General features: G+C 42.1%; 2 protein-coding genes across 4 annotated transcripts; both read left to right on the plus strand.

The window, feature by feature from the left end:
• Window positions 1–8,359: 8,359 nt before the first annotated feature.
• NME4 (NME/NM23 nucleoside diphosphate kinase 4) lies at window positions 8,360–29,121 on the plus strand. The gene is made up of 5 exons (XM_043976140.1): window positions 8,360–8,598; window positions 24,346–24,479; window positions 25,295–25,396; window positions 27,443–27,555; window positions 28,604–29,121. The coding sequence occupies exons 1-5, from the start codon at window positions 8,451–8,453 to the stop codon at window positions 28,722–28,724; spliced, it is 618 nt and encodes a 205-aa protein (XP_043832075.1). The 5' UTR covers window positions 8,360–8,450; the 3' UTR covers window positions 28,725–29,121.
• Window positions 29,122–45,554: 16,433 nt separating this feature from the next.
• On the plus strand, window positions 45,555–70,674 carry DECR2 (2,4-dienoyl-CoA reductase 2). Of its 3 annotated transcripts, none has more exons than XM_043976658.1 (10): window positions 45,555–45,621; window positions 46,177–46,300; window positions 48,303–48,371; window positions 53,579–53,630; window positions 54,707–54,842; window positions 61,506–61,630; window positions 61,718–61,811; window positions 62,685–62,789; window positions 63,865–64,082; window positions 68,150–70,674. In XM_043976658.1, exons 2-9 carry the CDS (start codon window positions 46,221–46,223, stop codon window positions 64,080–64,082), a joined length of 879 nt encoding a protein of 292 aa, XP_043832593.1. In that variant the 5' UTR covers window positions 45,555–45,621; window positions 46,177–46,220; the 3' UTR covers window positions 68,150–70,674. The 3 variants fall into 3 exon arrangements, with proteins under 3 accessions (XP_043832593.1, XP_043832594.1, XP_043832595.1); XM_043976659.1 differs by having other exon boundaries at window positions 45,588–45,719; XM_043976660.1 differs by lacking the exon at window positions 45,555–45,621 and adding an exon at window positions 45,679–45,769.
• Window positions 70,675–71,290: the final 616 nt, after the last annotated feature.

The raw sequence follows: 71,290 nt of genomic DNA on the forward strand, positions 1-71,290 counted from the left end.
TGCCCCTCTCTCTTTATCCCTTTCCCCTCCTATTTTCCTGCTGGGTTAGAGATATTGCTCCACCCAATTGAGTGTGTACGTTATTCCCTCCTTGAGCCAATTCTAATGAGATTGAGGTCTTCAAGCCAATTCTGATAAGTGTTAGGCTCATTTACTGCCCAGATTAAATAGATTACTCCACCCAGTTGGGTGTGTGTGTTAGTCCCTCCTTGAGGCAACTGTGATGAGTTTAAGGTCTTTGAGCCTTTTCTTTTTTTCTTTTTTTTGTGAGGCAATTGGGGTTAAGTGACTTGCCCAGGGTCACACAGCTAGGAAGTGTCAAGTGTCTGAGGCCAGATTTGAACTCAGCTCCTCCTGACTCCAGGGCTGGTGCTCTATGCACTGTGCTACCTAGCTGCCCCTTTGAACCTTTTCTGATGAGTGTAAAATTCATTTACTGCCCTGCTCCTCTCCCATCTCTTCCCCCACTCCATAAGCCTTTTCCTGTTTCTTTCATATAGGATTTCACCTCTGCCCTTCTCCCTTCCCCAGTGCATTCCCTTCACCCTTCAATTTAACCCTAAAGATGTCATCACCTAGCTAAGTGACACAGTGGACAAAGCACCACCTCTGGACCCAGGGGGATCCCAGCCAAAACCCGGCCTCAGACACAAGAGTCACCCACTGTATGACCCCAGGCATGTCCCCCAACTCCAATTTTTTTATAGTTCACTAGGGTCTTGTGTTTGAAAGTCAAATTTGCCATTCAGTTCAGGTCTTTTCATCACAAATATCTGAAAGCCCTCTTTTTCATTAAAGTCCCATTTTTTCTGCTGAAAGATTATGCTGAGTTTTGCTGGGTAGGTGATTCTTGGTTGTAATCCCAATTCCTTTGCCCTTTGGAATATCATATTCCATGCCCTCTGGTCCTTTAATGTAGAAGATCCTAGATCTTGTGCTATCCTGACTGGGGCTCCACAGTACTTGAATTCTTTCTTTTTGGCAGCTTGCAGTATTTTCTCCTTGACCTGAGAGCTCTGGAATTTGGCTATAATACTCCTAGGAGTTTTCCTTTTGGGATCTCTTTCTGGAGATGATTGGTAGAATCTTTCAATTTCTATTTTAGCTTCTTCTTCTAGAATTTCAGGGCAATTTTCCCTGAGAATATGTTGGAAGATGATGTCCAAGCTCTTTCCTTGATCATGGTTTTCAGGTAGACCAATAATTTTCAAATTATCTCTCCTGGACCTATTTTCCAGGTCAGCAGTTTTTCCCAGAAGATATTTCATTTTGCCCTCTATTTTTTTATTCATTTGGATTTGCTTTATTGTGTCTTGGTTTCTCATAAGGTCACTGGCTTCCATTTGTTCAATCCTTTTTTTTTCTTTCTTTTTTTTTTTTTTTTGGTGAGGCAATTGGGGTTAACACAGCTAGTAAGTGTCAAGTGTCTGAGGCTGGATTTGAACTCAGGTCCTCCTGAATCCAAGGCCAATGTTCTATCCACTGTGCCACCTAGCTGTCCCCATTTGTTCAATCCTAATTCTTAGGCAATAATTTTCATCAGAGAACTTTTCCATTTGGCTTTTCAAGCTGTTGACTTTTTTCTTATGTCTTTCCTGAATCACCCTCATTTCTCTTTCCATTTTTCCCTCTACCTCTCTAACTTTATCTTCAAAGTCCTTTTTGAGCACCTCTATGGCCTGAGACCAATTCATATTTTTCTTGGAAGCTTTGGATATAGGGGCCCTGATGTTGACATCTTCCTCTGAGGGTGCCCCTCGGTCTTCCTTGTCACTGAAGAAACTTTCTATGGTCCTCACCTTTCTCTGTCTGCTCATCTTGCCTTTCTTTTACTTGACTTTTAGCTCCTTAAAGTGGGGCTGTTTTGGGGGCAGCTAGATGGCACAGTGGATAAAGCACCAGCCCTGGATTCAGGAGGACCTGAGTTCAAATCCGGCCTCAGACCCTTGACACTTTCTAGCTGTATGACCCTGGGCAAGTCACTTAACCTTCATTGCCCCACCAAAAAAATAAAAATTTAATAAAATAAAAATTTTTTTAAAAAGTGGGGCTGTTTCTAGGCTGCAGTATCCCAAGCTTTAAGAAGTCCCAGGTGGTATGATTTAAGGAGGATCAGATTCTTCACTCGCCTGGCCTGTTCCCTGGTCCATAGATGTCCCCAGCCTAACATGCTAATCAACCAGCTTTGTTTGTTGTGGTTGTCAGCTTTGAGGAGCCTGTGCCCCTCCCCAATCTGAGCCACTGCTATTCAAGCCTAACTCCTGGTTCTTAGCAGGGGTGAAAAACCCAAGTTTTGCCTCAGCACCAGCATAGACCCCTATAGTCTCCCCCCTGCCCAGGGCTCAGCCCTCTCACCAGACTGTGAGCTTAGTTCCAGATAACACTGATGCTTCAGGTGATTCAGAGGCTCTGGGGGTCCCCTTCTCTGGTGAAGCCTTCCTGGGACTAGATCTGTGTCAGGGTAACTGTGGGGTTGGACTCAACTCCTGTATCAGCACAGCAGCTCCCTCCTTCTGACCTTCCAAGCTGTTCTTGGTTAGAAGATGATTTCAACACATTCTTCTGTGAGCTTTGCTGCTCTGGGCATTTTCCTGTGGTGTTATTTGGATGTGCACTAATGCTTTGTTGATGGAGTTGTGAACTGATCCAACCATTCTGGTTGTTGTTGTTTGTTTATTGTGGGGCAACTAGGGTTAAGTGACTTTCCCAGGATCATATAGCTAGTAAGTGTCCAGTGTCTGAGGTTGGATTTGAACTCAGGTCCTCCTGAATCCAGGACCTGTGCTTTATCCACTGCGCCACCTAGCTGCCCCTGATCCAACCATTCTGGAGAGCAATGTGGAACTATACCCAAAGGGCTATAAAATTGTGCTTACTCTTTGATCCAGTGATACCACTACCAAGTCTGCATCCCAAAGAGATCATAAAAAGTGGAAAGGGCCCATATGCACAAAAATATTTATAGCAACTCTTTTTGTGGTGGCAAAGAATTGGAAACTGAGGTATATGAATGTAACAGAATACTATTGTGCTATAAGAAATAATGAGCAGATGAATTTCAGAAGAACTGGACTTACATGAACTGATGCTGAGTGAAGTGAGCAGAACCGGGAGAATATTGCACACAGTAACAGCAACATTGTGTAGTGATCGACTATGATAGACTTAGCTCTTCTCAGTAAAGCAATGATTCAAGATAATTTTAAAATACTCATGATGGAAAATGTTCTCCACATCCAGGAAGTGAACTATGGCATCTGAATATAGATCAAAGCATACTATTGTGTAATTTAAGATTCTAAATGTGGATTCTAATGTGTTCCCCCAGTTTTGGGGGAAACTGACTAAAATCACTGATAAAACTAGTTTAGGTTTTTAAGGGTTTATTGGAAAATAGAAAGAAAAAGATTGAGAACAGAATTCCAACAGCCTGGCATTCCTATCTTTCCTCAAATTTCCTGTGAAGTCCTCTGCCGCCACCACCACCATCAAGTCAGGAACCCAAAAGCAGGAGAGCTCTCCGTGCAGGCTCCCTTTCCTCCTTCCTGTCTCCTCCCAGAAAATAGGAGGCTCCTCAAGTTGATTGGCTGGTAGCCTTGATAGACAGCACCCATGAGCAAACATAATTTCCTGACGTCAAGGAAAAGCCACAATGCCTCTGAGGCATTTTCCTCATGGCGGAGCTTTCCCACAGCAAGTCTCCAGTAGGTGGCATCATTCCAATCATTACACTATTTTCACTTTTGTTTTTTGTTTTTTCCTTCTCATGGTTTTCCCTTTTGTTCTAATTTTTTCACAACATGACTAATGTGGAAATACGTTTAACAATATTATACTGTATAACATTTGATTGCTTACTGTCTTAGGAAGGGGGAGGGAAGGGAGAGAAAATATTTGGAACTTGAAATCTTACCAAAATGAATGCTGAAAACTATATTTACATGTGATTGGAAAAAATGAAATAATATTAAGATGGCATAAACAAATTCCATTGGTAAAGGAAGTTTCCTAATCCAGGATTTTCCTTGGCCAATGAAATCATCAGTCTACCCTCTATCTCAATCTTTAAAAAAGAGGAAAAAAAAGAACCTCCCCACCAAATAAAATAAAGATCAATTTTGGGAACTAAATCTATTTAGCCTTGAGAAGAGAGACCCATGTTTGATTTTTTAAAATACTTGAAGTGTTCCCAGTATCACAGAATTTTGGTTGAAAGCCATATATGTTTTGTTTTTGTTTTTATTTTTTTTTAATGGAGCAATGAGGGTTAAGTGACTTACCCAGAGTCACACAGGTAGTAAGTGTCAAGTGTCTCAGGTTATATTTGAACTCAGGTCCTCCTAAATCTAAGGCCAGTGCCTTATCCACTGCGCCACCTAGCTGCCCCTGGAAGCCATATATGAATGTATTTCCTCTATAAAATGCCCAAAAGTAGAAAGAGGAGACCAATTTCAGCAAGAAGAGCTAGACTCAAACCTATCTAGTCTTTACTTGAAAATCTCTAGTGATGAGGAACCCACTATCTTCTGAGGTAAGGAATTCCACTCTTGGCAAAGTGCTTTAGATTTGTCACTCTCCTCACCTCGGTAGCACCTTGGACAGCCACAACCAACTTCCTTTCCCTTGTGTTGGTAACCTCTTCTTACCTTGTTTAACCAATTGCCTCCTCTTCTTCAGCTTTTCTTGAGCTCAAGTCGTTTTCCTTCTCCTTTTACTCTTCAGGTACTTCTTCTCAAGTCTTTCTCCTTTTCATTAAATCATTCAATTTGAATGTTCACCCTTAGTTCAAGGCCTCCTTCAGCTCTAATCTTTCTTCTTCCTCTTTTTTTTAATATATTGGTCAATTTTATTAAAGTACTTTTTTAAAACTTCTTTTATTATTTATTAAAAGTGATAACTTTGTTCTTTAAAAACCTTTTAATCTTAAAAGTATTTTATTATTTTCCAGTTATATGTAAAGATAGTTTTCAACATTTGTTTTCATAAGGTTTTGAGTGCCAAATTTTTCTCCCTCCTTCCCTTCCCTCCCCTCTCCCCAAGATAGCAAACAATCTGATATAGGTTATATGTGTACAATAACATTAAACATATTTCTGTATTAGTCATGTTGTGAAAGAAGAATCAGAACAAGAGGGAAAAACCTTAAAAAACAAACAAAAAAGTAGAAACAGAATGGTTCAATCTGCAATCAGATTCTACAGTTCTCTTTTTTGGATGTGGAGACCATTTTCCCTCATGAGTCCTTTGGAATTGTCTTGAATCATTGCACTGCTGAGAAGAGCCAAGTCTATCACAGTTGATCATCACACAATGTTGCTGTTACTGTGTGCAGTGTTCTCCTGGTTCTGCTCACTTCACTCAGCATCAGTCCACTTAAGTCTTTCCAGATTTTTCTGAACACCTCCTGTTCATCGTTTCTTATAGCACAATAGTATTCCATTACATTCATATACTGCAACTTGTTCAGCCATTCCCCAATTGATGGGCATCCCCTCAATTTCCAATTCTTTGCAAACACAAAGAGAGCTGCTATAAATATTTTTGTACATGTGGGTCCTTTTCCCTTTTTTATGACCTTTTTTTGGGGATACAGACCCAGCACTGGTATTACTGGATCAAAGGGAACCCACAGTCTCACAGCCCTTTGGGCATAGCTCCAAATTGCTTTCCAGAATAGTTGGACCAGTTCACAACTCCATCAACAATGCATAAGAGTTCCAATTTTTTCACATCTTCTCCAACATTTATTATTTTCCCTTTTTTTGGTCATATTAGCCCATCTGATAGGTGTGAGGTGGTACCTAAGAGTTGTTTTAATTTGCATTTCTCTAATCAATAGTGATTTAGAGCATTTTTTCATAGCTTTAATTTCTTCATCTGAAAACTACCTGTTCATATCCTCTGACTATCTCTCAATTGGGGAATGACTTGCATTCTTATACATTTGATTTAATTCCCTATATATTTTAGAAATGAGACCTTTATCAAAAATTCTGGCTGTAAAATTGTTTCCCAGCTTTCTGCTTTCCTTCTAATTTTGGCTGCTTTTGTTTGGATAAAACCTTCCTCTCCTAATTTACCTATGGTATCACCCTTTATTTCTAAATTATGTACCCATTTTAACATTATTTTGGTATATAGTGTAAGATGTTGGTCTATGCCTAGTTTCTGCCAAACTGTCTTCCAGTTTTCCCAGCAGTTTTTATCAAATAGTGAGTTCTTATTCCTAATACTTCTCTTCTTTCAGCTTCTCACTCCTTCCACTCTATGCCCTCCACTCCATTCAGTAGCTGCCCTTCTTCACAATCCCAAATCCCACCAAATCACCCTTAGGATTCTTTCTTTCTTTCTTTCTTTCTTTCTTTCTTTCTTTCTTTCTTTCTTTCTTTTTTTTTTTAATGTATGAGGTATTTTATTTTTTCCATTACATGTAAAGATAGTTCTCAACTTTTGTTTATACATGCTTTACAATTTCAGTCTTTCTTTTTTTTAAACTCAAAGCCTTCTCCTTCATCAATAGTCCTTTGGGATTGTCTTGGATCATTGTATTGCTAAGAATAGTCAAGTCATTCACTGTTCTTCATCAAACAATACTGCTGTTTCTGTGCACAACGTTCTTTTGGTTCTGCTCACTTCACTGTACATCAGTTCATACAAGTCTTTCCAAGCCTTTCTGAAATCATCCTGTTTGTCATTTCTTATAGCACAATAATATTCCATCACCATCATATACCACAGCTTGTTTAGCCATTCCCCAATTGATGGTCATTCCTTTGTTTTCCAGTTACAAAAAGAGCTGCTATAAATATTTGTGTACATATAGGTCTTTTTCTCTTTTGGGGGATGTCTTTGGGATATAAACCTAGCAGTGCTATGGCTGGATCAAAAGATATGCACAGTTCTATAGCCCTTTGGGCATAGTAAGGAAGAACTTCTTAACAGCCTATCCAACAATCAAATGAAGTGTCTTATAACATGATAAACATTCAAGCAGAAACCGAATGACCATCTGTCAAAGGTGCTGTAGAAATGAATTCTGCACTGGCTAGAAGATTGGACTAGATGTCTCTAAAGTCCCTTCTATCAGGGAGTCTAGGATTCCAAGTTAGAGATAAGAATACTAGAGTAGACAGGTTTAGCCCTTCCAGAACACAAACACAATGAATAGGTTTCCTCTCCTCAGAAAGAGTCAGAATGCGCCCCACCTCCTTCCCCCTTTCTGTTGTTATCTATTCCAGAGGAAGCAAGAATAAGATCCAGGGAAATGGTGGAGGAGAGCATAAGGTTGTGCACACAACTCAGGCAGGCAGAAATGGCTTTGACTCTCCAGAGGTCTGACGACTGACCTATTTCTTTCCTTTGGTTCAGAACTAGCGTTCATCTGCCGTCCTCTAATTGGTGGAACGTAAAGAAACAACCCCTCTGGCAGATATTAGTTACTGGGCAAATTTCCTGTAAAAGAAGAGGGTGGGCTAACCACGTGACTCCATTAAAGGAGGTTTAGGACCAGTCAGTCCTTGGTCCCCTTTTCTGAAGCTGAGAGGGAAGTGTTTAATCCCAGTCCAACTAACCCAGCCCTGCCAGAGATACTTAGGCGTGGGAAAAGAAGAAACGAGACGTACCCATCCTTCTCTCCCCATCCCACCTCCCCCCAAACAACAACAAAATATAGCACACAAATCCTCTTTTGACAGAGAGAACTTTTGTTAACCTTCCAGCGTTGAGACCTCAGCCTGTCCCTTAGATACACATCTTTTTGGATATTGTAGTGCAGGGTGATGAAGCCTCTTCTGCTGTATACAAGCTGATTTCACCTCTCTGAGTCTCTGTGTCCTCATCTGTTAATTAACGGATGATATTTGCACAACCTACCTTAGAGGATTATTGTTAATAAAGAGTGGATGCGAAAGCCTTGCCCTCATCCCTGCTCTAAGACCAGCTGTTTGATCGGGAGATAGAAAGGGCTCTAATAGAGATCTAATCTCTATGTTACACACGTTATGTTATACACCATTACCTCGGTGCCCAGGTGACCGCAGGGCTGGTTTCCCCTCCCCTCGACCCCACAATCCGCCCCATCCTGGATGATTCAAAAGAGAGTGGGAGGGGTGATCAGATCCAGTCCTAAACCGAGAGGAGGGGTTGGGGATTGGGGAAAGAGGGGTACTTCCGTGGATGGGCCAACAGCCAGCCCGAGGGAAGGAAAGGAAAAAGTTGCTATTTGAAAGGGGTGGGTCTGAAACTTGAAACTCGGGTTGTGTTCCCACCCATGCCCCATCCACTCCCCGCCCCACCCCCACCCCTTTGGGATGGGGGCGGGAGGTTGGTGCAGGACCTGGCCCGCCCCAGTCCCCGTAGATCCCTTCCTCCTACACGCCCATTACTTGGGGACCGGGCCGGGCTGAGGGCTAGCAGCCCGGCCGCCCGGGGCTCTGGGCAAGGGGGCGGACATGGGCTTCTTCCCAAGCTGCGCGCTGCGGAGCCTCCTGGGCCGCTGCCACGTCCAGGGACCTAACCGCACCCTGGGCACGAGGCAGCTGCTCCTGTCCCTGCCCCCGGGAGGAGTGCCTAGCTCTATTCTGCTCCGCTACAACTCTGGTGAGTGGGAAAGGGAGGCTCCGGCCGCCCAGTAGAACGTGAAGGAGCAACAGGGGTGGGGATGGACAAGCAAGGGCCCTAGCTGTCTAACGTAGGAAGCCCCTGTTCCCGGGAGAAGTGAGTCGGGCCTGAGACACCCCTCTGGCCAGGGATGTGAGCTTGATCCATCATACTTCCCCTCCACCAACCGCCGCCACTCTCCCCTAGTCCCTCTATCGCCCTGCATTCTGGAGAACTGAGAAGAGCTCGCGACCCAAATTCTGGTCAATCCCCCCCCCCCAACCCCGCTTCCGTAGGCCCACCCGATCTTCCGGGATGATTGCAAAACCAGCCAATGGTCTAACCGGCCAGCATCCTTCCTTGTGGCCTGCTTCACTTTCTTAACTCAGTTTGTAGGGAGAAGTCTTCTGCGCTGGGCTCTTTGTTCTCTTGCTTGCACAGGCGCCCACGTGGACAGCGGACAGCAGACAAGCTCTCACCGCCAGCAAGCAGCTCTGAAGGGTTGAAATCGAGAAAGGAAATTCTTTCCTTCTCTCCAAACTCTTACTCTATGGTCTTTGCAGATGACCTCTTAGCTCCAAGTCACCCATAGCCTTTTCTTTCAGACCCGCTGTTTGTCCTTTGCTCCATCTTGGGTGATGACTCTACGAATTTTCTATAGGGCTGCGTCCCTATTTTCTTGCTGGATTGAGGTCTGCAGACCTAGTCAGGTTGTCGAGAGCGGGGTAGTAAGGCAGTAAAATGAGTAGTAGAGGGAAGCAGAGCCAGATGACTCTGGGTACCGTCCCTACAAGCACATTAGCTCAGAAGTTGGAAAGAACCTGGAAAGATATCTGGACCCAAATAAGAATTTTCTTTACAACATATTCAATAAATTACTTAAAGTCCTCAAGAGAGGAAAAGCCCACTACCACTCGAGGAAGCCAAGTCAGCTTTTGGATAGCTCTAATTGTTTGGAATTATCCTTGTCCTCATATTAAGCCTAAATATACTTCTCTGAATTTTTCACCCATCATTCCTTGCTCTGACCTCTGGGACCAAGCAGAACAAATCCCCTTCTCATGATGATGATGATGATGAATGCTGCTGCTGTTGTTCAGTCATTTCAGTCCTGTCTGACTCTTTGTGACCCCATTTAGAGTTTTCTTGGCAAAGATACTGGAGTGGCTTGCCATTTCCTTCTCCAACCAACAATAAGAATAGCTAACATTTATATAGCATTTTAAAGACTGCAAAGCACTTTACATAGATAATCTCATTTGATTTTATTTTTTTGGTGAGGTAATTGGGGTTAAGTGACTTGCCCAGGGTCACACAGCTAGTAAGTGTCAAGTGTCTGAGGTTGGATTTGAACTCAGGTCCTCCTGACTCCAGGGCCGGTGCTCTATCCACTGCAACACCTAGCTGCCCCTAATTTTCTTTTTTTTAAAGAGAAAATATTGTTTTTATTAATATTATGTCATTATCTTTCCCCCTCAGACTAAACATAGTTTATGCTACATGAAAACATGCCTAGTTCTTCCATCTCATTTGATTTTCACAACAAACCTGAAGTAAACGCTGTTATTATCCCTATTTTGCTGATGAGGAAACTGAGGCTGAGAGAGATTAAGTTACTTGTGCAGGGTCACAAAGCTAGTAAGTGTCTGAGGCAGGATGTGAAGTCGAGTATTCTTAAAGCCAAGTCCATCATCACTCTATCTACTATGCCACCTACTTGCCTCTTGAAAACAGATATTTTTTCTCTTAATCTTTTCTTCTCCACACTATACAACTTCAGTTATTTTAATGGAGCATATGGCATAATCTCACGGTCCTTCATTATCCTGGTCATGTCACTGTCTTCTGGATGATCTCCAGTTTATCAATATCCTTCTTAAAAAGTGGCACCCAGAAGTAAGTACAGTGCTCCAGATATGGTCTGACCAGGGCCAACTTCATTGGCATTATCATCTTGAATCATCTTGAATACTATGCATCTCAACGAAGACTAAAGGTCACATTTGGGGTTTTGTTGTTGTTGTTATTTTGACTGCAATACTGAACAAGTGACTCATTTGGAACTTCTGGTCTATTAGACCTCCCAGATCTTCTTCAGAGAAACTGATTTCTAGTCATGCTTCACTCACCTTGTATTTGTCAAGTTGCCAAATGTAAAGTGTAAGATGTTATATTTATTCCTTTAAAATTTCATCTTAATTTGTTTCAGCCTAACATTCTAGCTAGTTGAGATCTCTGTGGATCCAAACTGTCATTCAACTTGTTAACCAGTTCTCTGTTTCAAAATACAAATGCTTGATTAATGCTTTTCTTTCTTTAGGCAATAGATCAAATGACTTGCCCAGGGTCACACAGTAAGTGTCTGAGGTCATATTTGAACTCGGGTCATCCTGACTCTAGAGTTGGTGCTCTATCCACTGTACTGTCTAGCTGCCCTAACTTATGTTTTTTTCTTTAAAAAAAAATTACTGTCACTTCCCAATGACTCCTTCTTCCCCACTCCCCACCATGGAAACTCTCCTTTATAACAAAGAAATAAAGCAAACCAAATCAACACATTCATACTGTCAGAAAAAAAACAAACATGCCTCTTTCTCCTCTATAGTCCATCACTTCTCTTCCTAGAAGCATGAGGCATGCTTTATTGTCAGTTCTCTGAAGTCACAATTGGTTCTTGCATTAATCTGAATTCTTATGCTTATTGATTGGTGTTTTTCTGTTTTGTTTTCCTTTACATTAATTATGAAATTGTTCTCTTGGTTCTGCTTACTTCAATCAGTATCAATTCATACAAGTCTTCCCAAGTTTCTTTAAACTCACTCTTCATGATCATCTTTTTTATGGCACAACAATAATAAAGATAATAATGTTACACTTTTAAAAGCACAATTTGTTTAGCCATTCCCTAATAAAGGGGTATTTGATTTTTAGTTCTTTCTTTAAGCTTCTTGTCATCTGCTCATTTGATAATCATTCTACCTATGCTTACCCAAGTCAGTGATGAAAATTTTAAATAGCACAGGGCCAAGGATAGATTCCTGGAACGTTCATTTTATCTCACAACAATCCTGGAAAGTAGGTGCTATAATTACCATTTTACTGGTGTGGAAACTGAGGCAGACATTGCTTAAGTGACTTGTTCAGGGATCACCTAACCAGTAAATACTAAGCAGTATTTGAACCCAGGTTTTCCTGACTCCTGATCCAGCTTTCATCCACTGTGCTTCCTAGTTTCCTCTAAGTATAATCTTTTTTCTTTCTCTTCTCGAGGCAATGTAACTCGAGGGTTAAGTGACTTGCCCAAAGTCACACAGCTAGTAAATGTCAAGTGTCTGAGGCTGGATTTGAACTCAGGTCCTCCTGAATCCAGGGCCAGTGCTTTATCCACTTCACCACCTAGCTGCCCCCCTCTAAATATAATCTAAGGATTATAAAGGGAAAGGACCTTAGAAGTCATCTAGTTTCACTCCTTCATTTTACCGACACAGAAACTGAGGTCTAGAGAGGGGAGGTGACTTACTTAAACTCAAATGGATGGTAAATAGTAGATCTGAGAATTAAATCTAGGTTCTCTGATACTAAGTCTAATTAATGTTCCTCCTGGTTCAGCATCTGCAGAGGATACTCTTTCTACCTAATCCTGCAGGTTGGGTGAATGAGGCATCTATATTTCCCTACCTCCTGCATCATTTGTTAAGGAACTGAGCTGCAGAAGAGCTACATTATCAAGGATGTCACTTTGAGGGTTACCATGTGCTGTTCTGTTTTGTGTCAGGAGAGGCAGAGATCTCTGTAAGCTAACAGCTAGTTTGCTTATTTGGGGTTCTCAAGGCTTCCAGCTTACTAAAAATGTACTAGATTCTCACCTTTATCTTCCTTCCTTGGATTGAATTGAATTCAATATCTCCAATTTCCTTTTCATTGGATCAAGCCACAAAAAGGCATCGGCCCTGAAATCCAGGGAATGCTGGCCTAAAGTCATTGATGTCAGTCCCCATCTAAAAAAGGACAGTTTAAACCTGCTGGGCAGGTTTAGGAAAATAGAAAGTCCTCATTGTAAAGGGCTGAATTTTATAACCTCCATATGTCTTGTCCCTTATGTTAACTCAACTGCCCCTTCAGGACCAAGAGATAGGAACATAGTGCTAGTTAGAAGGGACCTTAGAGGCCATGTAGTCCAATCCTCACTTTATAGATGATCAGCTAGCTGGGTGCAGAAGATAGAGCATCGGCCCTGAATTTGGAAGAACCTGAGTTCAAATCTCACCTCAGACACTTACTAGCTGTGTGACCTTGGGCAAGTTGCTTCACCTCAATTGCCTTAAACACCCAGCATCATCTCCAGTCGTTCTGGTGTATATCTTGCTACTGGACCCAGATGGCTCTGGAGGAGAGAGTGAGGCTGGTGACTTTGCACAGCCCTCCCTCCCAATTCAGTGCAAGTCATGACATTACCCTGATATCGTGGTCCTCTTCGAGATGAAGGACAAACAACAACAATAGATGAGAAAACAAGCCCAGAGAGATGAATTGTTATCCCTCTTGTTACAGGATTGGAACTCATGTCCCCTGACTCCAAATTCACTACTTTTTTTACATGTTTCTCAATTCTGTGACTTTAGGGAATTTGTAAATTGAAGCAGCGTGTTTTCTTACAAATTATAGTATAAGCACCGCAAGAGATCCTGGCAATTATATAATCCAACTACTGCTTTTTACATTTGAGGAAACTGAGGCTCAGAGAGGAAGTGACTTCTCTAGAGTCACACATAGAAGTTAGTAGTAGTGCCAAGACTAGAACCCAAGCCTTCATCTAAGGGTTAAGAAAATAGAATTTCTGGGGCAGTTAGGTGGCACAGTGGATAAAACACTGGCCCTAGATTCAGGAGGACCTGAGTTCAAATCCAGCCTCAGACACTTGACACTTACTAGCTGTGTGACCCTGGGCAAGTCACTTAACCCTCATTGCCCTGGGGGAAAAAAAGAAAATGGAATTTCAGTAGCAGCTTAGTCATTAAGTAGCCAGAGTATATGATCTTAGAAAAATTTCTTAATGTTTATGCCTCAGTTTCCTCATCTGTAAAATGGGGGGAGGGAGGGGATAAAGATCCCAGCCCTTCCCAGTACTGTGAGGATCAAATGAAATAATGGATGAAAAGTCTCCTTGAAAAGTTAAAAATTATATACAAATTAGGGACAGCTAGGTGGCTCAGTGGATAGAGCACCTGCCCTGGAGTCAGGAGTACCTGAGTTCAAATCCGGCCTCAGACACTTAACACTTACTAGCTGTGTGACCTTGGGCAAGTCACTTAACCCCAACTGCCTCACTAAAAAAAAAATTTTTTTTTAATTATATACAAATTAAAAAACAAAAACATGTAAATGCAAAGATAGCATTTCCCAAAGTTATAAGCTTTGGGTCAAACCCCACATATTCTGACATGGCACCCGACTTCCAGCCCTTTGGACCACATACAGAAAGCTTTGCCCCTCAGGCTTGCCTTTGATGGTGACAGAGTAGTTTGGGGTTGGGCACATTGTAGGGAGTTGTGAAAAGAGCTGTTTGGACCCTTATGTAGAATGACACATTGTATTTTTAGAATGGATTTGACCTTTCTTTCCTAATTGAATGCTCAAATAGATCTGTCATCCCTTTAATTTGCATATTCTCTCTAAGTTTGTAGACTGAAACATACCCATATCTGCCCTTGTGCAATTCTTCCTTTCCTCCTACAAGTCTTGGCACAATCACCTGCTCTTTTTCTTGCTGTCTTTATCATTATCTCTCAATCTTGTCCTATGACCAGCCCAGAGATTTCTTTGATGATAGGTTTGATGACACCCTAGTTCAATGGCATCTTTCATAATTTCTTCTTGACAATGTCCTTTAATTCCTGAGAGATACTAATTTTCAATCCTTCGCAGACTGCACAGATGTTTTAAAAACATAAGGTTTTGTCATGGGGGAAATAGTTGGTGTGGGGATCCTCTTTAAAGAATTACACCCTTGGGCAGCTAGGTGGTGCAGTGGATGGAGTGCTGGCCCTGGAGTCAGGAGTACCTGAGTTCAGGTCTGGCCTCGGACACTTGACACTTACTAGCTGTGTGACCCTGGGCAAGTCATGTAACCCCAATTGCCTCACCAAAAAAAAAAAAAAAAGCACTGGTCCTGGATTAGGGAGGACCTGAGTTCAAATCCAGCCTCGGACACTTACTAGCCGTGTGACTCTGGGCAAATCATTTAACTCTCATTGCCCTGCAGAAGAAAAAGAAAAGACCTGTGTTAAAAAAAAAAAAAGAATTACACCTCGAACACAAATCTAGTTAGAATAAAATAATATTTTATTTAAGTCCTAGAAAAAGGAAACTTTGAGATGAAGTTTAAGGGGAGATAGATCCAGAGACTTGGTTCTCTGAGATACCTATCTCCCTGCACAGGAGAAAGGCCATAGATTTTATTTTATTTTATTCTATTGGGGGGGGCAGGGCAATGAGGGTTAAGTGACTTGTCCAGGGTCACACAGCTAGTAAGTGTCAACTATCTGAGGCCAGATTTGAACTCAGGTCCTCCTGAATCCAGGGCCAGTGCTTTATCCACTGTGCCACCTAGCTGCCCCCAAAGCCATAGCTTTTAAAAAGGATGGATGGTGGAGGGACAGATGGGGTGATCATTGGACTGTGGAAAGTTCTCTTATTGGGGGTGATCACTCAGGGGTGGAACATCCCCCACTGGTGATGGGCTGGGAGAAGTTGGGTGAGAGGCGCCTCAATCTCTCAAGCCATCTCCTTCCCTCAGGCAGCAGCTATGCCTAATGGGCTTATATTTCTTGCTTCAAGTTGTGCCTGTCTTTTCAAAGAAAGTTACCTCAGACCCATGTCCTAACTCCATAACAGTTTTGTTTCAGGGAGAACCTTGGGGTCATTAAAGACCTCTGCATTTTCCTAAAGACAACCCAGCCCACTTTTCTCCCCCAGTACAATTCTGGGTCTTTTCCTCCTAGCTTTTTGTTGTTGTTGTAGTTTAAATTCTTTCCAAACCTCTTATCTCCTAGGCTGCTTGCTGACAATCATCTCATAGTTCTTGTCATCCAGGGCGGGACTTTAGGGGGATGTTGTATGATTGGGTCCAGTCTGCCCCTTTTCATCCCTGTTCATCTTATCTCCAAGTCACTGTTGTGGAGGCCTAGGGGGTGCACAAGAGGACTGGGTCTAAGCCAGCCTGATCAGCAGGAGCAGAGGGGTGGATGGTCTAACCCCATTCCCCACAGTACTTCTGTGTGGCTTCACAGATAGACTGTTCAATGCTATATGCTGAGAGCTTCCTCTTGGTTTCCAGCCATTGCTATATCTCACACTTGCCAGTTCAGCTTCGTCTAATGGAAAGAACAATAGCTTTAAAGTCAGGAAACCTAGCTCCATTACTTACTAGTTTTGTGACTTTGGACAAATCACTTCTGCCTCATCAATTTCCTCATGTAAAATGGAAATAATACTACTTGACCTTAGAGGAAGGAAAAGGAAAAGAATGAAAACTTAGATGTATATAGTACTTGCCTCTCGATAATCTGGCTAGGCAGGTAGTCTTAGTAATATCATCCCCATTTTAGAGATAAGGCAACTGAAGCTCAGAGAAGTAGTAAGTCCCAACATGTATATAGCACTTTAAGACTTGAAAAGTGCTTTACATATTTGGTAAATATTTACATATTTACTCATTTGGTCCTTAAAACTATCCTATGAGGTACGTGCTAGTATTATCCCCATTTTCTAGATGAAGAAACCGAGGCTCAGAGAATTAGTAATAATCATGATGTTATTGTTCAGTCATGTCTGCTCTTCATGACATCATTTGGGGTTTTCTTGGCAGAGACACTGGAGTGGTTTGCCATTTCCTTCTCCAGCTCATTTTACAGATGAGGAAATGGAGGCAAACAGGGTTAAGTGACTTGCTCAGGGTCACTCAGCTAGTAAGTATCTGAGGCTGGATTTCAAATCTGGAAGATGAGTCTTCCTGACTCCAGCAGCACTCTATTCACCACACCACCTGGCTGCCCCAATAATAATAATAACTAAGGTGCATATGACACTTTAAGATTTGTAAAGCACTTTACATATGAACTCATTTGACCCTTGTAAGTGCTATTATTATTATTCCTACACAGCTAGTGAAGATTTGAATTGATGTCTTCTTGACTCTAGGCCCCCAGGCCCTGTTCACTTCATCACCTGGCTACTACTTCACCTGAAATGATTTATCTTGTCAGGATGAAACCCAAACCCATGCAGACAATAAGAATTGAGTGGCTAGGATAATGCCGAATTTTAAGGCTTTAAAGAGGACAATTGTGTTTCTAGATACAATAAAGAAAAAAACAAACAAACCAAACACTAGTTGGTAAGCTAATTTCTTCAAGAAAGAGTTCATGAAAATGGAGGATGGGGATGGTGAACTTGACCCGAGTTGGTATTATCTAGTCCTGCTTACTTTCACCTGAGCTTGGACCCAGGAAGAAGAGATTGAGAGGCACAGTAAATGAGGAACCATCAACTTAAAAGACATATTCTTTCCTCCTGCTTCAGTAGCTGTAAACACTTCTTTAAAAGACTTACCCTAATTAAAGAACTACAATTTTATATTGATATATAAATAATTAGGTTATGGGGGAAAGACTTGCTCTAGGGTTTGATATAATGTGAGTGGATGAAAGAAAAGGCATCAGTCAAAATAGGAGGATCTGGGCCGAGTCACTGAGTGATCACTATAGTTCATTTACCTGTACCGAATGGACAGTCATTTCTTTTTTTATTTGTTTGGGTTTTTTTTGGGTTTTTGGGGTTTTTTTAGTGAGGCAATTGGGGTTAAGTGACTTGCCCAGGGTCACACAGCTAGTAAGTGTTAAGTGTCTGAGGCCAGATTTGAACTCAGGTCCTCCTGACTCCAGGGCCGGTATTCTATCCACTACACCATCTAGCTGCCCCCTTTTTTGTTTATTTATTTATTTGTTTGTTTATTTATTTATTTATTTTTGTCATTTTTTTTTAAGATGTTTTTAAATTATTTTTGACAGTTTTATTTCTTTTTAAATTAAAAAAAAATTAAGTCTTATTTCTTAAGGAAAGAAGAGTCAGGGGCCAAGGAAGAATTCTCATCTTGGTAGGTTGTACCCATGCTGACATCCTCCCTTCTATTCCTATTTTGAGAATACATCTCCAAAAAACAGAGAGAGAGAGAGAGAGAGAGAGAGAGAGAGAGAGAGAGAGAGAGAACATCTCCACCAGGTGGTCCAGTGGGCTTGGAATCAGGAAGACTCATCTTCATGAGTTAAAATTTGGTCTCAGACACATCCTAGCTGTGTGACCCTAGGCAAGTCACTTAACCCTGTTTGCCTCCATTTCCCCATCTGTAAAATGAGCTGGAGAAGGAAATGACAAAGCACTCCAGTATCTCTGCCAAGAAAACCCCAAAATGGGGTCGTGAAGAGTCAGCCATGACAAAGCAACAACAAGAAGTCAGGACTAGAGCTTTTTAAGGAGGGCTCTGGATTCTTTCCCTGGTGTCTAGAATAACATCTGCTTTAAATCCTGCTCCTAACAAGTCCCCAAGAAGTTACCAACACCTGTAGCTTAGGATGGGGGCAGATTGTAAGGGAGGGTCCACAGGATTTAGACCCAGAAAAGATCTGAGCCATCAGGTCAAGAGGAAGCACCGAACAGTGGAAAGTAGGTTTGAGTTCCAGCTCTTTCACTTATTTGCTGTAGGACAATGGGTGATTTTTATTTCTCTGAGCCTCAATGTCCTCATTTGTAAAGGAGAGATAATAATATTTGCCCCATCTACTTGAAGATATTATTATGAAGTCTATGCTCTGTAACGTGCTACAGAAACATGATAATATTACTATCATAATATTTATTGATAGATTTTGGTTTTGCATCACCTTTTTTTTCTCAAGATACTGTATATCCTTTCCTCTCTCCTTACCCAGAAATCCATTCCTTATAACAAAGGGGAAAAAAGGCAATTTAGCAAAGCTCACTCAAACATCTACAGAGGTTCAGCTCCTCTAGTTTCCCTCCTCTGCTAAGAAGGAGAAGAAGGGACTTTTTTTCATTCCTTTTTCAGAGCCAAGCTTGGTCTGTCCAAAAGGATTTCTTAAGTGCCTTCTATGAGCTAGGCATTGTGCTAAATGCTGGGGATACAGAGAAAGGCTAAGAGCCACCCTTGCTTTCAAGGAACTCACAGTCTAATGGGGAAGATAACCATGTACAAACAAGCTTTATACAGGACAAATTGGAGATCATCTCAGAGGGAAGACACTGAGATGAAGGAGGAGTGCAAAAGGCTTCTTGCAGATGGGACTTTAGCTGAGATTTGAAGAAAGCTAGGGGAGCCAGGGGAGCCAGGGGGTGGCAATGAGGAGGGAAGAAGTTACAGGCACGGAGGGATGGCAAGTGAAAATGCTAAGTCAAGGGATGGAGCCTCCTTAATAAGGAGGATGGAAAGTGTGTGGCCGGTGTGGAGCAGCAGGTTATAAAGGGCTTTAAAAGTGAAACAGAATTACATTCCTACATGGGAAGATGATACTTGTAACTCATAAGAACTTTCTCATTATTAGGGCAGTTGAATGGAGTATAGTTAGACAGAGGGCACAGGTGTGAGTTGATTATGAAGGGATGATATCTTTAAAAGTGAAACAGAAGGTTTTGTCTTTGATCCCAGCAGTAATAGGAAGATGCTGGAGTTAATTAAATGGGGTTGGGATGGGGTGACATGGTCTGACCCACACAGGCTTAAGGAGGATCCATTTAACAGCTTGGTGGCAGATAGGCTAGAGTGGAGAGAGACTTGAGGCAGGGGAGTTGGGGCATGAGATGATGAAGGCCTGTACCAGGGTCATCGCAGCATTAGAGGGAGGAAGGGGCTATATAGGGGAATTGTTATGAAGGTAAAAATAACAGGATTTGGCAACTGATTGGATATGGGAAGGGGGGGGGGGTCAGAGAGAATGAAAACTTGAGGATAACACACCTAGGTTGTATCTTGTGTGTCTGTGAGAATAATGATACTTTTGACAATGATAGGGAAGTCAGGAAAAGAGGAAGATTTGTGGAGGGGAAAAAAATGAGCCCAATTTTGGACATGTAACATGTTCAGGAGACATCCAAATTGAGATGTCCAGTAGGCATTGGAGATGAGAGACTGGAGGTCCAGAGAGAGAGGTTAGGATTGGACAGATAGATCTGGGAATCATGGGCAAGGGGTTGATGATTGAATTCACAGGTGCTTATGAGATCACAGAGTGAAAGTTTAGAATAAGAGAAGAAGATCCAGGACAAAAGCTTTGTGGGACATCCAAGGTTTGTGGGCACGACCTGTATGAAGATAAGGCAAAGGAGACTGAGAAGGAGCAGACAGACAGGTAGGAGGAGGACTAGGAGAAGAGCAGTGTCACAAAAAACCCAGAGAAGAGAGTGTCAAGGAGAAAGGGATGGTCAATAATGTCAAAGGCTGCAGAGAGGTCAAAAAGGATCAGTACTGAGAGAAGGCCATTAGATCTGGCAATTAAGAAATCAACCATAACTTTGGAGAGAGGACCTTCAGCTGAGCAATGATATCGGAAGCCAGATTATAGAGAGTTATGAAAAGAGTGAGGCAAAGAAGCAGATAGAGAAACCTAATGTAGACCTTTTTCAAGGAGTTTTCCTTTCTCAAGGAGTATAGCCACAAAAAGGTGGACAGATTTAGAACAATAGCTAATGGGGAGAGATGGGTCAACTGAAGGTTTTTTGAGGATGGGGAGATATGGGCATATTTGCAGGCATTTTTTTTATCTCTTCTTCAGGGCTAAACTTGATCATGATATTTATGCAATGTTCAATATTTTTTCTTATGATTGCAATTTACATTGTTATAGGTGTTGTGTAAACCATTTTCCTACTTCTACTTTACTTCATTTTTCATCATTTCCTATAACTTCCATACTTCTCTGAATTTCTTCATATTTCTGATATTTTTTATAAATTGGTAACTTTTCATTAACATTCATGTCTCATAATTTGTTTAGACATTCCTCAAGCAATGACCATCTATTTGTTCCCAGTTCTATAAAAAGCACTGCTATAAATATTTTGGTATGGATTGGCCCTTTCTTTCAATCATTGACCTCTTGGTGTATATGCCTAGCTGTGGGGTCTCTGGGTCAAAGGTTATAGATGTTGAAATATGACAGTATTATTTTTGGTTTCCACCATTTGCTGCTGTGCTAGTTACAGTCAGAATTCCCTGAATCTGTGACTATTTTTCAAAGAGTAAGTACGCATGGAAAAGACTACATTCCATTCTCCCCTGTGTGTTTCTCTCTCTCTCTCTCTCTCTCTCTCTCTCTCTCTCTCTCTCTCTCTCTCTCTCTCTCTCCCTCCTTCCCTCCCTCCCTCCTTCCTCTCTCTCTCTTTTTCTCTCTCTTTCCCCTTCCCTCCTCTCCTCTCCTTTCACTTCCTCTCTCCCTCCCTCCCTCTCCCCATTTATTTTCTTGCTTTGTGCCTTGTTGCCTGGTTTTGAGATGAACTGCCCTTTAGGGGATAACCGAGTTGACTTTCCCCAACCCCCAACCTGGGTCTCTGCCATTCTTTAATTTCAGAAATACTGATTCATGCAACAAAATGATGAGAAAACTGAGAATAACCCTCTGCCTACTTCATTGTGTTGGGAGGTGGCACTTTTCCCCCAGTCTTGGGATTCGGGACACAAGTATAATGAGAAGAGGCCAAATCCTGGCTTTTTCCTACTCTGGGGAGCTGTGCTATCTCTGCCTATACCTCCAGGCCTCCCCATGGATGTGTTCCTAATTAGCCTCCTTCCTTCCCAGCAAGGCTGTCTTAGTAACTGGGCAGACTGCGTCATAGAATGGTATTTTTAGGACTGCTGGGTTGCTCTGGAAAAGCTGTCATTTTGTGGCTGTGCTTTTTGCCCAGCTGGGAGCCCAAGGCTAGCTTGCAATCAGTCAGTCAATCAATAGACATTTATGAAGCACCTACTATGTGCCAGCTATTGTGCTGAACATGCGCATTGCTGCCACAGCTGGAAGGACCTGGCCTCTAAGCACCCTTATTCCAGGTCTATAGGATAGTCCTAGGTTGGGGGGGGGTCTCCTCAAAATGATAGTGAGACGAGAGAGATCCTGAAGCATCTCAGTAGACTTCAGGCATTATTTCTCCTCCCTTGAAATGTAGCCCCTTCTAGGGTGGAGTGTTCCATGAATGCTGATTAGGTTTCCTGAAGAGAAGGAAAAAGAGGATTTCTTTGTCAGCAAAACTGAGGCCAAGGGGGCAGCTAGATGGCAAAGTGGATAAAGCACCGGCCCTGGATTCAGGAGTACCTGAGTTCAAATCCGGCCTCAGACACTTGGCACTTACTAGCTGTGTGACCTTGGGCAAGTCACTTAACCCCCATTGTCCCACAAACAACAACAACAACAACAACAACAACAATAACAAAAAAAATGAGGCCAAGTGTAACTCAATACCTCCCCTCCTCCCCAAACCAGGCCAGTGGGAGAGATGAAGAGACTGTCTGGTTCATAGAGTCCTACAATCTCTGAGGGGCCTATGGGGTGTTTAGGAGGATTAGCACCTTTGGTGTGAGGGCCTCTCATCCACCTTTGTGTCCACCTGATTCACCCAACTCTCATCAGTGGCTATGAGTAGCTGTAGCTTGTACAGTGACCACACCCCAGTAAATGTCTTGGCAGACAGGCTAAACCAGTTTGAAGGTAACCAATAGGCTTCAAACTTGTTTGAGAGTTAGGGGGATGTGTCCAAAGTGTGGTAGAATGGGCTGATGAGAACATTTTGTTCCAATGGCCATGAAAGCACCTAAAGAAGGTGCTGTGGGAGCAGCTAGATGGTGCAGTAAAAAAAGCACCAGCCCTGGATTCAGGAGGACCTGAGTTCAAATCCGACCTCAGACACTTGACACTTAGTAGCCATGTGACCCTGGACAAGTCACTTAGCCTTCATTGCCCCGCAAAAAAAAAAAAAAAAGAAAGAAAGAAAGAAAAAGAAAAAAAAAAGAAGGTACTGTGGAGCACTTAGTGTTTGGTTAGACATCAAAGACATCAAGGTCATCTACTGCATCCCGGGCCATGGCCAGTCATCTTGGCTTTTGTCCTACTGCTGGACTTCAATGACTCTGGAAGAAGGAGTGAAACTGACAGCTTTTTTTGTTGGAGGCAATCGGATCTAAGTGACTTGCCCAAGGGCACACAGCTAGTAAGTGCCTAAAGCAGGATTTTAACTCAGCAGCGGGTCTTCCTGACTCTAGGGCTCTTGCTCTATCCACTGTGCGACCTTTGTGCAACTCTGCCTCACTTAAATCCAGTTCACATATAAATAATGACATCACCCATGATATCATTGGTTCTCTTTGAAAATGAAGGTCCAACAACATAATCTCTGAGTAGAAAGGAAACTCAGATTCCATCTCATCCAACCCATACCTGAATAGAGATTTCCTTTACAAAATCCCCAATATGTTGTTTGTCCTCTTTTTTTGGAGGGGCAGCAATGAGGGTTAAGTGACTTGCCCAGGGTCACACAGCTAGTACTTGTCAAGTGTCTGAGGTCAGATTTGAACTCGGGTCCTCCTGAATCCAGGGCCAATGCTTTATCCACTGCAGTGCCACATAGCTGCCCCCCTGTTGTTTGTCCTCTGCTTGAAAACCTTCAACAAAGGAAACCCCAGACCTACCAAACCAAACCCCTTCTCTTTTGGACAGCTCTCACTGTTAGGCAGGCCTCCTTGGTTTTGTTTTGTTTTGTTTTTCGGGGCAGTGGGGGTTAAGTGACTTGCCCAGGGTCACACAGCTAGTAATTGTCAAGTGTCTGAGGCTGAATTTGAACTCTGAATCCAGGGCCAGTGCTTTATCTATTGCACCACCATTGCCCCCAAGGCGCCTGCCTTCTTACTGCTGACCTGACAACTCCTCTGCAGCTTCCACATGTGATTTCTGGTTCTGCCCTCCGAGGTCAAGCAAAACAAATCTAATCTCTCTTCCATGTGATGCCCCTTTGAATACTTCAAAGAAAGTGATCATACCTCTGCCATCCTCCACCACTCTCTTCCCTCCCTTGTCTTTCCTAGAATGAACATCCCCAGTTGCTTCAATGATTTTCATAGGATGTGGTTTTCAGTCCTCAGGCTATCCTCATCATTCTCTTTGGGGCACACTCCAACTTGTTAGAAGGTCCCTAGAATCAAACACTCCAGATGTGAAGTAGAGTACAGTGGGATTATTGGACACCATGCAACCTAAGGTGGCATTAGCTCTTTTGATTGCCTTGTCACATTGTTGATTAATGTCAAATGACTCTGCTAAAATTCTCAGATCTTTTTCATATGTAATATTATCCAGTCATGTCTCTCCCATGTTGTACTTGTGCAATTGATTTTGTTGAGCCCAAATGTAGGACTTTACATTTCTACTCATTGAATTTGAACTTATTAGGGGGTGCAGCTAGGTGGCAGAGTGGATAAAGCACTGGCCCTGGATTCAGGAGGACCTCAGTTCAAATCTGACCTCAGACACTTGACACTTACTAGCTGTGTCACCCTGGGCAAGTCACTTAACTCTCATTGCCTCTCAAAAAAACCAAAGAAAGAAAGAAACAAAAAAGAATTTGAACTTATTAGACCCCAGCAGGCCCAAGAGGTCAGTCCTAGTAATGACCTTCTGTTTCCCTTTCCTACAGCGGGACTTATTAGAACCCAGGAACGGACACTGGTTGCAGTAAAGCCAGATGGTGTTCAGCGGAGGCTGGTTGGAGATGTCATCAGGCGCTTTGAGAAGCGAGGCTTCAAACTGGTGGGCATGAAGCTACTGCAGGTAATGGTGCCTACCATAGATGGGCATGTGGGGGCTCTGTTCCTTGTTTAGAGGTGGGAGCTTTCAGTTAGGACCCCAAAGCAAGGCACCAGTACTGATCAGAACCAGGCTTTCCTGCATGATGCCCCAGCCAAGCTAAGCTAGACTACCTAGCCTAGTCTGACATCTTCAAAAACTCTAGGTCAAAAAAGACTTGGCTCCAGTCACTACTTTCAGTACTCTATCCTCATTGGTTCCCTGGAAGCCCATCATTTCTGATCCAAGCAGTCAGGGCTGTGTTTTATGTGTGGAAGAATAGCATGGAGCATCTCTAACTTGGCCCCTTTGCTTCTTTTGTTTATGCCTACAAGGGCCAATGGCATTTAGTTTTCCAACAGCTGCCATGTTTTGTATTTGTAGTTCCTGTTTCCCTCATTGGCAGCACTGATGTGCTCTGGGAAGGTATGGTGCCCTGGTGTTAGAAAGAGATGGGTTGGGGCAGCTAGGTGGTGGAGTGGATAGAGCACCGGCCCTGGAGTCAGGAGGACCTGAGTTCAAATCCGGCCTCAGACACTTAACACTTACTAGCTGTGTGACCCTGGGCAAGTCACTTAACCCTAATTGCCTCACTAAAAAAAAAAAAAAAAAAGAAAGAGATGGGTTGCTGGTAGAGAAATCCCTTGGCTTTTTGGAACCAGGAGGTACCACTACTCAGTCAACCAACCCAGCATCTGTTGCTACATGTAACAGGTTCTGAATAGGCTAGCCTTCCACAAATTCTCCTGCTGCTATCTGGCTCCAGAACTCTCTCCAACTCTCTTCCCAATGCCTTCCAGGCCCCAGAGAAAGTCCTTGCTGAACATTACCATGACTTAAAGAAGAAGCCCTTCTATCCAAACTTGATCAACTATATGAGCTCTGGTCCTGTGGTCGCTATGGTAAGACTAGCCTGGGCCTGGGTTCTGCTAAGAGGGAAAGTGGGAAGGGGTGGGGCTTCCTTAGATGAAAATGCCACCAGTGCTCCCTTATTAGCCCCTGATGATGATGAGAGAGACACAGCAACTATGCTCTTTTGTTGGTCTCTTCCCAGATTTTTTAGAGTCTTTCTTATCTGTCAAAAGGGGATGGCCTGATGATCAGGTCCACTGTCAGGCAGTCAGTCAAAATCATGGTAAGTTAAGTGTTTACCATGTGAGCAAGGCATTGTTCTAAGTTCTGAGCATATAGAGAAAAGCAGATACATACGGTTCCTGCTCTCAAGGAGCTTACAACATGCAAACAACTATCTTTATACAAGATACAGAATCTTTATACATGATATGGAAAGTTTTTTGAGAGTCAAAGGCATTAGTGAGAGGAGGTGAGGCTGTGTGTGTGTGTGTGTGTGTGTGTGTGTGTGTGTGAGAGAGAGAGAGAGAGAGAGAGAGAGAGAGAGAGAGAGAGAGAGAGACTGAGAAAGGCTTTCTGAAGAAAATGAATCTTAAAGGAATCCACAGGAGTCAGAATTCCAAGCAGTGGTGTGCTGGGAAATGTTTAACAACTGGTTCTCTGAGGGGAAAATGTTCCCAGGACATACTTTTAAGTTGAATTTACATTATTAACATTTCCTCTATTACTTTGTTTTTAATTTATTTTTTAAATTTTTTTCTCTCTAACACTTTCTTAAGTCTATATAATCAACAAAAGAATAAACCAAGCCCTGATTTGTAGTATCTGCCAAGTTTTGAGGTGTGAGTGTTCACACTGAAAATTAAACAACCAGCTTTCGAGAGCTATTCACCAAGCTGACTCCAGTACACCCCTGAGTCCAGGCATGGGAGATCGCCAATAAAAGGCACATGGTTGGGAGATGGAGTATCAAGTGTGAGGAACAGCTAGTAAGCCAGTGTAGCTGCACCAAAGAATTCAAGGAAGGAAGTATGAAAAGCCTGAAAAGAAGGAACGGAACAGGTTGGGAGGGATTTCACATCCCAAAGAGGATTTCATATTTGATTCTAGAGGCAATCAGGCCTCCTGGACACCAGAGCAATTATTTTATTCACCAAACATTTGTTAAGCATTCGCTGTATGCAAAGCATGGTTCTAGGAGATGGGCAAAATGCAGGGTTCAGACAAAGTTAGGGCCCTACCATCAAGGATATCACAGTCTGGTCAGGAGGGATAAAATACAAACCTAGGTAGCTCTAAAATACGCAGTTGGAGGGGCAGCTAGGTGGCGCAGTGGATAGAGCACCGGCCCTGGAGTCAGGAGGACCTGAGTTCAAACCTGACCTCAGACACTTAACACTTACTAGCTGTGTGACCCTGGGCAAGTCACTTAACCCCAATTGCCTCACACACACAAAAAAATACACAGTTACATGACGAGTATATCAGAGATGTGGAAAACAAAGTTCCTTTCCTAGATCAATGGCCTTGGCTGTTTGTCCTCCCCATTTTTTTCTCTTCCTATTGTGAGTGTGGAGTTTGGTTAAGTGCTGGGTTAACTCCTTCATGAAGATGTGTTCGATTCTATGACTCAACAAACATTTATTTCTAACCTAACATGTGTTAGATACAGAAGGTACAAAGGTGAAAAACAGCAGCGTGTCAGTGCTTGCTTAGCGCCAGCACTTCATATACTACCTGGTATGCTGTATGTGCTTGATGAGTGCTTGCTGATTCCATGATTGCCTTGGAGACAGGATATGACATTTTTATGACTGGGTCTAGGATGACATAAAGGGTGATAGAGCAGAAAGGAGAGGGCTGGACAAAGTATTGTGGGAGAATTTGAGAGGGGAAAGCGCCCACTTCAGTGGGCAGGTTTAGAGAAATCTTCACAGAGAAGGGTGACGCTGGAGTGGCCAGGAGAAGGAGTGCATTTGAAATGTGGGAAATGGCCTGTACCAACCCCTAGAAATAAGAGGCACTTATTGGGGATTTGCTACTTGTCTGGTTCCCTTTTAGTGACAGGAACAGGATGGGTCCTTTTTGTTTTGCAGGTCTGGGAAGGGCACAATGTGGTCCGTACCTCTCGGGCCATGGTAGGAGTAACTGACTCAGCAGAAGCTGCCCCCGGAACAATCCGGGGAGACTTCAGTGTTCACATCAGCAGGTACTGGGGTAGGGGTAGGGAGCTGGCAGGCTGGATGGCCTGAAAGGGGGAAGAGAACCAGAAGAGGGCAATGTCACAATAAACCTAGAAAGAAGAGAGTATCAAGAAAAGGGTGATTGATTGATAGTGTCAAAACTAGGTGGCTCAGTGGACCTGAGTTCAGATTCAGGCTTAAAACACTTTCTAGTTGCATAACCCTGGACACGTAACCTCTCTTGGCCTCAGTTTCCTCATCTGTTAAATGGGCATAATAATAGTACCTACCTCCAGGTTGTTGTGAGGATCAAATGAGATCATAGTTTAAAGCATTAAACACAGTGCCTGCTACACAGTAGGCACATAATAAATGCTCATTCCTTTCAAAGGTGTCAGGGAGGTCAAGAAGGATGAGGATTGAGGAAAGGCCATTAGATTTGCCAATTCAGGGACCATTTGTAACTCTGAAGAGAGCAGTTTCATTTGAATGATAAGGCCAGATGCTGTAGACAATTAAGAAGAGAGGGAGAGGAAAGGAGGTGGAAACCTATTACAGATGGTCTTTTCAAGAACTTTGGCCACAAGAGGGAAGAGACAATAGCTCTATAGCTATATAATGGATTATGATTGTTTTTTTGGAGGATGGGGGAACACTATAGAAATGGGAATTATTCAAAGTACTGGAGGAGAGGAAGTATAGAAATTCTGGTAGGCTAAAGACAACACCAAAATGGAGTTTTGGTGGGAGAAACCAAAATCTTGTACTTCAGACCATTCATTTCTCTGCTGGTTTAAGGAGATTTCTTAGGCAGCAGCATAGAGCAAAACAACTGGAGAGGGGCAGCTAGATGGCGCAGTGGATAGAGTACCAGCCCTGGAGTCAGGAGTACCTGAGTTCAAATCCGGCCTCAGACACTTAACACTAGCTGTGTGACCCTGGGCAAGTCACTTAACCCCAATTGCCTCACTAAAAAAAAAAAAAAAGAACTGGAGGTCTGAGATTGGGGTGGGATTGGGATTAGAATTGGGAGATAACACCAGTTTACTCTTGCTGCTTATTTCTCTGGTACAGGAATGTTGTTCATGCCAGTGATTCGGTGGAAGTAGCCCAGAGAGAGATCAGCCTGTGGTTTCATAGCAGTGAACTGGTGGATTGGGACTGCGGCAGTCACAGCAACCTGTACCATGTGTGAGGGAGGGTCTCAGCCCACCTCCTGCCCACACTGCCTACAGACCCAGGAGCAACTACCTCTGCCAATGAGAATGCTATGTTCCTCCCTTCCTTCCTGGCCAAGCTACCGCCCATCCCCCTATCCCAACCCCCTCTCTCCCACAGAGACTTCTCTGATGCCAAATGATGTGCCTTTTCACTCCATGCCCAAAGCCATGAAAGGATTGAGTCTAATCCTTCCCTTGGCCACAGTGCCAGTCAACCTTGGGAGTAATTGCTTATAACCAGAGATGATGGTGACTATTAAAGGAGACATATTAAAATTCAATCTATAACTTGGTAATAATTCATCCTTTCTTATTTCTATAAATGGGGATTGAGTTCTTCCATTAGCTTTTAAGGTGGGGAAAAGGGAAAGGGAAGAAACATTTATTAAAAGCCTACTATGGGGGCGGCTAGGTGGCACAGTGGATAAAGCACTGGCCCTGGATTCAGGAGTACCTGAGTTCAAATCTAGCCTCAGACACTTGATGCTTACTAGCTGTGTGACCCTGGGCAAGTCACTTAAGCCCCATTGCCCCGCCAAAAAAAAAAAAGCCTACTATGGGCCAGGTACTGTGCTAAGAGCTTTAAAAATATCTCATTTGATCCTCACAACAACCCTTTGAGATATGTGCTCTTATTATGATTATTCCCATTTTATAGATGAGGAAACTGAAGCAGACAGGTTAAATGACTTATCCAGGGTCACACAGCTAGGAAGTATATGAGGCTGGATTTAAACTCAGATCTTCCTTACTCCAGGCCCAGTGCTCTATCTAACACAACACCTAGAGGCCTCCAGGGCCAGGTCTGCATGTTCAGCTTCTTTGTATTCCCAAGAGTGCCCTATGAGTAGAACACACACACATCAAGGTTTGTTGAATGAATGAAGCCTAAAGCCTCAAATATCCTCTTTCCCACTGACTGACTGACAAAGGGACCTAGCCTGGGAACCAGGGGAATTGAGACATGTCACAGAGCCAAGTGACTCTGATTTCTCAATTCCACTGCAATGTAGCAGATACTAAGAAAAAAAAGCAAGCCCAGGTAGCATCTGAGCTCTCTGTGGCAGTGGACACTCTAATACCTTTAGTCTACAACAGACCGTGAAGAAGAGATTTCACATTGCCCTCCATTTTTTTATTCATTTGGATTTGCTTTATTGTGTCTTGGTTTCTCATAGTCACTAGCTTTCATTTGTTCAATCCTAATTCTTAGGCAATTATTTTCTTCAAGAGCTTTTGTATCTCCTTTAACATTTGGCTTTTCAAGCTGCTGACTTTTTTCCCATGACTTTCCTGCATCACTCTCATCCCTCCTTCCATCTCTTCCTCTATCTCTCTTTATCTTCAAAGTCCTTTTTGAGAGCCTCTGTGGCCTGGGACTAATTCATATTTTCCTTAGAAGCTTTGGATGTAGGAACCCTGACATTGCTATCCTCTTCTGAGGGTGCCCCTCAATCTTCCTTGTTGATAAAGAAACTTTCTATGGTTCTCAACTTTCTCTGCTTGCTCATCTTCCCTTTTTTTACTTGACTTTTAACTCCCTCTTACAATGGGGCTCTATTTCCAAGCTATGCTGTCTCAAGCTTCAGAGGGTCCTAGGTGCTTTGGTTTAAGGATGGGCAGGTTTTTCCACTCATCTGGTCTGTTCTCTAGTCCGAAGATAACCTCAAGCCAACTTGCTAACTAACCAGGCAGCAAAACTTTTTGTGCCATGGTTGTTAGCTCTGATGAGCCTGCACGCCACCCTGATATGGGCCTCCTGCCGTTCAAGATTTCTTCCTGCTTCCCCACTGGGGTAGGACTACCGAATTCCTCCTTAAGTCCTGCAGACACCCCTGTATTCCCCCCCCCCCCGTTCATCCCTTTCACCTGACTGTAAGCTTAATTCTAAAAGATGCCGGCTCTGCAGGTGATTCAGAGGCTCATGGGTAAGTTTCTCTGGAGCAGCCTGCTTGGGGCTGGATCTGTGTTGGTGAAATCACAGGGTTGGACTCTTCTCCCAGACCAGCACTAGCCCCCTCCTGTTGAGCTTCTAAGCTGTCTTTGGCTGGAAAATGATTTCAGCCCATCTTTTTGTGGGTTCTTCTGCTCCAGGGGTTGTCTCCTGGCTCTTTTTGGAGTAATTGTGTCAGGAGTTCTGAGTGCTTAATGCCTTTCCTGCAACAGACCTTTTAGGTAGGTAGTAGAACTACTGTTCCCATTTTATAGGGGAAGGAAGAGGGTCAGGAGAATGGAATGTGTTGTCCAAGAACACAGCTAGTGTGTGGCAGAGCTAATATTCAAACCCACGTCCTCTGACTCCAATTCTGGGTCACTCTGCAACATAGCCATATACAAGAGGCAACAAGGTGGCTCAATGGATAGATCTCTAGGCTTGGAGTCAGGAAGATAGTTTAAATCCAGTCTCATTTACTTCCTAATTGAGTGACCCTGAGAAAGTTACTTAACCCCTGAGGATAATGATAGCACCTACTTCCCAGGGTTGTGACAATACAAGATATTTGTAAAGTGCTTTGCAAGCCCCTTAAGTGCTATGTAAATGCTAACTATATACCGTGTTACTCCCTGAATTAGGGCTATAAATTGTTACTGTTTAGGAAAAGGGTTTCATAGGAATGGGTACAATAAAGCTGGAAGGCAGCTTTAATTGTGGCCTGAATGCAGGTATATACTCTCTAGACAGGATGAGATTTTTTTTCCTAAATAGAGGGCCACCAAAAAGAATTGAACCCCATTTTCTTGGTATTTCCCTGCATCCACCTCCCACCCAAGTTGTTGCTGAGTAAATGAGAGAGTCTATCGAGTTGGAAAGGGCCTCAGAAGGCATCTAATAGATTTGCAAAGTGCTTTATATATGTTATCTTTGTGTGTGTGTTTTTTCAGGGTGATGAGGGTTAAGTGACTTGCCCAGGGTCGCACAGCTAGTAAGTGTCAAGTGCCTGAGGCTAGATTTGAACTCAGGTCCTTCTGAATCCAAGGCTGCTGCTTTATCCACTGTGCCACCTAGCTGCCCCCTATTTATGTTATCTTATTTGATTCTCAGAAACAACCCTCTGAAGTAGGTGCTATTATTGTTCTCATTTAACAGAGCAAGAAATTGAAGTTGAAAGGGGTTACGTTACTATCCAGGGACATACTGCTAAGGAAGAGTTGGAGGTGGGATTTGAACTCAGGTTTGTGCTATAAGAAATGATGAGCAGGTAGATTTCAGAAAAACCTAGAAAGACTTAAATGCACTGATGCAAAGTGAAGTGAGCAGAACAAGGAGAACAATGTACATAGCAATATTGTATTTGGTCATCAATATCAATATTAGTCATCACCAACTGTGATAGATTTAGCTCCTCTAAGCAATATAATGATCCAAGACAAATCCAAAAGATTCATGATGGAAAATGTTATCCACATTCAGAGAAAGAACTGATGAAGTCTAAATGCAGTTGGAAACATACTATACTCACTTTAATTTTTGTGGTTTTTTTTCTTTTTGCTCTGTTTCTTCTTTCACAACATTACTAATATGGAAATATGTTTTAGAAAATTGCACCTATATAACCTATATCAAATTGCTTACTGTCTTAGGGAGGGAAGAAGGGAGAAAATTTGGAACTCAAAATTTTATATAAAAATTAATATTAAAATTGTCCTTACGTGTAATTGGAAAAAATAAAATACTATTAAACAATTATATTTATCTTTTGTATATATGTATAATGTATTATTTTTTTTAACATTTTACTTGAATTGCCCCATCATTCCAGTCTGTTGGATCCTGACTCTGTTATACAATATGTTACCTATTCCTTTGAACTTCCATTTATTTGCGAATTTGATAAATATGACATTTGTGTCTGTATCGAAACCATCTAAAAATCTCAAACATAATAGGACCAATGACAGAGCTCTGGCTCACTCCACCAGGAAAATCCATCTACATTAACATCAAATCATTAATATTCTATGTGTCTCTCTGTTGATGTTTTATATTTCTCAAGCATTTAGATTAATGTTAGCATTATTTCCTTTTAAATGCTGACTCATCCAAGCACAGCAATACTTTCTCTTCCTATATAAAATCAAGGGGTTGGCCTAGATGACATCTAAAGTGATATCCATTCTGACATTCTGTATTCTAAAGTCCTTTATATTTCTGATAGGCTATTTTTGTGTGTGTGTGTGTGAGGCAGTTGGGGTTAAGTGATTTGCCCAGGGTCACACAGCTAGTAAGTATCAAGTGTCTGAGGCCAAATTTGAACTCAGGTCCTCCTGAATCCAGGGCCAGTGCTCTATCCACTGCACCACCTAGCTGCCCCACTGATAGGCTATTTTTAAAGTTACTTCCTGCTCTGATATTTTTTTATTTAAAAAATTAAGGATGTTTTTTGTTTTTATGTGACATTCATTTCCAAATACATCTTCTATTCCTCTATACAGTAAGCCATCCCTTATAACACACACATACACTGATCAATATAATGACTGTTTATAGCAGCATATTGTAATATTCCATATCATCCCACCAACTTCTGTACTGCAGGAATGGGGTGAATTTTCTCAATTCTTCTCTGGAACTATTTGATCATTATAATTACACAGAATTCGGTTTTGTTTTATTGGGGTTTTTTTTCTGTTTATATTGCTATATTGATTGTGTCTGTTATTTTCCTGGTTCTGCTTATTGCATGTTGTATCAGATCATAATCCTTCCCATGAACTTTTGAATTTTTCAGAATCATCATTTCTTATGACACAGTAAATATTCCATTACCTACATACACCACAACTTCTTTAGTAACATCCTAGTTTGGTACCTACTTGGTTTCCAGTTCTTTGTTTTTATAGAAAGTCTATCTCTGATAATCTATATCTCCATGATTCATAAATTCAATGTTGTGTTTACACACACACCAAGGAGCCTTCAAATTGGATTTGTTCATAAACATGACACAGTTTCTCCAAATGTCCACATGAGGGCAGTGTTGTCCTTCAGCGCTATCCTATTGAGACCATCGTATTTCCCCTAGCGGTGAAGGGGTCTGTCCAAAGTGTATCATTTGCAAAGCTTGGAAGAGACCCTTGGTTTCAGCTCTGAACACTGGCCTTGAGGCTCCTGTTGTTAAACCACTTTAGAATCCACCTAACTCTACCATCATCTGGCCCACACCCCTCCACCTTGTCCATAAGCCCAATTTGAGATTAGTCAATTGGTCAACAAGTATTTATTAAGTGCTTCCTATATGCCAGGCACTGTGCTAAGTGTTGGGGAATCGAAGAAAGGCAAATACACAATCCTTGCACTAAAGGTACTCATATTCAAACGGAAAAGACAACATATGAACAACTATGTACATCCAAGACACATGGGGAATAGATGGAAAATAATCTCAGGTAGTAGCAAGGTGGAGGTGAGAAGGAAGTGGAGAAGCCTTCTGCAGAAGGCTTGAACAGTCTTGAAGCAAGCCAGGGAAACTAAGTGTTAGGAGGTGAGGAAGGAGAACATTTCAGGAATTCCAGCCAGTGCAAAAAAAAAAAAAAAGTCAGGAAATGGAGTGTCATATGGGAGAAATAGCAATTAGGTCAGTGGAGTTGGATTATAGAGTGGGCAGACAGGAGGAAAGCAAAGGAAGATTGGAAACGTAAGAAAGGGCCGGGTTGTGACAGGCTTTAAACAGAGAACTTTATATTTGATCTTGAAGGTAACAGGAAGTCACTGGAGTTGATTGACTGGGGGAGAGACCTGTGCTTTAGGAAAATCACTTAGGCAGCCGAGTAGAGGAAGAATTGAATGAGGAAAAGCTTGAGGCATGGAGACCAATTTACAAGCTTATTGCCATATTCCAAGTGAGAGGTAATGAAGGCCTGTGACAGGCTGTTGCCTGTGTGAGCAGAGAGGTGTATTATGAGAGATGTTGTAAAGGTAGAAATAACAAGATCTGACATCTGACTGGATATGTGGAGTGAGTACAAGAGCTACTCTCTTTCCCTCTTTGAAAATCAGAACATTTGCCCTTTTCCAGTCCTAGGGTACCTCTCTGGTTCTCTAAGATCTTGGAAAGACAGTGACTCAGCCATCATATCTGACAGTTATTCCACAATCCTGGACCTCTGACTTTGTCTAGGCCCAGACTTAAACCCACCAAGGGCAGCCAGATGCTCCCTTATAATTTCCCTACTTATCTTGGGTAATAGCTCCCTCCTGGCCATTTCTGTTCTTTTCCAGGCCAAAGATGATTCTCCTTAGCAGAGAAAAAAAAGAGCAAAAATAAACATTAAGTGGTTCTGCCATCTCTTTGTTTTTCATTATCAGCATCATGTTGGCCCAAGCAATGGTTCTTATTTCTTTACCAATAAAGCTTTTTAAAAAAAATCCTTTTGTTTTTAGCTCTTTTGAATGAATCACTTTTGATACTGTCCCAATAGGACCATCTGATGTTTTTGGTCTTCATTATATTCCCTTACTTCTGTCTTTTCTTCATTTCTTTTTACAATCTAACTTGGTCTGCAGATTCTTTGTGCAACCACAGAAGTCAAGAGATTTCTGTGGATGCACATCAACAACTCTCACCTTTCCTTCTCATCAGAATTGTTTCTCTTTGTGTCTTCATAGTTTTATTCTTGAAAGTTTTCTATCCCTTCTGGAAAAAATTTCCTTTGTAGAATTTAGTTTAATTTAGTCCCTACCTATCCTTTTTCAGTGAGTCCTTTAAATTTGCTACTACCTGGCCCAAATTTAGGATACCAGACTGTGCCTGGCTTTCCTCTCCTCTATCACAAATACCAAGATGCAATTTCCTTCCAAGGTTTCCATCATTTCTACAGCAGTCATCTGTTTGTACTTCTTAGTGTGAATCAGCTCTGGAATAACAGGTCCTCCCATTGATTTTTCCACTTTTTTAAAGAATGAAATTTTCCTTAAAGGTAGCTGAAAATTTTGTCAGAGGGAGACAGATAGAAAAAAACAGAGACAGAGAGAAAAATATAGGGAGGGACAGAGAGAGAGAGATAGACAAAGCAGATGTGTGGACAAATAAAGTCCATCATCATGAATATAACACAAGGTTTTTGTGAAGATCAAATGAGACCCCTTTTTTTTCTCCCTGAAAGGCAAAGTGCTATAGTATTAAGAGTAGTAGAGTTGGATTCAAGAAAGTCTTATATTCAAATCCCATCTCTGGCACTTAGTAACTGTGGAAACATGGGCAAGTCACTTGCCCTTTCTAAGCCTCAGTTTCCTCATCTATAGCATGGGCATACTAGTCATAGTACCTCCCTCATAGCATTGTTGGGAGAACCAAATGAAATAATGCACATAAAGTCGTTTGTAGATGATATAAAAGGTCTTTTCCAGCTCTGTAAAACCTATAGGTTGTTGTTAAATTTTTTCATCAAACATTTGTATTTATTTTAGCATTAAATTGTCTACACATTCAAGTACAATAAAGCTTTTCCCTTGCCCAATTATATAAAATTGGGAGTGTGGGGTGGTTTACCTTGATATATCTTAGGTATCCTTCAGTTCTGGCATTCTGAGCTCCCCTTCTGTTCTTTGATCCCTTCCCATTCTGACATTGTATGATCTCTGTTCAAGTTCCTTCTATGGTCTATGTTTCAAGTCCCCATGGAGAGCCTTTTTGACTTATGTTTTGTCACCGGACTCCCATGACTCTGACTCTGAAGGAAAGAGTGAGGCTGATGACTGTGCGGCCCTGCTTCACTTAAATCCAATTCTCTTGCAAGCCCAAGACTTCACCCTTCTGATGTCATTGGTCCTCTTCCAGAAAGAAGGATGAGCAATAAAATATTCTGTGTTCTAAGTCTCCTCCAGATCCCTTATTCTATGTTCTAAGACCCTGTCAGCTCTGATAGCCTCTGTCTCCACAATTTAGAAGCTGTTCATTGTGTTCATATCACAAATTATTTTAAATTGAGTCTAGTTTGTGACTTCCTTCACAAACACATTCCAAGTTTCTTCAAGTTGCCTCACGGTGGCAGTGTTGTCCTCTAGGTTTTATAGAAAACTTTCATAAGCAGTAAAGGGGCCTGTCTACCCAAGGTGTGTCATTTACAAAGCTGGAACCAGACCCTTGTATTCTGGCCTTGAAGTGGTCCTTTGGACTTTGGGGTAAGGGAGCAAACTCCCCTCCCCATTTTAGTTTACTTCTTTCCTTGTGCCCCCTCTACCTTCGAAGATAGTACTCACAGTTGCTCCCCGAGACCCCTTGGACTCCAAGGTTTCCCTAAATAGATCCCATGTTTCACATAGTAGGTGCTTAATTCATGTTTGGTTGAGTTGTATTTAAATAGCACTTGAATAGCGCCCTTTAAGTTGCATAAAGTGCTTTACAAACATCTAATCTGATTTGTTCCTTATAATAACACTTTAAGGTAGATCTTAATGGTATTCTTTTATCTATTTTTATCCACAGATGAGGAATTGAAGTTTTCCCCTATCCATAGTCACACAGAAAATAAGAGGCAAAGTTAGAATTTGAACCAGTTGTGGTCATTGTTTATATCACACCAGACAGGTTCTTTTTGTAGACTATTTTGATTTTTTTTTTCACTACTGGTTTTTGTTTGTTTGTTTTGCGGGGCAGTGAGGGTTAAATGACATGCCCAGGGTCACACAGCTAGTAAGTATCAAGTGTCTGAGGCTGGCTTTGAACTCAGGTCCTCCTGAATCCAGGGCTGGTGCTTTATCCACTGCGACACCTAGCTACCCCTCCCCACACACACTACTGTTTAAAATAAAATTAAGCCCAATATAAAAAAAGGCAGCTTGGAGTGACTTTCCTTATATACAGCACAATCTATCTGCTCCACCCAATTCAATTCTATTCCATTCATCGGTTAGAATAGAGAGATGGATATGCCAGGTCGAGCCTGAATAAAGACAAGGATGATGGTGGTGGAGGACAGAGACTGAATTAACCAGCCTAGTTACCTAGTTACCAAGAATAATTACTTCATCTAGGAAGCTATAGCTCTTGCACTTAATTCCTTTCACATTCATTTTTCAGCTCTGTGTAATTTGGCTTTTAATCTTATCACTCAAATAAAACTGCTCCCTCCAAGACAAGCTAGACTTACTAACTAAAATAGTTGATCTCAGTCATCATCCTTCCTGACCTCATTGTAGCTGTGGACACAGTTAACCATCCTCTCCTCTTAGGTACTCTCTCCTCCTTCAGTTTTTTGTTGTTGTTGTTTTTTGGTGGGGCAATGAGGGTTAAGTGAATTGCCCAGGGTCACACAGCTAGTAAGTATCAAGTGTCTGAGACTGGATTTGAACTCAGGTCCTCCTGAATCCAGGTCCAGTGCTTTTTCCACTGCACGACCTAGCTGGCCCCCCCCCCCCGCTTTTTTTTTTTTTTTTTGGTGAGGCAACTGGGGTTAAGTGACTTGCCCAGGGTCACACAGTTAGTAAGTGTTAAGTGTCTGAGGCCGGATTTGAACTCAGGTACTCCTGACTCCAGGGCCGGTGCTCTATCCACTGTGCCACCTAGCTGCCCTCAGTTTTCTTAATGATGCTCTCATTTGGTTGTTTCTTTGCTGGATCTTTACTCACATTTCAACCCCTACTGTAGGTATTCCCCAAGACTCCACCATGAAACCTGTTTTCTTCTTGTGCTACGCTTAGTGATCTCATTAGCTCTCATGGGTTCAATTATCAGCTTTTTGGGTTTTTTAAATTTTCTAATAAAAAACATTTTTATTTATAGTTTTGAGTTCCAAATTTTATCCCTCCTTCCCTCCCTCCCCTCCCCACTCCTTGAGGTGGTGAGCAAACAGATGTGGGTTGTACATGTGCAATTATGTAAAACATTACCATATTAGTCATTTTTTACAAGAAAACTTGAATAAAAGAAAAAAATGAAAGAAAGTGAAAAATAGCATGCTTCAGTCTTTGTTCAATCAATATCAGTTCTTTCTTTGGAGGTTGATTGTATGCTTGATCATTAGTCCTTTGGGATTGTCTTGGATCATTGTTTTGTTGAGAATAGTTGTCATTCACAGTTCTTCATGAAACAATATTGCTGTCTCTGTGCACAATGTTCTCCTGGTTCTGCTCACTTCACTAGACATCAGTTCATATAAGTCTTTCCAGGCCTTTCTGAAATCATCTTGCTTGTCATTTCTTATAGTACAATAATATTCCATCACCATCATATACCACAGCTTCTTTAGCTATTCCCCAATTGATGGGCATTCCTTTGATTTCCAATTCTTAGCTACCACAAAAAGAACTGCTATAAATATTTTTGTACAAATAGGTCTTTTCCTCTTTTGGGGGATGTCTTTGGGATATAAACCCCGCAGTGGAATTGCTGAATCAAAGGGTATGCACAGTTCTATAGCCCTTTGGGCATAGTTCCAAATTGCCCTCCAGAAGGGTTGGATCTTTTCACAACTCCACCAACAGTGTATTAGCATCCCAGTTTTCCCACATCCCCTGCAACATCCAATATTTTCATTTTTTGTTATATTTGACACTCAATTATCATCTCTTTGAAGGTGACTCCCAGGTCTCTGTGTCCATCCTAATCGTTCTCTTGAGCTCTAGTTCCACATTACCAGTGATTGGTTATCTACAAATGGATGTATCAAACTTAACATGCCCAAAACAGAATTAATTATCTCTCCCTCTCTCTCTCTCTCTCTCTCTCTCTCTCTCTCTCTCTCTCTCTCTCTCTCTCTCTCTCTCTCTCTCTCTCACACACACACACACACACACACACACACACACACATACCCAATCCACCACTCTAACTTTCCTATTTTTGCTGAGGCAACCTGTGATGAGATTAGGGTTCTCCCATTTTCTGCCAGGAGGATTCGTTTTCTCTAAAGGACAACAAAGTTGTCCCTGGGACTTGATTGGCCCCTTCCTCCCTGACAAAACTTCCTGGTCACCTAAAGGTATAAGAAGTTCCAGGTAACTAGGTGGCACAGTGGATAAAGCACCAGCCCTGGATTCAGGAGGACCTGAGTTCAAATCTGACCTCAGACACTTGACACTTACTAGCTGTGTGACTCTGGGCAAGTCACTTAACCCTCATTGCGCTGCCCCCCCCCAAAAAAAAGTGCCATGAACTATTATACCACCATTCCAAGCTGGTATCATCTCTGAAGCTATGTAGTTCCCCCTCTAGGAAATCCTTCCCTACTCTGCCAATGTTTTGCAAGAAGATTTTACTTTATGTCTTGAACCGTTCTAATGGTAATGATGTCTTAACTTTTGTATAAATAGTCTCAAAATCATATTTTGGTTTGTTCTATCTGGCTTTATTTTTTTTCCTCTTCTTTGGCTATTAATAGCAATGGCAAATGTTACCTGTAAAGTATGGCTAGCTGCTTATTTGGGGGGGGGGGCGGAGGGCAGGGCAATGGGGGTTAAATGACTTGCCCACAGTCACACAGCCAGTATATTTGAAGTCAGATTTGAAGTCAGATTTGAACTCAGGTCCTCCTGAATCCAGGGCTGGTGCTTTATCCACTGTGCCACCTAGCTGCCCCTGCCAGCTGCTTATTAATTCTCTAAAATAATTTAACTTTTCTCTGAAGAAAGCCAGCAGTAATTACCTTACAGTGCTTCAGCTTGTCACTTTTTATTTCTGGGCAGACTTATAACTTGCCTCTCTTTTGAAGAGGTTCAGTAGTCTTGGATTGGAAGAGAACAGATTCTTTTGATCTCATATGGGAAGAATTATTTATTTCTGGAAATCCTGCTAAACTGGTTTGTGAATATGTGTTTGCTTATTAGGTTTTATTTGTAGTTATTTTAGACAATCAGATTCAGAAAAAAAATATTGAAAGAGCAGTTAATATCAACACACCTTTCTTTATTGACTTATAGGAATTCCCCCCTTTTTTTCCTCCACCCTTTGGTAGGATTAATAAATAATGAAGTGTTCAAAGTGTAGAAGCAGCAGGAGAGAGATCAAATATCTGATTCCTCTTCAAACTCAATTACTAGATTTTGCATAATTGACATTTCCTTATTCCTTATACTTTTAAGTATTTATTAACACTTTTCCTTCCCTCACTCCTCTCACAAATCTTCACTGAATTCTAATTAAACATCTAAAGTGCAATGTTTTTCCAAGTAATGATCAATATCCCTAACACTGTCATGGAGGGTAGGCAGACTCTGGTGGATACAATTAAAACAAGAGCCATAGATCTTTAAATACATGTCTGATGATAGTTGTTTGAACTTGTAATTATTTTTATTTGGTTTTTTGTTTGTTTTTTTTTGTTTTTTTAGTGAGGCAATTGGGGTTAAGTGACTTGCCTAGGATCACACAGCTAGTAAGTGTTAAGTGTCTGAGGCCGGATTTGAACTCAGGTACTCCTGACTCCAGGGCCAGTGCTCTATCCACTGCACCACCTAGCTGCCCCCTTCAGTATTAGTCTTTAGGCAATTGTTGAACAGAAAAGATACTTTTAGTACTCAAAAAATAGATGAAGCATATTCTCCACCTTCAAAGAAAGAACTGATATTGATTGAAAAAATGCTAGGTAGCCTGGTGGCACAGTGTGAAGGGCCCTGGACTAAGAATCAGGAAGATCTGAGTTCAAATCCAGTCTCGGAAACTTATTAGCTACGTGAGCCTGGATAACTCACTTAAACTCTCTTGACCTCAGTTTTCCCATTTATAAAATGGGAATAATAATAGAACCTACCTCCCAGCATAGTTGTGAGGATAAAATGATATGTTGTTTGTAAAGTGCTTTGTAAACTGTGGAGTACTACACAAATGCTAGCTATTATTATTTAAATATGAAAATATAATGTTTCTTTCCTACTTCTTGGTGTACATTTACTTTCCTCCCTCCATTTTCTTTCAGAGTATACTTGAACATATTTCCACTATATAAACCTGTTGATACACATTAATATAATGAATAATATAATTGGAGATAAGGTTTATTAATTTATCTAATGGGGGCAGCTAGGTGTCGCAGTGGATAAAGCATCCACCCTGGATTCAGGAGTACCTGAGTTCAAATCCAGCCTCAGACACTTGACACTTGCTAGCTGTGTGACCCTGGGCAAGTCACTTAACCCCCATTGCCCTGCAAAAAAACCCAAAACAAACAAACAAAAATTTATCTAATAGTAGACTATCCTGTTTTAAAAGCCGACAAGAATTTTGTTTTTAGCTTTGCTATTTTGGATTTTTCAAAGAAACCATAAACCATATTTGGATTGTGAAAGACTTTTACCCTGCAGCCATTATTTAACATCTTTTGTTTTATTCAGTAGATATTTGTTGAATATTCGAAATATGTGTGCCCAGCATTACCCTGGGTATGAAGACATGAAACATGGTTCTTGATCTTGAGGCTTATCATCCTAGATACTTATCTTACAACTATGGTAGCCAGGCAATGCTACCTACATTTCTCAGCTAAGGAATCTGTTGTTCATTTGGATTTGCTTTACTGTGTCTTGGTTTCTCATAAAGTCATTAGCTTCCATTTGTTCAATCCTAATTCTTAGGCAATTATTTTCGTTAGAAGGAATCTGATGTTCAAAGACATCAGGTGGGAGAGCCAGAAGTCAGACCCTGACTGCTGACTCTGTAAAGTTGCTATCTAGCTATATTGTCTAAAAATCTAATGAGTGGTCACCAATAAATTAGAAGCTTTAGCAAGAGTTTAGACTTTTAAGTATTTATTAAAGAGCATTAGGATCTAATGATCAGAGAGAAAGGTAAAAATCTAACTATTTTTAAGAGGCTCCATCATCTGACCTGCCATAGCGAGGTCAGGAACAAAAAAGGACCCAGCGCTTCCTTCTTCCTCCCAGAAGCTTCTTGTCTGAACCGGAAACATCAAACGTCACTTCCTGATGCCAAGGAACTGACCTTCCAAGCCACATGGCTTGCCCTCAAACACCTTCTCCTCATAGTGGAGCTTTCCTACAGTAACTTTCCAGCAGGTGGCATCACTCCAATTGTCACAACTCCAAGTCTAACTTTTTTTGCATTATATCATAGCAGTGTGTGATAAAATGCCTTATGACTTAAAGTGGTCCAAACAAAATGCTGTAGGAGTTCGGAAAAATGAAAGATCACTTCCAGCCAGGGATGAAAAGGTGGGGGACAGGGAGTTGGGGGGGGAAGCATCTTCTAGGAAGTGGCATTGAGCTGTGCCTAAATGGTGCTGATGGGGTGTTGTGTTGTGTTGTGCTGTGCTGTGCTGTGTTGTGGGGGGAGGTTATTCCTTGCAGGGGACACAGCATCAATAAGGTCCAGACAGAGGAGGGAAGGACTGGAGAATTTTTGAGGATTGGTAAATTGTTTAAATTGTCTAATGCATAAGGTTTGTGTGGGAGATGAGTCATGAAAGGTTAAGATGGTGGAGGGTCCTAAGTATGAGGCTGTGGAGTTTAGACTTTGTTTGCAATACACCAAACATTTAATTAGTGATACTATATGCAGGTACTGGGCTAAGCACTGCGGGAAATTAAAAACCCAAACCATAATCAGCCTCTGATGGATTTTGAACAAGAGACTGGAATACTCTGAGCAGAGTTTTAGAAAGACAAATACATGACAGAACGTGCAGGGCAAATTGGAAGGAGAGTGTGAGAAAATGGGTAGTTGTCTCCTCTCAATGTGGATATAACAGTCAGTCATACTTCCCCTGACCTGTTTGTAGGACAAAGGTCTCAGATCTCCTCCTCCTCCTCCTCCTCCTCAGGTTAGCAAGGTCACATGGTTCAAGGAGCCCTGATCTCAATAGCGTCCGCTCCAGAGTTGTGTCCATATAAGGAAGTATAAGATCCACTCCTGAGTTATGCCCATACAAGGAAGAGGGGTGGGAATACTATTAGCTAGTTTTTGCACGTAGATTGTAACACTTGAGTAATCAGACCAGTGATGAAAAAGGGGAGGGTCCATTCACGTTAGGGACTAGGGTATAAAACAGGGCCTTGGAGCCCCCTTTCAGGGCACCCACTAGCTGCATACTAGGGTAACTCCTTCTCATGAGAAGAAAATAAAGAGCCTTTGTCACTTCGCTGCTGAGTTCCTGAGAATTATTAAGAAGAGGATGGATTTTTTTCCTCACAGAGAGGCTTGAGGAAAAAAGACACCCGCCTAGGGGAAGGAACCCTGATTTTAAACCTCTGCTGCCTTGTGGCTATACCCATATATGGGAAAGGCTTTGGGAGTTAACCCCAGGAAAAATCAGGAGTCGGAGTCCCTTAGGCAGTTGGATGTTGGACATCACATCCCTCTGGCAACTCCTGCGGTGGCACTGGTGCCAAATGTATTGGCTCTGCCTCTCCTCTGGATCCACCAATGTTGCAGAGAGGGAAAACCTGCTGCACGGGCAACAGCTTGTTTTCCATATTGATCTGCCCAGGCCAGCACCCTGGAGAGGATACTCCAGCTACTCCTCATGGGGTAGATACAACCATGGGATTCAGCAATTATCCATTATAAGTCACTCAGGAGCTGTGGCTCCCATATCGGACTGCACAGCCACATTGTGGCCTGTGACTCTTCCAGGTGCTGATCCATGGTCATCCGAGACTGGTGGAGGTCTACTATGGACCATTGGCTAGCTAGAGATTCTATTCTCTGCCTCCCTGCATTTTAGTATATTATCCTCCTTTCCTCCCCCTCTCCACCATGGCTGGAGTACACTTCCTCATTTCAAATTTAAGATTCTTTACCTTCTTTTTTTTTTTTTTGCGGGGCAATGGGAGTTAAGTGACTTGCCCAGGGTCACACAGTCAGTAAGTGTCAAGTGTCTGAGGCCGGATTTGAACTCAGGTACTCCTGAATCCAGGGCCGGTGCTTTATCCACTGCGCCACCTAGCCGCCACCTAGCTGCCCCTTCTTTACCTTCTTTAGGACTCAGATTAGGGACCACTTCCTTTATAAACCTTTCCTGACCCTTTCAATCAGTGCTCTGCCTTCTCCAATCACTTTGTATTATAATTATCTGTTTATATGCGATAATATCCCCTTTTCCTAATACAATACAAGCTCCTGGAAGGTAGGGATTCTTCTCCCCACCCCACCCCACCCCTACTCTGCCTTGTTTGTATCACCCAGGAGAGGCACTTAACAAATGCTTGTTAAAGAAAGGTCAATTTCCATGAAAGTTAACATTATCAGCTTCAAGCTCACTGCTCCTATAATATTGGAATACTTTTAGATCCTGTTTTAGGTTTACTAGGTCATAGAATTAGAGCAGGAAACGTACTTAGAGGCCATTTAGTCCACCCCCACCCCTCATTTTAGTGTTAAGGAAACTGAGGCCCAGGAAGTTTAAGTAATTTTTTTACAAGGTCACAACAATGGTCAAACTCCATCTCTGGGACTCATTCCCCTTGTAACCTCTTTGTCCTCTCTAGGCCTCAGATTGCTCATCAGTAACATAAGAAGTCTGAGGTCCCTTCTAGCTCTAAATCACTGATCCAATGGAACCGAAGCCCAGATTGGGCAAGGGACTGGTCCAGGGTCACCCAGGGAGCCAGTTGTCCAGCCCGTCAGTTGTTCCGTCCAGTTTCTGGTCAACCGTAAATTTGAGACACTTGTCTGAGCCTTAATTCACGGTGATGTTATCAGCCACAACAAGACAAAAGGGCACATTGCCTAATGTCCCCTCCTCTTGGGATTTGATTTGCTGCGCAGGTTTGGCAGCGCAGTCCCACGGATTCCAAAGGTCCCTGCCTGGGACAGGCATCGCACTGCGCCTGCGCCCCTTGCTCTTCCGGCCCGGGAAGACTTCAACTCCCAAGGGCTCCCTGGGTTTTCCTGCTGCTTAAAGGAAGAAGAAGGGGGAGGGGTCAGCGGAAGCCACGCCCAGTTCTGCTTCGCTGGACCGTTCTGTGAGGAGGGAACGAAGGTGGGCGCGTGCAATCTGGCTCGAGGCTCCTTACTAGGTTTCCCTGTGATCTCTCGGTCTTCCAGAGGGACTTCTAGGCGGTGGCAGAGGCTTCCCGGGTCAGGTCTCCCTTTCTTTGCACCACAGTGCCCATCCTGTCAGCCCAGGGGTCAGAGGAGTCATTCCACCTTCCCCATGCCCGACCAACACCCACCTGTAGCGCCCCGCGATAGACCGCGCCCTCTCCGTCCCCCCGCCCCTCCCCCTCCCCCCCCCCCACGGGAGGCCTCAGGGGACCCATGAACCCCTTGGACTTCTGGGAAGAGACCCCACATACACACACACACCTTTGGGCCCTCTAGCCCCATTCCCCAATCTGGGAGCCCTTCCCTGTTCCTGAAAGGGGGTTAGGATGGACAGTGCGGCTTTCTCCCTGGCTTGCCTAGCCACGGTCCCCGCTCCTGGGCTTTCCCCTTTCCCCCACCCTGTCTAAGTCCACCTTCCCGTCCCTGGAATCTGGCAAGAAATATGGAACTGCAAGATTGGGGCTGACCCTGAGCCTATTCCTGTTCCCAGGTGCTGCAGTGTCCCTGCTCCTAAGTGACCAGCTGCCCGGTGCTATGTCTCGTCCACCCCCTGACGTCATCACTGATGACTGTCTCCGAAGTTATAACTACCTCTTCTGCCCAGATATCCTCCGGTGAGCCCACCCCAAGAACTGGGGATGTTGGGGAGAAGTGGATCATCTTACCTAAGGCTGGGAAAGAATGAATGAATGAGTGAATGGCCTCTTAGGATTGACCCCCTTACTGGAGGGATGTCGTAGAAGGCTTCTGTCAGAAAGAACTGATGGGGTCCAAATGCAGATAGAAGCATACTATTTTCACTTTATTTTTTTCTTGGTTTTCTTGTTGTTGTTGTTGTTTTGGTCTGTTTCTTCTTTCACAACATGACTAATAGGGAAATAAGTTTTACATGATTGTATATATATATATATATATATATATATATATATATATATATATATATATATATATATATATATATATATATATATATATATATATATATATATATATATATATAAAACCTGTATCAAATTGCTTACTCTTTTAGGGAGGGAGAAAGTTTGGAACTCAAAATTTCCAAAAAAAAGGAATGTTAAAGTTTGTCTTTACATGTAATCGGAAAAAATAAAATACTAATAAAAATACAAAATCACCACAGACCAAAGAGAGTAAGAGAGAGAGAGAGAGAGAAAGAGAGAGAAGGAGAGAGAGAAGGAGAGAGAGAAGGGCTTCTGACTTGAGGTGGAGGTAGAACTTCGTACTCATAGATTGAGACTCTTAAGTTGTGACTCTGGAGAGGCCTATAGAAAAAATTAATCTCTATAGTCATCAAAACTAAAAACATTAATGAAAAACTATCAATAAGGGACAGAGTAAGGTAGAACTTTACATTTGGGTGAAAGAAGGTGGTGTAGTGGATAGAATGCTGCCTCAGATACTTACTAGTTGTGCTACGTTGGGCAAGTCACTTAACTTCTATCTCAGTTTCTAAATAATGGCACCTATCTCCTGAGGCTGCTTTAAGAATCAGATGGAAATAGGATTTGTAAAGTGCTTTGCAAACTTTAAAAACTGCTATATAATTGCTAGTTATGATGATGATGGACCAGGAAACGTCCTTACACTGCCGTTTACTACCCGGGCCTGCTAAATTTGAAAGGATCATTGAATCATAGACCTAGAGGTGGAAGAGACCCCAGAAGCTTGCCGGTCCAACTCTTCACTTTACAGATAAGCAAACTGTGTTTCAGAGAAGTGAAATGACCTGCTCAGGACCACACAGTAATTGTCAAGAGGTTTCTTTAATTCTAGAGGCAGTATTTTTTCCTGCTGTTCCATCATGCATCAAGTATAGGACAGGTAAGAGGCTGTATCTCTGTCATCCAAGGACCAGCCTAAGTCCAGAGAGGCTCATCTTGAGAAGGTTGGTCACCTTTGTTTCTTTTTGGTTCCCATCTACTAAGGTGTTGTAATCTGTATTGATGAAGAGAGGCCATACCCTGAAGAAGTATTTTTATTATTCAGAGGGCTTAAGGAACATTTTAAATTTTTATTATTTTAGATTTTCATTTTTATTCAGAATTTAACAGTCATCAACAAAATGAATATTTCCATACATATACACTGTAGAACAGAGAGAGCTCATGAAACTACAAATCTCAATAATGGAGATCTTCTTTTTAAAATCTTTTTTTCCCCTGAACTTAACACCAAATAAAATGGGAATTTCCATATATGTAGTAGAAAAGGAAAAGGAAACAGTACATGACACTGTGGCTTTATTAAGTGCAATTTGCATTTCTTTTAAAATGTATAATAAATTCAACATATCTTTCAAAGCTGTTCTGTTTATGACTTTTTCTGGCCTTTTGTGCATTTTTTGAATAAGGTGATCAGTGAGCCTCTCTTCCTTCTTTCTTCCTTCTTTTCTTCCTTCCCTCCCGCCTTCCTTCTTTCCTTTTCCACTCTATTGCTGTTCTTCCTCTTCTCACCCTCTCCATCACCAATGGAAAAAAATTAAAAGCCTTCTTTTAACAGATTTGCATAGTCACTTGCTTTTCTTTTTAAGCATATAATAAATACAACATGTAATTTTCAGTAACTTTTTTAAAGGGGATTTTCTTTTCTCCACAGTGACAAAATTGCCTTTATCACTGGAGGAGGCTCAGGAATTGGGTTCCGAATTGCAGAAATCTTCATGCGGTATGTCTATTGTTATTTAGCCTCCCACCTCCTCTGTCTTTTTTTTTTTTCCCACCTCCTCTGTCTTTACTTATTTAACTCACCCAGTACTGGACAGACTCACATTTGGGTCCGCTTTTTACTCTTTTAACAAATTGTCCATCCCTCTGCAGAGGCTTCCCTCAATGCCTATAGACTCTAGTCTTCCCCCACCATTGCCCTTCTCAAATTGTGTCAGTTACCAAATTCTTTTTTTTTTTTTTTGCCAGGCAATGAGGGTTAAAGTGACTTGCCCAGGGTCACACAGCTAGTAAGTGTCAAGTGTCTGAGGCCGGATTTGAACTCAGGTCATCTTGAATCCAGAGCTGGTGTTTTATCCATTGTGCCACCTAGCTGCCCCCTAATCTCCTTAATTCTAATTCTGCAGTATATCTACATTTGCCTCATTCTCTCTTCCCACTGACTTTATACAAGGACAAGCCTTCATTATTATCTGCCTGTATTATTGCAATAGCCTCCTAACAGGGCTCCCTGCTACCTTTTCTTTTTCCCTCCTGACATTCTTCGTGCCAGAGTAATCATCTTCATGCATATATCTGATTATATCATTCCTTTGTCAATTCTTCAGTGGATTCTAATTGCTTCCCTGAAAACATGTATAGTCCTTTGCCTGGCATTAAGCTTCTATACAGTCTGTAACCATCCTATCATTTGAGTTTTACTTCCCACCCTTTCCTTTATAATTAGATGACTCTTTATATCCTGTATGCACTTTGTGCTTCCCACTTCTGTGCCTTTGCTCATGATGTTCCTTATGCTTGAAATTCCCTTCCTGACCCCTTGCATATTGAATTTCCTAGCAGTCCTTTTTAGGCCAGCTAAAATGCCAATGCTCCTCCAAGAATTTTTGCCCAATCTCATCCTCCCCGCCCCTCCAGTGACATTGTTGTAAATCACCTTTCTTCCTTAGGCTTCATATAGTATCTTTTAATGTATTTATCATGGCTTATTTTATATCCTAGTGCTTTATATGTATTATATCTCCCTACTATATTGTAAACTCTATGGCTGCAAAGTATCTTACTCATTTTCAATGATTTACTAGTTCGTAGCATAGTTCTCAGCATATAAAAGGTGCTTAATAAGTGTTTTGTTAAATTGAACTGAGTGTAAGATGAGTATAATGATCCCTGCCCTACTCACCCCATAGATTTCTTTGGGAGATCAAATGGAATAATGGATGGAAAAGGTTTGAAAGACATAATGTGATATGCAAATATTCTCTGAACTGGTATTGTGTTGTTCTTTCTTTCTTGATGTCTTGACTTGGGCCTGAATTGGGTTGAAGGGAGGCAGAACTACACAGAGTCATCAGTCTCACTTCCTTTTCCAGTCATTGGAGGTCAATGGCAAGACATGAGTTAGGAAAACTGTTGACTGTCAATGGGCCAGTGGTATTTAACTAGCCAAAGAATGTAGGTTGTCATGGCTAAAGCACCACATAGTGTCTTTGGGGCAGGAAGGGCATCTCATTGAACTTGTGAAGAGGGAAGAGAGATTTATAACTTTTGTACCTCCTAAGTTCTCCATTGTATTACACCCAGTGTTGGTACAGCTTATCTGTATCTCACATACAGCAAGCATTTATTACGCACCTTCTATGTCTAAGGCATTGCACAAAGTCCTGGGAATACAAAGACAATGAAAAACAGTCCCTTCCCTAAAGGAGCTTACATTCTATTGGGGGGGGGGTACGACATGTGAATAGTTAAGTGTATGCCTGATAATTTGAGGAAAGAGACAACACTATCAGCTTTGGGGGTCAAGAATAATTTCCTGTAGGAGTGCAACATGAGAAGCCTTGAAGGACACTTGGGATTCTGAGGCAGAGGTGAGGAGGGGGTGCATTCCAAGCCTTGGGGATAGCTTCTGCAAAGGCAAAGAGGACCCACCTGCTCTCTAGATAGGTCACAAGTTGGATTGGTCTCCATTTTATCCAACTGCTTGCCCTTTTTCCCAGGGGAAGACAAAGAAGAGGTTCTTTAGTTCTTTTCCCAAACTACTGTGTGCACAGACTGCTACAAATCATTCTAGCTGGGCCCAGCTTGCCCCTGCTTCCTACCCCTTCCAAGTAGGATAAGTAATTTTACTAGTTGACCTATGTGCAGAATGTTATATGTATTGAGTCTTTGGTGCACGTAGTCTGTGGTGGTGTTTGTGAGGCCTGGTTCAATATTTTGTTTACCTCTAAGAGGCCAGGGGAGTGGAGGTGGGGTTAAGTAAATGTCCTGGTATTGGCCTTTGGTAGGCCCAAGGCAAGCCCAAGGGAAAAGAAGTTGAACAAATATTTAGGCATCTACTGAGTGCAGAAGAATGGGGGATGGGGACATATAAAGATAAATGTGACCTGGTCCTTGCCCTCATGTAATTTGCATATGACACCTGCCTTCAGAACTGGTGCAAAATAGAGCATGTTAAGATCAGAAGAGAGGCACAGACGTGCTTTCAAAGAAAAGAGAAACAAAACATTTGATTAAGCAGATATTTACTTGGTGCCTGTGGTGCAGAGCAAAAATCAAGAAATTCAGAGAAGAAGCTGGACCATGTAGGGGCAGGGAGAAAAAAGAAGAGATCTCTGAACCCCTTTACTCAGTGGTGCTTGTGGCATGGCTTGCTAAGCCCTGGTATGAATGATTAGAAACGAGTTAGTATTGTGACATAGCAACCAACAAAACTTAATATGATATTGGATTGTGCCAACACAAGTATAGTATCTAAAATAGGCAGAGGTGGAGGGCAGAGGGAGGGTTAAAAAAATCTCACTGTAGGGGCAGCTAGGCGGCGCAGTGGATACCGGCCCTGGAGTCAGGAGGACCTGAGTTCAAATTCAGCCTCAGACACTTAACACTTACTAGCTGTGTGACACTTAATTAAAAAAAGAAATCTCACAGTAGTCTTCCACAGTCAGGTCACATGTGTAGTTTCATATTAATTCTACCTAGAAGATCTTGATCTTGATGGTCTCAAAAGTTCCTGGTGGATCTTTCCATTCCCTGTTTTCCGGACCTTTCCTTCTCCCTTATCTTTGCTAACATCCTCTCCCATTGTAGAAATGGGCTTCCTTTTTATCCATCACTTGTTTAAACCTCCTCCTTCTTTCAAGGCTGAACTCAGCTGCCACTTTCTCTGATATTTTCTTTCTTTGGGGGGGGGCAATGAAGGTTAAGTGACTTGCCCAGGGTCACACAGCTAGTAAGTGTCAAGTGTCTGAGGCCAGATTTGAACTCAAGTCCTCCTGAATTCAGGGCTGGTGCTTTATCCACTGCACCACCTAGCATCCCCCCTTCTCTGATATTTTCAACCAACAGCGACCCCTCCTTCATCACATTTTCGTAGCACTTTGCTTGTCCTTTTCCTTAAAAAATTTGCATATATGTCTTATCCTTGCAGGATCTATGTGGTTTATATCTTTTTATTCTCTAGTGCCTAGCTCAGTACCTTACAGCTAAACGTGGTTAATGATTCTTGAATGGAATTCTGGGGCCTCCTTTTTGGAAGGACATTTACAAGCTAGAGCAGGTCCAGAGGAAGGTAATTAGAATGATTAGGGGACTTGAAGATAAGTTAAAAGAACTAGAACTGGTCATTCTGGAGTAGAGGCAATTTAAGAGGAGTTTGATCCCCAATTTATACAATTTGGAGGCCTATCATATGGAAGAGGAATTGTTTTAGATGGCATCTGAGGGGGCAACTTGTGTTGATAAGTAGAAAATGCAGAGAGAAATTTCATCTTTATATGTAGAACTTTTTAGTAGAAAAATAGAATCAGTTTCCTTGTGAAGTTGGGAACACCCCATAACTAAAAGAGTTTAAGCGGAGACTAATAACCCTATGTTTAGAATAGATTGTATAGCGTCATGGTTCCCAAACTGTGCAGCAAACTCATAGGGACACCTTTGGGGTAGTTAAAATTTTTTTGTTTGTTTGTTTGTTTTGTTTGTTTTTGCAGGGCAATGAGGATTAAGTGACTTGCCCAGGGTCACACAGCTAGTTAAGTGTCAAGTGTCTGAGGCTGGATTTGAACTCAGATCCTCCTGAATCCAAGGCCAGTGCTTTATCCACTGTGCCACCTAGCTGCCCCCAGTAGTTTAAATTTTTAACCTAACTTAATAAATGGAACTGTTAGGTATTTCTTTTAGCCTAACAATACCATGAAAAAATTACTGAGCCATTAAGGACACCGAGAAAGTTTGAGAACTTCTGGTAGAGAGGATTGACTTTTTTTTTGTCAGCTAATCTTCCAGCTCCCTTTCAATTCTAGGATTCTGTGGCTTTCACAGGGGAGTCAAACCTATAGAAAAAGAGATTTGATAGCTTTGAGATGGTGCTCAGAGGGGTGGAACTCAGAACAATGAGGATAGTTTTTGGTAGCATATATATGGATCAAAGGAATTGAATTCAATTTCATAAATGTTTATTAAGCACCTATTATGTCCAAAGGATGATGCTAGGTGCTGGGGTATCCAAAGGTGAAGGTCATAGCCCCTGTCCTCAAAGAGTTTACTGCCTCTAAGGTGATATAAAATATACATAAATAATTATAATAAAAATAGAATATGTTGAATGCCCAAGCGAATGTGATTGGGGTCTCCTGTATTACCAGCCCAAGGAGGCAAGGAATTGGGGTGGCATTGTGGGCACCATGTTCAAACCAAGTGTGACATAAATCTTTAAGGCCCCTTCCAGCTCTAAATTTGATGGTCCTTATGGAGGATGGAAGAGAGGGGGGTCTGTGTCACCAAGTGCCCATCATTGTGTTCTGGGAGAGGATGGATCTTTGTACTGACTAGGACAGCCCACATAAGGTGGACATTTAACTGAGGATTTCAGGTACAGGGAACCAATCCTAACTGAGTACTGTACTTTAGCTACTAGCCCTCTTCTCTCTCAGCCCTCTTGACCCTTACTCAGCCCCCAGCTCTTTCCCTGCCTTACCTTCCTTGCTAGAATCCTTTGCTTCTGGGGCATGTTGCTTTTAATTCAGTGGGTCCTTTTGTAAGATAGGAAACTATCTAATATGCAGTATCTTCAATAAGTGATAAAGAAGGGAAGAATCCCTGATTATATTTTGTTTCCTTCTCTTTACTGTCTAGTGTTATCCCTTTAATGTCTCCCCCTTCTCCCTCTGTACCTGCTGTTTGTTGACTTGAACTATTTGTGTTTTACAGACATGGCTGCCACACAGTCATTGCTAGCAGAAACCAGCAAAGGGTGTCTGATGTGAGTGAGATCCCCCTCCCTGGCCCCCACTGTTGGGAAGAATTGATCAGTACCGATTTCTCAGGAGCTCATTGTAGATGTGACGCTGTGTTCCTAGGCACAGTGGATTAACAAGTGGTCTGTGGAGGGTCAGGGATGAGAGTGTGATGGTGGCAACCACCTGGCTGTTTCCTCTTTATTGTGGCACTTAAAACACTGTGAACCCAAACCTTGTTGCTTATCCTTAGGTTCTTCTTTTCCAGATGTCCCCCTTAATATTATTAACCCACTTTAAAGTTTACAAATATTTTTCATTTTTATAGCCTTGTAAGATAGGTAGTGCAAATATTCCTGCCATTTTACAGATGAGAAAACTGGGGCTTGTAGAAGTCAAGTGACTTACCCTTAGCAACATAGCTAATGAATGTCTAAATATCAACTAAAACTCAGGTCTTTTGACTCCCAAACCCAGTGTTTTTTCCCAATGCACCCTGCTGCCTCCCCTGTTTTGTTTTATTGAGTTACTGCTATTCTTTATGGTGTTTGTAGGGTATTTCGGGAAATAGAGACTTTTGAAATCCTGTGAGTGGAAGAGGATAGGAAGTGGGTTATTTCCTTTCTTACCCATAGCCACTTTCAGACTGGAAAAGGAAAACTTTTTCCATAGAGCTTAGTGTCCTAAGTGGTATCAAACCCATTTTATTGTAAGGGAAGCAAAAGGGAATTGGTATAGCATCTCTTAGGTTACAGGCAGAAGAAAGACTCAAGGTATTCTTTCCTAATCTTCCAGCTCTCGTTCCTCCATGAATTTCTTCATGGTAGTTTATGAACTTTATATGCATTACTTAAAACCTGTGAGTTAGTCAAGTTTTGCTAGACTACTTTTATTATCCTATTTTTCAGATGGGAAAATGGGTTTAGAGAGGTGGAGGGACTATTAGTAAGTGGCAGAGCCATGTTATAAAAGCTGGTCTTTTGGTTCTTGTTCTTTTTGCTATTCTAAGTGCCCTCTTACTGGGTGTCACTGGTGGTATATTATGGTATAAATAGAAATAATAGGCCAATGCCGAGATATCTCGTGTTGTCTTCTGGTACAGGCTGCCAAGAAATTGGTTGCTGCCACTGGCCAACAGTGCCTACCCCTGTCTCTGGATGTCCGGGATCCTCAGACCATTATTGCTGCAGTCGATAAGGCTCTGAAGAAGTTTGGCAAGATTGACATTCTCATTAATGGTGAGTTCCCACAGAGAGAAAACAAAGGGCCTTAATCCTCATTGGAAGAAAGGAGCACATACTTTCTTTAGCATGCATCTTCATAAGGGTATGAAATAGTGCAAGAAATTTAGGGATCATTACATTGTATTTAGAACTAAAAAGAGATCTTAGTGATTATCTAGTCCAGCTTCCTCATTTTACAGAGGGGAAAACTAAGGTCCAAAGTCACACAGGTATTAAATAGCAAAGTCAAGATATGACTTTGAAACTAACAATCTTTCCACTGTACCACCCTGCCTTACAGTGTACCTAGTCCAAACTATACCTATGTAAGAATCCCTTCTAAAATTTCTCACCCCCACCCCTTGCACATTCAGTTTCTATTTGAAAACTTTCAGTGATAGGAACCCCACAGCCTCCCAAGGCAAACCTTTCCTTTGATACTTCTAATTGTTAAAGAAGTTTATTCCTACACAAGCACCTCTGGAACCAAGCAGAATAACTCTAACTTCTGTTTGATAGGCCTTTAAGCCCACTATTCTGTTCCCCCTAAATTCTTTCTAGGATGACCATCCCTCGTTGTCCATCCCTTCTCCATCCTGGTCACCTTTACCTAGAATTGCTCCAATTTGTCACCATGCTTCCTAAAATGTGATAACCAAAACTGTCTGCGATATTCCAAATATGGTCTGACCATGTGAAAGTACACCGAGTTATCCTTCACTTTCCTCCTTTTGGACACCTTGCCCTCCCCTCATGTAGCTTAGGGTAGCATTTGAAATTGTTGACTCATTTTGAGTTTGCAGGCTACTAAAACATATAAGCTATTATGTGGCCACAGGCCTCCCCGCCCCCCCACTCTAATCTTGTACTTATAAAGTTGGTTATTTGAACCCAAAGGTAAAATTTTACATTTATTCAATTTCACTTTATTACATTTGTCCTGTGGTTTTAGGTTGTCAGGATTTTTTTTTGGACTTTGATTCTGTATTCAGTGTATTAACTATTCTTCCCAACTCTGTGTCATATTCACATTTGACAAGCATGCCTCCTAACAGCACAGGGCCAAGGAATCATACCTAGGGTATTCTGGTAGACACCAAGTTGACTTCTCCCCACTAATTAGTACTCTTTGAGTCTAGTAAGTTAATTGTACCAGATAATATTTTACAGATTCTACCCTCTTTTCCTTTAAAATATGTATCTCCAAGCCTTTGACACTTTAATTGTTCTCGGGATTCCTTCAGAAATGATCAGTACCAGCTCAGCAATGATGGCTGCTAGTTCTTTCAGTGCTCTAAATGTGATTTTTTTCATTTAGGTCTGGTTTTGTGAACATTAAGGGTACCTGGTCAAATCAAGTTAAGTGGTTATTAGCTTCTGACTATGTCCCAGAGAAAGGCAAGAACAGGCCCTGCCTTCAAGGAGCTCACAGCCTAGTGGGGGAGACAACATATGAACAAGTACACAAAGAAGTGTACAAAGCAGATACAAGGCACTCTTAAGAGGGGAAGGCCTAGGCCTTCTATACCTTCTCCTTAGTTATCACCAGAACTTTACACAGCATATGTGGCCCAGCAGAAAAGCCACCTTTGGGGCAGCTAGGTGGCACAGTGGATAAAGCACCGGCTCTGGATTCAGGAGGACCTGAGTTCAAATCTGACCTCAGACACTTGACACTAGCTGTGTGACCCTGGGCAAGTCACTTAACCCCCACTGCCCTGCAAAAAAAAAAAAAAAACACACACACACAAAAAAAACCCCAGAAAAGCCACCTTTACATATTGGTTCTAATTCAAGGGCAGAGTGTATCTGATGTGACTATACTAAACTGCTCACCTGGGCTGGCATGCATCATGAAAGGCTGAGCCTAAAACAAGGCTCCTCCTATAGTAAAGCAGTCTAAGGGCCCATGTGAAAGGACACTAAGGACCTGCAAGTATTTAGGAAAGAGAAGTCCCATTGGGATGCCTAAAGAGACCACAGCCATCAGTGAAGGGAACAACTTTTGGCAAGTTCTCTTATCAAGGTTTTATTTTAACCTCATGTAGAGTTTTACTTGGGTAAAGGTCTTTTGGTCCAGTGTCCTGCCCTTGCTCTCTAGTGACCATTTGTGTTTTAAGTTTGGGTAAGGGTGAGGGGTTGGAATTAGGATGGGAGGGGACTGACCTTTGGTCAGGAAGCATTTTGTTTTTATTGGCCCTGTGATTTCATTGGTCTAGGAAACTCCCTCTGCTAGGGGCTATCAGTACAGGTTTTTAACCTTTTTTGTGTTATGGATCCTTTTAACAGTCTAGTGAAACTTTTGGACCTCTTCTCAGAATAATGTTTTTAAAGGCATAAAATAAAATGCATAGTGTAATGATTGGAATGACGCCACCTGCTGGAGACTTACTGTAGAAGAGTTCCGCCCATGAAGCGAAGGTCTTTGAGGGCAAGACCAGGAGTCTTTTCTTTGGAGTGAGGAAGTGACACGGGCTAGTGGGAGGAGGAAGGAAGAGACTGGCGCTCGGTCTCACTCTCTTTCCTGGGGATGCTGGTGGAGAAGGCAGCTAGAAATGCGCTCTCCCTTTAATAGAAAGAGGAATCTAGGCCTTTCTTTTCTCGTTACCAAATTCTTATTCTCCTTAATAAATGTTTAAAAGTCCAACTCTTGCTAAAGCTTATAATTTATTAGCGACCACTCATTAGATATTTTAGACAGTTTAGCTAGAATTTTAGCCCTTAACAATAGGATTATAAAGGTAAACTAAAGTTAGTAAAATAAAGATGTATTTTTTCCCCATTCTACTTCATGGACCCCCTTAAAATCAGTCTTTTTGAGAATTACCTCTAGGGGCAGCTAGTTGGTGCAGTGGACTGGCCCTGGATTCAGGAGGGCCTGAGTTCAAATCCGGCCTCAGACACTTGACACTTACTAGTTGTGTGACCCTAGGCAAGTCACTTAACCCCCATTGCCCCACAAAGAGAGAGAGAGAGAGAGAGAGAGAGAGAGAGAATGACCTTTAGCCACTAAGAGATTAAGTTATTTGTTTAGTGTCAATTAGTATATGTCAGAGCTGGGACTTGAATTCAGCTGGGACTCTTGAGTCCATTCTTCTATCCACAGAACCATGCTGCCTCCTCATATTTTTCAGTACATTATTTGTACTCTTTATATGTGCTTATTGAACTGATTGCTTAAGGTCACCAAGAAAGGAGAGCCACATTTTCTTACTTTGTTCACTATATTCTTCAGGAGGTGATTTATTAATCTAATAATAGGAATCATCTCAACAGCAACCTTTCCTATTTTGGTTTCTTCGTTGTTTTGCATTGGCTTCATCCAGAGATGAGGATTCTTCCTGGTCCCTGCACCTGAATCTACAGTTCCATTTTTTATGGGAGTAAATGTTTGGAGGATTATACCCAGTGCAAATAAAATACACAGACGCCAGTATTGATAATTGCCCTTTTGGCATTATGTGTGTACCTTGAAACATGATTTTATTTCATGTCATTTCATGGTCATTCTCATTACCATTAGTGGAAGTAGCAGCAATATTACAGATTATATTACTCCAAATTGTTATATAATTCCTTCTCAGTTTATTCTGTGCTTATCTGTGTAAATGTTTTATCTTCTCAGTAGAATCTATGCTCCCTGAAGGCAGGTACTGTTTTTTGTTTTGTCTTTGTATCCCCAGCACCTCGCACAAAGCCATGCATACAGCAGAAATGCTTTGTCGAATGAATGAATACTCTGTGTACTGTGTATCTTTTTTTTCAAAGGTAAAAAGAGTAATAAAGTATAGGATTTAGACTGAGATCTTAGAGGTTATCGAATCCTGTAATTTTATAGATTTTTGCAGATGAAGAGAGTGATTCTCAGATAGGTTAAGTGAATTTCCCAAGTCACATAGGGAGCTTGGCTTTAGGGTCCACACCTTTTAACTCCAAATGAGTGTTATTTCCGTTGAATCACACTAATCTGGAATGGACCTAAAGAGCCAGCCAGTTGGACCACATAGTACCTGAATGACCCTGATGGGCAACAAGGAAAGTGAGAATTCTTCTCTGGCTATCTTCATGGGGCACCTTGGACCTTCTGGGGAAATTGGCTCTTTGCTTCTCACCATAGACTTGCTCTGGTAGGTTGAGAAGTCAGTTTTTATTCCTGTCTTCTTTCCTTAAAGGTCTTGCAATAAGATGTTCACAAGGAATTATGATAAAAGTTAGACTTTGTGGGGGCGGCTAGGTGGCACAGTAGATAAAGGACCGGTACTGGATTCAGGAATACCTGATTTCAAATGCAGCCTCAGACATTTGACGCTTACTAGCTGGATGACCCTGGGCAAGTTACTTAACTCTCATTGCCAGCAAAAAAAACAAACAAAAAAACCAAAACCCCCCACAAAACAAAAAAAAAAACACAAAAATTAGACTGTGTGATGAGAGAAGGGGAGAGATTTCTTACTTGAAGCTGGCAGGTTTAGGGATGTGTTCATTGAGGGAGGTCACATCTGAGTTAGGCTTTGAAAGTCTAGCAAGACTTCCATCTAAAAAGAATAGAGGGAATGTGTTCCAGGCATGAGGTATGTAACCATACCTCATTCATGTGTGAAGGCCTGGAGTTGGTAGTTGGAGTGTCCTGTGTGAGGAAGAGAGAAAAGGCCACTTTGACTGAATTGTTGAGTGGGGGAAGGGGAGGAATAAATATATAATGAGACTGGACAGATAGCTTGGGGTCAAGTTGTGAAGGGCTTTAAAAGCCAAATATAGAAGGCTTCTAGTTTATCTTAGTAGCAGTAAAGGCCACTAGAGCTCACTGAGTAAGAATTGAATATTTATTGAATATGTTTGTCTAATGAATGAATGGCTTGTAGATTTAACCAGAGCCCCAAACCTGCCTTGTGTGATTCCCAGGTTATTTCTGGAATCTGATCATTTGATACAGAGGACAGTGAATAAGGCATTGAGCAGACTGCTTGCATTCTCTTTATAGATCTGGATGGGGAGCACAGACACTTTTCTCAGCCCTCTGGTCTGCCCCTGCCCTAGGCTAGGCCCTGCTCCCTCACATGGGAGAAAGCCTGTGCTACCCTATCAGTGGGTGCTCATAATGACAATAATGACTCTCTACAATTCTTTGAGTGTTATTTTTACTGTTAGTAATATGAGCTCACATTGCTTTATCAAGTTAAGATTTACAAAGCACTTTCCTCAAAACAAGTTTGTGAGGTAGGAAGCATAAACATCATTCTCCCATTTTCTAGCTGAGAACATTGAGCCCCAGAGTAGTTAAGTGACTTCCCAAGGTTGGTTCAAGCAGAATTGAACCCAGGCCTTCTGATTCTGAGTCCAATATTCTTTCCACTTTACCAGACTCCTTCACCCACGCCTCTTAATTTTGTAGACTTCCAACCTTCGTCTTTGAAGAGTGAAATCCCTACTCATTTTAGTTTGTGGTCATATGGAGGTTTCAGTTGCTCATCTTTTAATTTTCTCCAGTTCTGTTTTGGCTTTCTTGAGATGTAGGGACTAAGTGAAGTCAAGTCAGCAAGCATTTATTAAGTATCTTCTATATGCCAGGTACTGAGCTAGTCTCTGGGGATACAAAGAAAGACAAAAAACAGTCCCTGCCCTCAAGAAGGTCACATTCTAATGGGGGAGATGATACACAAAAGAACTATGCACAAATAAGATTGTCTGTTTATCTCCTCCCCTCTCTCTCGCTGACCACATCTATCTATCCAGAGTGTCCCCAAAGTCTCAGTGAAGTTTTAAGCTTTAGTGGTTTAATGCTGCACTGAGACTTTGGAGACACTGTATAGCTACAGGAGAAATTGTAGATAATCTCAGAGGGAAAGCAGATAGATAACCTCAGAGGGGACGGGGAAAGACTTCTTGCGTAAGGTGACACTTTAACTGAGATTCAAGGAAAACCAAGAGGAAGAGATGAAGAGGGATAGAATTCTAGGCATGGGGGGGGGGGGACACTCTGGGTTGGGAGTTGAGTGTCTTGTTCAAGGAAGAGCCAGGAAGCCAGTGTCACTGGATTACAGATTATGTTGGAGGAGACTAAGCTTTAAGAAGACTGGAAAGGTGGGGGTGAGGACAGGTTGTGAAGGACATTAAAAGCTAACCAAAGGATTTTATATTTAATCTTGAAGGTAATAGGGAGCCACTGGAATTCATTGAATGGGGAGGAGACATTGTCAGACCTGAACTTGAGAAAGATCCTTTTGACAGCAAAGTGAAGGATGGACTGGAGTAGGGAGAGACTTGAACCCCTACCACTGGGCTGTTGCAATAGTCCAGGTGTGAGGTGACGAGGGTCTGTATCACTGTGCCGTTGGGAGGGGCGTATTCAGGAGATATTGCCAAGATAGAAACAACGGGACTTGGCAGCTAATTGGAAATGAGGGGTGACGGAGAGTGTGGAGTTGAGAAAGACACCTGGGTTGTGAACCTGGACAAGTGGAAGGATGGTAGTGCCTTAGATAGTAAAAAGGAAGTTGAGAAAAGGGTTTTGGGGGAAAGAGGATGAATTAATTTTGGACTTGTTGTATTTAAGATGCCTCACCAAACAACATGGAGAGTCCTGAAAGGTGCAGCATTCTGGATGTTTGCTCTCCCAGAGTGTGTGTTTAGGAGCTTCTTTGCATTTTCTCTCTCCTTCTCCCTGCTTTTCTCCCCCAGGTGCAGCAGGTAATTTTTTGTGTGCAGCCAGCAGCATTTCCTTAAATGCATACAAAACTGTGATTGATATTGATACAATTGGCACCTTCAACGTCTCCAAAGTTTTGTTTGAGAAGTACTTCCAGGTAGGCTTTTGCATATCCTTGACACGTTGGGGTCCCTGGGGGCTTTTCTGGCTTTTGCTCCCACTTTCTTTCTCTTGTCTGTTTCAGGCCCATGGTGGTGTGATCATTAACATCTCTGCTACCCTGGACTACCGAGGGCAGGCGCTCCAGGTGCATGCAGGCACTGCCAAGGCAGCTGTGGGTATGGCCAGCTCCTTAGGAGGCTTTTCCTCCCTCTCGTCCCACATTCCCTGATTCCCCCGCTCTTGACAGCCATGGCTGGTTAAATAACAACTGTCATCACAATTCATATGGGGTGTCCTAAAAGTGTTTGTGGTTTTAAGCTAAACACCCCAACGTTTAAAACTTTTGGGACACCCTCTGTAGGAGGGCTTCTTAACCTTTTCCCACTCACGACACTTTTTGCCCAACCCTGGGTATGTAGGTATGTAAAATAGGTATATATAACCTTTTACTGTTGCCAAATTTTTCGCAACCCCCACATTCAGTTATGTGACCCCATATGGGGCGGAGACCCATAGTTGAAGAAGTTAAGCTCTATAGTGTTTTTAAATGTTCAAAGTGCATGTAATACATAACCTCCTATGACCTCCTTTGATCCTCATAGCAAGGATCTGAGGTAGATACTGCAAGTATTATCCCCATTTTACAAATGAAGAAACTAAGAATCAGGGAGGTTAAGTGACTTTCCTATAGTCCCACAGCTAATAAGTGTCAGGGGTGACATTTGAACCCATGTTTTCCTGACTTCAGTCCCAGAACTCTATCTACCCTATAAGGCTTCCTCTAAAAGAAAAGCTTGCTTTTTTTTTTTTTTTTTGTGAGGCAGTTGGGGTTAAGTGACTTGCCCAGGGTCACACAGCTAGTAAGTGTGTTAAGTGTCTGAGGTCGGATTTGAATTCAGGTACTCCTGACTCCAGGGCCAGTGCTCTATCCACAAAAGCTTGCTTTTTTATTCAGCAGTCTAAAGAACTTGGCAAGCTTGATCCCCTTCAGCCAAATCCCCTTCCTCATCCATTCCCTTTTTTCATCTCTATTTTTTATCCCTTTGCAGATGCAATGACAAGGCACTTGGCTGTGGAGTGGGGTCACAACAACATCCGAGTTAATAGCCTGGCTCCAGGCCCCATCAGTGGCACTGAGGGGATGCGTCGACTTGGTAAGGCCAGGCTGTGGGAACAGTGTCTCCAATTTTATTGAGTCTCCTCCAACCTGTGGTTTCACCTACACTTATTGAGAGGCAGTATGGTATAGTAAAAGCACTTGGGAAACCAGAGATCCGGGTTCAAGTCCTGACTTTGCTACTTCCTCAACATGAGACCTCCCCCCCCACTAACCTCTAAGTAAAATTTACCATTTGTTCAAGTTATGAATTTAAAAAAACATTCTGAAAAGAGTTATTACCATTGTCCACAGCCCTTTAATGTTTTCAGGCCCTATGTAGGTAAATTTTTTCTTCACTCTCTAGCTTTTGAATATATTTCAATAAATACTTGGTCTTGCTGGTGTGAGTGCTAACTATGATGGTGCGGGTAATTGCATTTCTGTACCTCATTCTGTGTAGTATTTGATTTTTGGCCATGTCTTTCCATATATCCTCTGCAGATAATTTACCAAACATGCTAGAGGCCTTCCACTGGTTCTTATAATATTTCATGAATTCTGGGGCAGCACATGGCTGTTATCCTTTATTCTTCCTTCATGACTTACCTGCCTCCTTTTCTAGTCATAAGTGTTCTTGATGGTATTTTTTTGTTTTGGGTTTTTTTTTTTACGGGGCAATGGGGGTTAAGTGACTTGCCCAGGGTCACACAGCTAGTAAATGTCAAGTGTCTGAGGCCGGATTTGAACTCAGGTACTCCTGAATCTAGGGCCAGTGCTTTATCCACTGCGCCACCTAGCCGCCCCCGATGGTATTTTTTTATGACACCTCTTCCACAGAAGTCACCCTTGGGAAGCTGATGAAATAGCCTTAGACTAGTTTCTAGAAAATTCCTGACAGATATCTGACTTCTCTAAGGGATTAACCCTGTTTTGATTCAATCACATTATTATTTTTGGTTCCTTAGCATTTAGAACCTGTCCTAGACATGATTCAATATGGAATTGTTGACAGTGTAGAGAATTCTGATTTTGTATTCTTTCCCTTTTCCCCTACCCACATCCATTCTTCAGCCTCACTGATGAACACGTGACTTGGACTTCCTAATTCTTTTTCCTGTTTTTCTCTTCAGGTAGCCATCAACCCAACTGGGATAGAAATATTTTGGGAAGCCCTCTCCAGAGACTGGGGAACAAAACTGAGATTGCCCATGGTGCGCTGTTCTTGGCCAGCCCCTTAGCATCCTATGTGACAGGCACAGTTCTGGTGGTGGATGGTGGGAGCTGGCTGACTTATGCCAATGATTACATGAAGATGTTGGGGATCGAAACCTTCACTTCCAAACTCTAGGTGATGTACACCTCTGCCCTCTTCCCCCCCCCCCCCCCCCCCCCCGCTCAGTTCCTCCTTTTAGCAGTTTGCCCATCTCATTGGTAGGAGAGGCTAACACTGGTTCCTAGCAGTTTGATGTTGTTTCAAGTTGATAAGGTGGTTTGCTTGGTCTGGGAGAGAAGATCTGCGGAGGCAGTTGGTGCTAAAAAGTGGTGAGCCTTGAGAGAGTGTCAAGAGACCTGGGTTCTAGTTTTAGTTCTGGTACAGATGAGCTGTGTGACCTTGGGCAAATCACTTCCCTTCTCATTTGTCCCCTCTCTAAGATGACAAAGTCAGATTAGACTGTCTAAAGGTCCCTTCCAATGCTGACATTCTCTTGTTCTATTTCTAAGCTGCCTTCTTTCCCTAATTGTCTGTGTCTCTTAAACCACCAAGTTCACTTAAGGGTATTTCAAAATCTTCATTCTTTCACAATGCCCTGGGCTTCTGTGTGTGTGTGTGTGTTTTGTTTGGGAATAGAGAGTATAGTATGGACAGATAGTTTGTCGAACTGGTAGAGCCCTAGCAGGGGAAGTAGTAGTAGTAGTAGTAGTAGTAGTAGTAGTAGTAGTAGTAGTAGTAGTAGTGATAACAACAACATATAGTTGTGCAGCATTTTCTAGTTTGCAAGGTGCTATGAGTTGCAAGTTAGGTAGAGGAAGTATGATTATCTCTGTTTTACAGATGAGAAAGCTGAAGCCTAGAGTGTTGCTACAGGTCACTTATACCAGGTCTCCTTCCCTCAAGTACAGCCTGCTTTCTACCTACCATACCACACCTAGTTCCCTTCCTGTTTGAGTTGGCGAGTTGACTTATGTTTTGCAGCCAGAAGAAGGGGAAATATTTCTAAGTCTGTAGGCTCTTTTTTCATAACACTCATTGGCTAGGAACCACTGATTTTCTCTGTTCAATCTTAGATTCAAGCTGATGGTTATGTGGGAAGAGGGGCTGCTTCAGTTGAGTTTCATAAAGGCTGGCCCTTTTCTTAGTCATTATAATTTAAATATCTAGAGTCCTTTTTTCTTTCCTAAAGTTTGCCCTCTTGATTTCTCAGAAGGGTCATTGCACTCACCACAAATTAACATTAAGAATTGACATGATGGGGCACCTAGGTGGCGCAGTGGATAAAGCACCAGCCCTGGATTCAGGAGGACCTGAGTTCAAATCCGGCCTCAGACACTTGACACTTACTAGCTGTGTGACCCTGGGGCAAGTCACTTAAACCCAATTACCTCACCAAGAATTGACATGATATTAATATAAGTCTGTATGTATTTAATATGATTGCAAGTTATTGTTAAGGGTTAGAATTCTAGCTAAACTGTCTAAAATATCTAATGAGTGGTCGCCAATCAATTACAAGCTTTAGCAAGAGTTAGACTTTTAAGCATTTATTAAGGAGAATAAGAATTTGGTAAAGAGAGAGAGAAAGGCCTAGATTCCTATCTATTAAAGGGAGAGCACATTTCTAGCTCCCTTCTCCGCCAGCGTCCTCAGGAAAGAGCCCCAGAGTCAGCGCCAGTCTCTTCCTTCCTCCTCCCACTAGTCCGCGTCACTTCCTCCCGCCAAAGAAAAGACTCCTGGTCTTGCCCTCAAAGACCTTCGCTTCATGGGCAGAACTCTTCTACAGTAAGTATCCAGCAGGTGGCGTCATTCCAATCATTACATTATAGTTATTAAACTTATACCAATAGAATATTATAAATTAATGTTACCCTTATATTATTAATATCATTCTATATATGCTCTAATATCTCAAGGTATGGCAACTAACAAAGAGGAAATTATTATAGTAACAATTGATATCTACATAGTGCTTTAAAGTTTGCAAAGAGCTTTCTGATTCTTCTCTCACTTGAGCCTACTAACAACCCTCTGAGAGACGTTCTACAGCAGAGGTGTCAGACTTTCTGGGCCACAAAACTCCCCAGTTCAGCCAGAAGCAGATTACAATGTAATTAGAAATCTTTAACAAAGCAAATACAAATATAATACAACAGAGATAATATTAAGTTGTGGTTTTCTAAGTTAGTATGTAGCAGTAGGGATCAGGATCCATTCTTCTTTTGAGTTTAACACCAGATTGTATGGATATTATTTATGTTCATCTTTTTACAGAAGAGGAAATTGAGACATAGAGAGGTGAAGGCTTCGTCCATGGTCACCTACCTAGTAAATACCTGGTTGGGAGCAGGTTTTTTTAAATTTTGAAATCAATACCCGCCCCCCCCCCCCCCCCCCCCACCAAAGAACAGTGGTATATTTAGAGTAGAGCAGAAATAGAAGACTATCTGTAAAAAAAACATGCAGAGTGAAAAAAACCCTAAATATGCATGGCTATTAAGTACAGTCTGCTTCATCATGTTACTTGCAAACTTGTCCTCTTTGTCTCTTTCTTTACCTCCCTTTGGTGTATTTGAACACATTCTTCAGTGACCCTTTTCCTTCTTTTCTTTTTTGGCAGCCTTATTGCTAGCTGTCCCCTTGAATTTATCCCCCAAAATAAAACAAAAACACAGTCTTTGGAACAAGCAATTATAGTCAGGCAAACCAAATCTGCTTATTTGACATTCTCAAAAATGTGTATCTCTTTGGCACCTTCATTCCCACACTAGAATCAGGATTTGAACCTAGTTCTTCCTGACATTAAGTTTAGCACTACCCACTATGATCTACAATCGAAGTGCATATTGCATAACTCAGTCCCAGCTGATAGGGAAATCTATTTCCCCATTTTATAAAGGAGAGCCCTAGTTGAAGTGAGGACTGGGAAATCAGATTCCTCTCTGTCATTCTTTGCTATGTGACACTCAATTAAATACTCCCCTCTTTGTGCCTCACCTCCCTCATCCGTTTGGAATTAGATCAAGGGCATGAAAGGGGCTGCTGAGCTCCCTGCACAAAAAGCCCTTGGGCTCACCCCTGGATCTAAGAGCTCAGCTAAGCTTGTACCCAAGTAGCCGCTCTAGGTGAGCTCTTAAAGGGTACCCCAAAGCCTTCAGTCAAAGGCTTAATTTCAGGAACAAATAGTGAGGTTTGAGGACAACCTTCTCTTTATCCTAGAAGTATTTTTTAAATCATCACCAAGAGAAATGAGTGTGCATCTGTATGTGTTGCAGGGGAACTGGTGGGAATTACTTTACCTTATTTGTGTGTGATTTATCGTAGTTCTGTGTCTTTTTTTCTTTTCCAGGAGTGAAATGTCCACTAGAACACTTCCTTCAATAGGCAAGGGGATGCTATGGCCCAAAGGAAAGATAAAACCTTATAAAGTTTTGTTCCCACAGTAACTTAGTTTCAACACAGAAGGAAGGAGTCCCTGGCCCTTGTGCTACTAGGCAAAGCTTGTAGTTCTCTTTCCTAGACGCTTGAGTTTACTCCCTAAGATAAGAGGAGCTATTATTTGTCTTGAGAATAATTTTCTGGTTATCCCCGCAAAAATGTTGAGTTGGTAGCTCCCACCTTCTCTCTTTGTAGCCATCAGGATGAGCAGAAGAGCCCCATCACCCATAAACCCCTCAGTCTCCCCCAGGAGGCCTTTGTGTCAGGCCACCTGGCCTTGGGTTTCTTGCTGGATTTCAGAAGGAATGTTTTGCTTCAGCTCTTCATATTCCCTAGCTGTCAGTGCTGAGAGTCCTCTGTCTCTACCCTTCATCCTAGCCACCTTTGCCAGCTCTGCCTGGCTGAACTTAGTCACTCTGGAATCCCAGCCCAGTAAAGTATGCAAAAACGTTGGGGGCATTTTCTTTCTTTCTTCCTTCCTTCCTTTCTTTTTGGCGGGGCAGTGAGGGTTAAGTGGCTTGCCCAGGGTCACACAGCTAGCTAGTGTCAAGTGTCTGAGGTCAGATTTGAACTCAGGTCCTCCTGAATCCAGGGCTAGTGCTTTATCCACTGGACCACCTAGCTAACCTTCTCACACACACACCCCTCCCCCGCCCCTGGCATTTTCTTTTAATGCTTCCCAATCCCAGTTGACATTCTAGTTCTTTCTTGCTTAGGTCCTAGTTGCACAATGTAATGCTGACATCTGTTAATATTTCTTACAGGTAGCTGTCCTGCTGAGATAAATGAAGGAGGGTTCCTACCTCAGACCTACTCTTCTCTCAGAAGACTTTCCTGGCTCCTCTCCCCTTGATTCCCTCTGGCATGCGAAGCTATTTCGAGGCAAAGCTGCAGGGTACTAAATCTAACAAAACTATTTCTCAGCCCTTCCACTCTTAGGGGTTTTCTGTAAGAAAAGCCTGGTGAATCTACAACCATTCCCTCCTTTCTAGTGGCTCCATTGCTGATGCTTCTAGGCAGGTTATGGGGGCCAATTTGTTGAGCTTCTGGTAAGATAATATTTTATTAGGGGGTAGTCCTGGATTGGGTTAAAACAAACAAAACTTTTGTAAGCAACCACAAGATATTAACCATCCTAGGCACATCTTTTACTAGCTCATCCTTTCAATGAACAGACACTCAGATAGGAAATACATTAAATCTATATTTTGTAAACCTTTGGAACAAAGGGCTCTTATTGGAAAGATGTCAGCCTCTTCTCTCACCCTTTCGTGCTGACTTAACCCTGCTGGGAACATTGTTCAAAACTTGCTGAGTCTTGATAAGAGCCTTATTTTCACCTGGATCATCTTTGCCCTCCCTCTAAGGATAAATAGGATGACTGATGAAATGACTGTCAGGCCAGAATGACCAGAACTTCTGGATTTGCTTCCAGATCCAAACAGTGGGCTTCAGGTATTTCTCTGCTCCCTGATGAGGTCATGTTCTCTATTGTTTGGGGAGGGGAGGAAAGAGTTATTAGATTAGACTTCGTCATAGCCAAAAGGAAGAGAAGCTGTTAATAGTCCATTTCCAGGGGCAGCTAAGTGGTGCAGTGGACAAAGCACTGGCCCTAGATTCAGGAGGACCTGAGTTCAAATCCGACCTCAGACACTTGACACTTACTAGCTGTGTGACCCTGGACAAGTCAACCCTCATCACCCTGCCAAAAAGAAAAAAAATAGTCCATTTCCAAATCCCTCTTCTGTCCAAACTCTGGAGTATTGCTTCAACTGTTCATTTTGCTTAATGTAGTCTTGGGTTTTTTCTTTGAAAGGGGAAAGTATGTCAGGAAGGAATGAAGTGTGACTAGATCTCCTCTGGCCTCCCAGACTCACCTGGAGCCCTTTCCCACCATTCAGACACTGCCAGCTGAGAATTGTTTATGTCAAAGTGAGACTTAATAATACACAGTGGTGTTTTATAAAGTCCTGAGGGAAGCAACATCTCTTGTTGGGAAGAATCCACCCCTTCCTGTGGTATGCTAATAGCATATTAGCAGAGACACCCCCTCCTGGATTGCATATAGATTTTGCAAGGGGTTATTCACATGCTCTTGGTAACTGGGAGATGCCAGCAGCAGATAAGTTGCTGTGATACAAAGCTAATTAGGGCCAGTTGTGGGGATGGGGTAGGGTTAGCTGGGAGAATGAGTGATTGCATTAATTCCCTATGATGCTGACTGCTTTAAACATAATAGGAGCAATCTCTTCAAATGCAGCGAGCTTTTGATGATTCTGGGGCCAGTTACCTAGATCCATGAATTCTTATTTCTCCAGCTACCCACTGCTTGCTATTTTTCTGCATATTAACACCTCTACCATTGTCTGGGCAAGGACCAGGAAAATAGCCCCTTGATTTAATTACTTGCAAACAGTTTAATATTGAAACTATTGACTACAGTGACATTTTGCAGCAACTTTGGAAATTTATTATCCATACAATCCTATGTGAAAAACTTACCAAGGGGGAGCAAAATTTATACTGTTTGTTCAAATGAGGCTATTCATATAGAGGAGCTGGGATAGTTACTGACCCCTTTTACCCTCTGGATGGCACTTTTAAGACTGTTCTGCCATCCTCTTCTCAGATCCTCATTTTTCCCTTCCTGTTTCCTATCCCCTCTTACCCACCATCCCAAGGTCCCACTGGGGGCAGCCAGTGCTAGTAGCTATGGGCTGGTAATGGGTTTTATCCACCATATATCTTTGATCTTTCCTACATTAATCCTGTATTTTACCTAGAAATTTGTTTTCAGAGATTTTTTCCTTAGTGCCTTAGACCCCAGCTTCTTAAATGGTGGGTCATGGCCCCAGATGGGGTCATGTAACTGAATGTGGGGGTTGCAAAAATTTGGCAACAGTAAAAGGTTCTGTACTCATTTTATATACCTGGAGGTAAAAATTTCTCAGGTGAAAAGGGGTTGCAAGTAGAAAAAGTTTAAAAATCCCTGCCTTAGACCACAACTTACAAGTATAGGACATTCAATTAGAGTGGAAAGCAGGTCTTCCTCTCTTTCTTAAGGTGCAAGGCCGAATTGTGAAGCCTCCCTGGGGTCTGATGTTTTGTTTAGGAAAGATTCAAAATGTTGGATAAGGAACATATATAAATGATTTAATGTGCTGTTTTTCTCTTTGCATCTTGGTTGTAGATAGAGGGGAAAGTTTACAAAGAAACTTGAGACTTAATCTTTTGTTTGTTTAATTGTCAATTGTCCTGTGCAAAAAATAAAATTTTGTTCTTGAAGTTATTTAATGAATGTCAATGGATGAAAAATCATCCTTTATTTTTTGTTGATCAGTTTAGACTTCCTTTCCCCAAGTCTCTTCTCTTTTCTCCAACTCCCTGCCGCCGCCCCCCCCCCCATGTGGCTTTCACCAGTTTTAACCTCTGCTTACAAGTTTCTTTCTCATGATGGCCAGAATGCAGAATGGGTGGTCAGTCTGTAACCACAAATGAAATTAGTGGAAATCAAAGCTATAATGCAGAGGGAAAAAATGGAAATCCAGCAGACCCAAGGTTGAACACAGTGAGTTAGTTGCAAATAGTTCAACCACAAAACCCTATCTCTGCTTTTCCATATTTGTGTTGAACTAAAGCACACAACAGTATGTAAATGCCCCTAGGCTCTCGTGGTACTTCTTTGGCATCTTTGTCAGCTATTTCCATCTGTCCCCTACACTAAAAATTGCTACTGGTGACCTCTAACTCCATGGACCAGTCTTCATACTGCATTCCTATCACCAGAAACAAAATGCCTTTGTAGTAGTGTCAGACTCAAAAGCATTTGATCATTACTATAAAGGCTCTTATTATTATGCCCTCTTGCTCTGGCCTTTACTGATACCTTCCCCTGCATTCCCAGC

This window comes from Dromiciops gliroides, chromosome 1, assembly GCF_019393635.1.
Source record: "Dromiciops gliroides isolate mDroGli1 chromosome 1, mDroGli1.pri, whole genome shotgun sequence".
NCBI classification, from domain to species: domain Eukaryota; kingdom Metazoa; phylum Chordata; class Mammalia; order Microbiotheria; family Microbiotheriidae; genus Dromiciops; species Dromiciops gliroides.

What these genes read in the sequence shown, in the direction of transcription:
- NME4 (XM_043976140.1), top strand. Translation starts at nt 8,451, where the DNA reads ATGGGCTTCTTCCCAAGCTGCGCGCTGCGGAGCCTCCTGGGCCGCTGC. An exon ending in TCTGCTCCGCTACAACTCTG is followed by an intron (nt 8,599 to 24,345) that starts GTGAGTGGGAAA and finishes CCTTTCCTACAG; the next exon opens with CGGGACTTATTAGAACCCAG. An exon ending in CTGGTCCTGTGGTCGCTATG is followed by an intron (nt 25,397 to 27,442) that starts GTAAGACTAGCC and finishes TTTGTTTTGCAG; the next exon opens with GTCTGGGAAGGGCACAATGT.
- DECR2 (XM_043976658.1), top strand. Translation starts at nt 46,221, where the DNA reads ATGTCTCGTCCACCCCCTGACGTCATCACTGATGACTGTCTCCGAAGT. An exon ending in TTCTGCCCAGATATCCTCCG is followed by an intron (nt 46,301 to 48,302) that starts GTGAGCCCACCC and finishes TTTTCTCCACAG; the next exon opens with TGACAAAATTGCCTTTATCA. An exon ending in TGAGGGGATGCGTCGACTTG is followed by an intron (nt 62,790 to 63,864) that starts GTAAGGCCAGGC and finishes TTTTCTCTTCAG; the next exon opens with GTAGCCATCAACCCAACTGG.